Source organism: Rana temporaria, chromosome 11 (genome assembly GCF_905171775.1).
Source record: "Rana temporaria chromosome 11, aRanTem1.1, whole genome shotgun sequence".
Classification (NCBI taxonomy): domain Eukaryota; kingdom Metazoa; phylum Chordata; class Amphibia; order Anura; family Ranidae; genus Rana; species Rana temporaria.
This window is the reverse complement of record NC_053499.1, coordinates 117,836,868-117,908,956: the sequence shown is the minus strand read 5'-3', so window position 1 is coordinate 117,908,956 and position 72,089 is coordinate 117,836,868. Positions and strand designations below refer to the sequence as shown.

The 72,089-nt window shown below is 44.7% G+C and overlaps 1 protein-coding gene across 3 annotated transcripts; it reads left to right on the top strand.

Moving 5' to 3' along the window:
* Positions 1-15,557: 15,557 nt before the first annotated feature.
* On the top strand, positions 15,558-58,176 carry KMT5B (lysine methyltransferase 5B). Of its 3 annotated transcripts, XM_040328919.1 has the most exons (11): positions 15,558-15,707; positions 16,073-16,138; positions 31,697-31,931; positions 32,105-32,258; positions 34,133-34,298; positions 35,880-35,989; positions 36,106-36,272; positions 39,158-39,177; positions 39,271-39,407; positions 52,346-52,542; positions 55,326-58,176. In XM_040328919.1, the coding sequence occupies exons 3-11, from the start codon at positions 31,772-31,774 to the stop codon at positions 56,789-56,791; spliced, it is 2,577 nt and encodes an 858-aa protein (XP_040184853.1). In that variant the 5' UTR covers positions 15,558-15,707; positions 16,073-16,138; positions 31,697-31,771; the 3' UTR covers positions 56,792-58,176. The 3 variants fall into 3 exon arrangements, with proteins under 3 accessions (XP_040184853.1, XP_040184852.1, XP_040184854.1); XM_040328918.1 differs by having other exon boundaries at positions 15,558-16,138; XM_040328920.1 differs by lacking the exons at positions 15,558-15,707; positions 16,073-16,138 and adding an exon at positions 19,909-20,070.
* Positions 58,177-72,089: the final 13,913 nt, after the last annotated feature.

Sequence of the window (72,089 nt, the reverse complement as noted above, 5' to 3'; positions counted from 1 at the left end):
ATGCTTCCGAGACCTGTAAGGACCTGGCCGATCAGTTGGTTCAGGGTCTGAATTTCGTCTGTGAGTCGGTCCTGGATTCGCTCCCCTTGCTTTCCAGGGCCTCCGCCTATGCGATGGTACTGCGCCGCCTTGGCTGAAATGCTGGCCTGCGGACCAGTCCTCAAAGAAGGCCTTAGTGGATTTACCCTTTAGGGGTGAACGGCTTTTTGGGGCGTCCCTGGATGACATAATTAAGGATGCCACGGGTGGTAAGAGCACACAGCTCCCACAGTCTGGGAAGGGCAAGGAGCCTCGCCGTAAGCAAGGACCCTCCTTTACTACCCACAAGCGTTTTTTTAGTGCGCCCAGTGCGGCGGGAAAAAGTTTGCAAGGTGCTAAGACCCCCACTGCGGGGCAGAAGCGCACCTGATACCGCAAGCCCAACAAGCCTGCGGACAAGCCTGCTTCCGCATGAAGGTCTGCCCCCGCCCGTGTCTCAGGTGGGGGGCTGGCTTCGCAAATTAGCGGCTCGGTGGAGGTCTCTTCTTTCCGACCGTTGGGTTTGCGAAGTAGTTTCCTCTGAGTACAAGATAGAGTTTCTCTCTTGTCCACCAAACAGATTTTTTCCTTCCAACCTCCAGCTTCCGGATCGCCGGAAGGCTCTGGCGGGGGCTGTCCAGGATCTACTGGACAGGGGAGTGGTTGTGCCGTTTCCCTCGATGGAACGGTTTCAGGGGTTTTACTCCAATCTGTTTGTAGTCCCCAAGAAGGAAGGGGTCCGTCCAATCCTGGACCTAAAGGCCCTCAATTGTTTTGTCAAGGTGCAAAAATTCAGGATAGAGTTGATTCGCTCGGTAATAGCAGCGCTCCATCAGGGGGACTTTCTGGTGTCCTTGGATATCATGGACGCATACCTACATGTTCCCATATGCACAAAGCACCAGAGATTTCTGCGCTTTGCGGTCGGGGAGGACCACTTTCAATTTGTGGCCCTCCCGTTCGGGTTGGCATCAGCACCACAGGTTTTCACCAAGGTGCTTGCCCCGATACTAGCCCTGCTGAGACAGCGAGGGATCGCTATCGTGGGATATCTGGACGACCTTCTCCTGCGAGCTTCTTCAGGCTCAGAATTAGAAGAGGACGTGTCTATCATGTGTCAGACTCTCCAAGAGTTCGGCTGGCTTCTGAATGTCCAGAAGTCAGTGTTAGTTCCGTCTCAGAGATTGGAATACCTGGGACTAGTTCTGGATTCGCTTCGAACACTGCAATCTGTGGTGCAGCAGTTGTCGACCCAGAAGTGGTCATCTCTTCGATTCTGCATGAGTGTTCTGGGTCTGATGGTGTCCTCTTTCGAGGCGGTTCCGTATTCCCAATTCCACACCAGGGAGCTACAGAAGGAAATTCTTGTCACGTTGGGACAAGCTCCCGTCATCTCTGGATTACCAGATCTAGTTGAGCCATCTGGTCAAGTCTTCCCTGGTGTGGTGGCTGATGACTCCGGTGCTTCGGACCGGGAAGTCGTTTCTGCCGTGCCACTGGACCGGGGTCACATTGGATGCCAGCCTCTCCGGTTGGGGGGGGGGGGGGCGTTTGGGGCACCCAGTCAGCCCAGGGACGCTGGACTCAGGAGGAGTCCCGCCTTCCAATCAATATACTGGAGCTCCGAGCAATCAAGCTGTGCCTTGCCAGGTGGTCCCTGGATCTGCAGGGCCGACCGGTCAGGTTCCAGTCCGACAACGCCACGGCCGTGGCGTACGTCAATTATCAGGGAGGCATACAGAGTTCAGCTGCAGCGACGGAGGTCGCACACATCCTTCAGTGGGCCGAAAGGTCCGTTCCGGCTCTGTCGGCCATGTACATTCCGGGAGTACAGAATGTCAAGCCGACTATCTAAGTCGCCATACTCTGGACCAAGGAGAGTGGTCACTCCACCCGGAGGTGTTTCAGAGTCTGTGCTGAAAGTGGGGCACTCCAGACGTGGACCTTCTAGCGTCCCGTCTCAATCGGATGGTGCCACGGTTCGTGGCCGGGTCGAAGGACCCGTGGGCAGACGCGTCAGTGGCGCTATCGCCTAATTTACGCCTTCCCTCCTCTGAAGCTTCTTCCTCGTCTGCTGCGCAGAGTGGAAGCCGAAGGGATTCCAGCAATCTTGATCACACCAGATTGGCCGCGCCGCTCCTGGTACGCGGACCTGGTGCGTCTGGTGGCAGACGCCCCTTGGCGTCTACCCCTGAGAGAAGATCTTCTGTCGCAGGGTCCAATCTTCCATCCTGCTTTACAGTCGCTGGCTTTAATGGCGTGGCTGTTGAGAGCCAGGTGTTGAAGGACCGTGGCCTATCAGGCTCGGTGGTGTCTACCATGCTGCGTGCACGGAAGTATACTTCTCTGAGTATTTACCATCGTACGTGGAGGGCCTACATCTCTATGTGTGAGGAGATGAAGTGGCACCCCCGTACATACGTGTTGTCCCGGATTCTGCTGTTTTTGCAGCGAGGAGTGGACCAGGCTCTCGTCTTAAGTACGGTTAAGAGTCAGATTTCAGCTCTGGCTGTTTACTTTCAGTGACCCTTGGCAGCGCACTCGTTGGTGCGCACGTTTGTGCAGGGGGTCCGGCATGTGGCCCCTCCTGTGCGCCCTCCACTGCCCCCATGGGACTTGAATTTGGTCCTCTCTGTGCTTCAAGACGCTCCCTTTGAGGACATTCGGAAGATCCCCTTGTTGACTGTCACAAAAGGTGTTTTTTCTGGTTGCAATTACCTCGATCAGACGGGTGTCTGAACTGGCGGCCTTGTCCTGCAAGGCTCCCTACTTGGTCATCCATGAGGATAAGGTGGTGCTGCGGCCGCAGCCGTCTTTTCTCCCAAAGGTTGTTTTGGCTTTTCACATTAATAAGCACATTGTGTTACCTTCCTTATGTCCTCGGCCAAAGAACCCGAAGGAGGCCACTTTACATTCCCTGGATGTGGTTCGGGCCCTACGTGTATACTTATCTGTTACGGGCTCCGTTCCGGAGGTCGGACTCACTGTTCGTGTCAGTGAATGGTCCTAAAAAAGGTCTGACGGTCTCGTCAGCCACCATTTCTAGGTGGATCAGACAGGTTGTGCTTCAGGCCTATGCCCTAAAGGGGCGGACGCCTCCCTTTCAGGTTACAGCACATTCGACCAGGGCGATCGGTGCCTCTTGGGCTTTCCGACATCAAGCCTCTGTGTTACAGGTGTGTAAGGCAGCGACCTGGTCGTCAGTCCACACTTTTTCAAAGTTTTACAAGGTGGATGTGAGTGCATCTTCCAGCGGACGAATGCTAAGAAACATGTCCGCTTTGAAGCCTGTCCGTCGGAAGCTCTGGTGAACTCCATGCCCAAGAGGGTTAAGGCACTGCTGGAAAATAATGGTGGCCATACAAAATATTGACACTTTGAGCCTAATTTGAAAATTTTCACTAGGGGGTGTACTCACTTTTGTTGCCAGCGGTTTAGACATTAATGGCTGTGTGTGGAGTTATTTTGAGGGGAAAGCAAATTTACACTGTTATACAAGCTGTACACTCACTACTTTACATTGTAGCAAAGTGTAATTTCTTTAGTGTTGTCACATGAAAAGATATTATAAAATATTTACAAAAATGTGAAGGGTGTACTCACTTTTGTGAGATACTGTAAGTCAGCGGGTGGATCAAGCCTACCTTTTAGTTACACAATGCCACTGGCTTTCATTGTGCATCATCACAACCAGTGGCGGTGCGTCCATTAAGGGCGCACGGGCGCTGCTCCCTCTCTCCAGCCACCAACCTATATGTATTATAGATAGATTTATGCATTGCATGAATCTATCCATGGCCGCCTGAGCCCTATTCAGGTGTCCGGCAGCTTTTCGGATGCTGGGCGCCTGAATTACAGTGGCGTGTTTTTTTTTTTTTAAGCACCTGATTAGAGTCATATAGGTGGATTCAGAAAGACTTAGGCCGGCGTATCAGTAGATACGCCAGCCTAAGTCTGAATTTGCGCCGGCGCTAATTTAAGCGTATTCTGGAAACCAGATACGCTTAAATTAGGCTCAGATACGAGCGGCGTAAGTGTCTTACACCGTCGTATCCTAAAGTGTAATTTTTAGGCTGACCGCTAGGTGGCGCTTCCATTGCGGTCGGCGTAGAATATGTAAATCACTAGATACGCCTATTCACGAACGTACGCTCGGCCGACGCAGTACAGATACGCCGTTAACATAACGCATTATCAGGCCTAAAGTTGTTCCATCAAATAGCTGGAATAGTAATGGTAAGTATGGCCGTCGTTCCCGCGTCGAAATTCGAAAATTTTACGCCGTTTGCGTAAGTCGTCCGTGAATAGGGATTTACGTCATTTACGTCCACGTCGAAACCAATAGAACCATGCGGCGTACTTTGCCGCAATGCACACTGGGATATGTAGGCGGACGGTGCACGCGCCGTTCGTAAAATACGTCAATCACGTAAGGTCACCCCCCATTACCATAAAACACGCCCCCTCAGCTAAATTTGAATTAGGCGCCATTACGCCCGCCCGATTTACGCTACGCCGCCGTAATTTAGCAGGCAAGAACTTTGTGAATCATGTACTTGCCTCGCTAACTTACGGCGGCGTAGTGTAAACACGATACACTACGCCGCCGCAACGATACGTCTGCCTACCTGAATCTAGCTAATAGGCTCGAATAAGCTTCAAAAAAGGTGAACTTGGAGGGCAAAAGATTGCGCTCGCAGTCCACCCAGGTGTGTTAGAAAAGCGAATGGACATTTGCTTTTCTAACACTGAACCGCCTCTTAGCCAATCAGGAGGCGCGGGACTAATACCCGTCACCTGATTGGCTGAAGGCACAAGCAATCTCAGTTCGTTTGCCCCCCCCAAAAAAATGTGAGCACCAACTGCCACTGATCACAACCCTCCAGCTGCCTGCATCCTAACAACCAATTACGTCGTTATTTGATAAGGGGAACGTCGGGCGCCTGCACAGCATTCTTGTTTGTGCCTCCCCTGCCCATCTCCGACAGTGCTGAGGTCACGTTAGCAGAGTGAGGGAGAGACACAGAGAGAAGAGAAACGCTGTGATACTAATCAGTACCAGTGTTCAAAAATGTAAATGCTTTGGAAGAATAAATCACCTCTAACATTGGGTGCCCTACATGTGTGGATGGTGCTGCGTTATGTAAAATTATTTGTTTTTTTACATTTTAGAATGGGGTGCCTTAATATTGTGCATAATTTTAAAGGATGCCTTGACTAACAAAAGGTTGAGAAACACTGGTCTAGGGCAGTGGTCTCCAAACTGCGGCCCTTTGCCATAGTTTATCTGGCCCATGGCGCACTATTCCTCCCACTGGCACCAACAGTGGGGCATAATTCTGCCACTGATACCAATGATGGGGTACTATTCCTCCCACTAATACCTAGGATTGGGCATTATCCCCCCCCCCCTTGATATCAATGAGGGTGCACCATTCCTCCTATTACAAAAGTTGTTTATATGTTAGGGCAGGGCTCAAAATTTCAAGTCCTGACCCACTAGCCAGGCCTTAAGAGTTACTTGCCACTAGTTGCACCACCCAACCCCTCCCCTGCCCCACCCTAAGTCCGCCCCTAAACACTCCCTTGTAAATTATCTCATGAAATGACACTGTTAAATATTTTAAGCAAAATTAAGTTCCAAAAATAAATATTATTAACAACGTTAACAATATTAACTTAAAACATATCAGTACCCATCAGTGCAGCCTCACTGCGCCCATCAAATGCAGCTTTACGGTGCCCATGAATGCAGTCTAACTGTGCCCATGAACACAGCCTCACTGTGCCCCATCAAATGCAGCCTCACTGTGCCCCATCAAATGCAGCCTCACTGTGCCCCATCAAATGCAGCCTCACTGTGCCCCATTAAATGCAGCTTTACTGTGCCACATCAAATGCAGCATCACGTGCCCCATCAATTGCAGTGTCCCAGTGCCCCATCAAATGCAGCATCGCCGTGCCCCATCAATTGCAGTGTCGCAGTGCCCCATCAATTGAAGCGTCGCAGTGCCCCATGAATTGCAAAGTCACCGTACCCCATGAATTGCAGCGTCACCGTGCCCCATCAAATGCAGCGTCACTGTGCCCCATCAATTGCAGCATCGCAGTGCCCCATCAAATGCAGCGTCACCCTGGCCCATTAAATGCAGTTTCACTGTGCCCCATCAAATGCAGCGTCACCTTGCCCCATCACTCCAGACTCACCATTGCCTTGATGCGCCTGGTTCACACACACAGCGGACATCTCCCACTTTGTGTTGCGGAGCTGGGTCTGTGTTCGGCGGCTCGGTGTAACAAGATCCCGTCCCCCTAGACCGGCTTGTGTGATAGGCGGATCACTGAATCAATCTACTATCACACGAGACGGTCTAGGGGGGCAGACCTTGTTACACGGAGCCGCCGAACACAGACCCAGCTCCGTAACAAAAAGTGGGAGATGTCCGCTGTGCGCGTGTGAGGAGGAGACACTGCAGCTTCAGTCCAGCCATGCCGCTCTGTGTCCTCCGGCTGACAATTTCCTGGCTGATCGCTTCAGCCAGGAAACGGTCAGCCTGCTCCGTCCCTGTACCGCACTAGCCCTGCACTAAATTCCACTCGCAAAATGCGAGCAGGCGAGTGGAATTTTTGAGGGCTGTGTTAGGGAATACCTAAATAAAAATTGCATGCCTGAATCCAAATTGGGGAGGTGTCTACAAAGCTCATTTGAAAACCAAAACAAAATAAATACGGATCTAACACCTACTATAGACTTATACAAAAATATTTCATTAAAAAAAATATATATGTATAAATATTTAACTGTGCAAAAAAAAGAAAACAAGGAGCCCCCTTCCCTCATTCCCTACCCATGATATTGGCTCACCCTCCCTCCCGACCTATATCCCACCTAACCCCTCTGTAACTTCCTCCCCTAGAAAACCCCCTATGTGGAAAAGGACACATTGCTGGGACTAATGACATATAAAAGTATTAAGCCCCATACACACCATCAGATTATCTGCAGCTTTTTTTCTTAAGATTTACCAAAACCATGTAGTACAAGGGCCTGCCTGATTGCATACAAATTGAAACTCTTAAGGTTTGACCTCATATTATATGATTTTGGTAAATCTGAAGACAAACATCTGCAGAAAATCTGATGGTGTGTATAGGGTTTTAGGCCCCGTACACACAATAGAATCCATCCGCTGAAAAATCTCAGCGGATCGGTTTCAGCGGATAGATTCTATGGTGTGTACATTCCTGCGGATATTTATCCGCGGAAATTTCCCAATTCCAGCAGATAAAAATTTGTAGACATGTCTACAAATCTATCCGCTTGAATTGGCTCCCGCGGATCGATCCGGTGGTCTGTACAGACTCACCGGATCGATCCGTCCGAAGGGATCCCCCGCATGCGTCGTAATGATTCGACGCATGCGTGGAATTCCTTTTATGACAGCGTCGCGCACGTCGCCGCGTCATCATCGCGGCGACGGCGCGACACGTCATCGCGAGGGGATTTCGGCGCGGATTTTGATCCGATGGTGAGTACACTCCATCGGATCCAAATCCGTGGAAATCCTCGAGAGGTTTTAACTGCGGATACGGTCCGGTGGACCGTATCCGCGGATAAATCCTCTCGTGTGTACTAGGCCTTAGAGATATACAATGTAATAGCAGCTTGTAGTGTATCTGAAGACGACTTCTCCACAAGTAATACATCTGATACAGTGTCTTGAAAAAGTATTCATACCCCTTAAAATTTTCCACATTTTGTCATGTTACAGACAAAAATGTAAATGTATTTTATTGGGATTTTATGTGATAGACCAACACAAAGTGGCACATAATTGTAAAATGGAAGGTAAATTCTAAATGGTTTTAACATTTTTTTTTACAAATAAACATCTGAAAAGTGTGGCGTGCATTTGTATTCAGCCCCCCTGAGTCAATACTTTGTAGAACCACCTTTCACTGCAATTACATCTGCAAGTCTTTTTGGGTATGTCTCTACCAGCTTTGCAAACCTAGAGAGTGAAAGTTTTGCCCATTCTTTTTTCCAGAATAGGTCAAGCTCTGTCAGATTGGATGGAGAGCTTCTGTGAACAGCAATTTTCAAGTCTTGCCACAGATTCTCAACTAGATTTAGGTCTGGACTTTGACTGGGCCATTCTATCACATGAATATGCTTTAAACTAAACCATTCTATTGTAGCTCTGGCTGTATGTTTAGGGTTCTTGTCCTGCTCCTCCGCCCCAGTATCAAGTCTTTTGCAGACTCTAACAGGTTTTTTTCTAAGATTGCCCTGTATTTGGCTCCATCCATCTTACCGTCAACTCTAATCAGTTTCCCTGTCCCTGCTGAAGAAAAACATCCCCACAACATGATGCTGCCACCACCATGTTTCACGGTGGGGATGGTGTGTTCAGGGTGATGTGCAGTGTTAGTTTTCCGCCACACATAGCGTTTTGCTTTTAGGCCAAAAAGTTAAATTTTGGTCTCATCTGATCAGAGCACCTTCCTCCACATGTTTGCTGTGTCCCTCACATGGCTTCTCGCAAACTGCAAACAAGACTTTTTATGGCTTTCTTTCAACAATGACTTTCTTGTTTCCACTCTTCCATAAAGGCCAGATTTGTGGAGTGCACGACTAATAGTTGGACAGATTCTCCCACCTGATCTATGGATCTCTGCAGCTCCTCCAGAGTTAAAATGGGTCTCTTGGCTGCTTCTCTGATTAGTGCTCCCCTTGCCCGGCCTGTCAGTTTAGGTGGATGCCCATGTCTTGGTAGGTTTGAAGTCGTGCCATACTCTTTGCATTTTCAGATGATGGATGCGAACAGTGCTCCATGAGATGTACAAATCTTGGGATTTTTATTTATAACCTAACCCTGCTTTAAACTTCTCCACAACTTCATTCCTGACCTGTCTGGTGTGTTCCTTGCCCTACATGATTCTTTGTGTTCACCACGATTCTCTAACAAACCTCAGAGGGCTTCACAGAACACCTATATTTATACTGAGATGAAATTAGACACCGGTAGACTCTATTTACTAATTAGGTGACTTCTGAAGGCAATTTGTTCCACTAGATTTTAGTTAGGGGTATCAAAGTATAGGGGGCTGAATATAGATGCATGCCACACTTTTCAGACATTTATTTGTAAAACATTTTCAAAACCATTTATAAATTTTCCTTCCACGTCACAATTATCTGCCACTTTGTGTTGATCTATCACATAAAATCCATTTACATTTTTGATTGCAACATGACAAAATGTGAAAAGTTTCAAGGGGTATGAATACATTTTCAAGGAACTGTATATGTGTAGCCCAGATAGGCCACTATTGCACTATTCCTCCTACTGACACCGACAGGGCACTATTCTTCCCACTAATATTAATGACGGGGCTCTATTCCTCCCACTGTCACCAACAATAGGGCATTGTTTTCTCCTACTGACACCGACAGGGTACCATTCCTCCCACTAATACCAATGATAGGGCACTACTCCGCCTACTGATCACCAAGCCTGAAGCCATGTTTATTTTCACTGATGCTGGGATTGGACATTTTGTACCCCCACTGGCCACAATCTGGCCCCTCAAAGTCTGAAGGACAGTAAACTGTTCCTTGGTTTGAAATGTTTAAAGGGTCACTAAAGGAAAAAAAATGTTTTGCTGAAATGACTGTTTACAGGGTATAAAGACATAAAAGTTAACGGATTCCTTTTAAAATGATTACAAATAGATAAAAATCAATCATTTAATGTGCCTGCATGTTAGTTTCACTTTTAAACTGGTTTCATGTTCCTGTGAACTAGAGAGACACACAGAACAAAAACAAACAAATCCAGGGCAGTGTTTTGTTTTTAAAATGAATCTGATTGGTTCTGTTAAGTTTAAGGCCCCTTTCACATGTCCGTTCCGCTCATCCGTTATTACAAGTTCGTTAACGGACTTGTAATACATCCCTATGGGATCGCGTCCGTTAGCGGATGGAGCATCCGCTAGCGTCCGCCGGGATCCGCTTTTCCGAACGGAAGAAACCCTATTTTTCTTCCGTTCGGCGGAGCGGAACTGATGCAGACGGACAGACGGTCCGTCTGCATCAGGTTCCCCATAGGGCAGAGCGGAGCTCAGACAGGGCGTGCAGGGACCGCCCTATCCGCCGACAGCTGAGCGGGGATCCCCGCTGAGCCGACGGAGACACACGGAGCGGACCCGGAAACGGTCCGCTCCGTGTGAAAGAGCCCTTAGACACACAGTAATGACAGCTTAGACCACAGTGAAAAGCTCCCAGTACTGTGGTTATAAGGAGCCAGACAAGCAGGAAGTGTGGAGATCACAGCAGAATTACAGCAACTTCAAAGCAAAAACGAACAATAAGGACATGAAACCAGTACTGCAGTAAGGTAAAGGAAGCTATTTAGCTAAAAAAAAAAAATTCCTCTAGTGATCCTTTAAAGGCCCCTGGTCTAGGATGAAACTTTCTCTGCTTGCACAATGCAAAGTAAGCCTTCCAGGTGCGACAGTATATTTTGCTAGAAGTCAACTACCTACCCTTGAGAAGTGGCACGATACACAAATCCTATAAGCCTCTGCCCCTCAGGACCTGGGTTTCAACAGCCAGGTTAACAAAGCCAGCAACTAAGAAGCAGGATGGCATACCAGGCCATAAAACAGAAGGTCTATGCGATCCGGGAGAGGCCAAGGGAAGTCTGCCAGAAGCCAGAGTATGTACAAGTACCAAACCCTCCTGGGCCAGTTTGGTTCCACAAGAATCACTGGAAAGCTCTCCGATTTGATCCTGCAGGGCAGCCATGGAAGGAGATCAATTAAATAAAAGCATAGATCAGGCAAAACCGATCCCAATCGGTCACCAGAGTGTCCACTGCAAAAGCTCCAGGATCTCTGACCTGGCGATGAACCAGTTTGTTGTTGAACCGGGAGGCGAACAGGTCCACATCCGGCGACTCCCACCTGTGACAAAGGAAAATAAAATCCTCTGGGTGAAGGGACCATTTCCCACTCTACCAGACACTGACAGCTGAGGAATTTGGCTTGACAATTTGCTGCACCAGGAATGTGAACTATGGTCAGGGCTGGAACATGACACTGCCCAGGTCAGAATCTCTTCCACTTACTTTTTGGCTGCTTGACCATGAACAGATTGGAGTAAAAATCCTGAAATCCCTCCCCTGCAGGCACAGAAACAAATAATGGCACGGTGAGCAATTGCTGTAAAAAAGGCTTGTAGATCCTCTAAGCCTCTGTGGAGAAGAAGGTGGATTTAAAGGCATGAATCGAAGGAGGGGGGGGGGGGGATCACGTAAGGAGACAGTAAAAATCCAGCCTTGTACCCCCTGGAGATGACATCTCTGACCCAGAGATTCAGAATGCCTTGAATCCAGGCTTCCGAGAAATCTGACAGACGTCTCCTCACTTGAAGAAGTGAGAATGTCCCATCATTAAAGCAGAACTAAACCCATTGATTTAATGGTTTCAAAAAACAGTTACCACGCACCTTTTTTCCCCTTAAAATCAGGGGAAAATCGTGGGTGCGCGATATACACCGATACTGCTGTTCCCAAGCCGAGCCGAGTGTACTGTGCACTCGCATAGGCTCGGCCATGCTCGGCTCCGCACGCAGCCACGCAAGAGGAGCCGAGCGCCGCAGCCTAGAGCCGAGCCAAGTGTAATGCGCACTCGGCTAGGCTCGGCCCGCAGCCATGCGAGAGGAGCCGTGAGAAGCCAAACACACAGGAAATTCTGCTCCTCTCGGCTCGGCAAAGGCGCCAAATCCAAAAACAAACACTCACAACGCTGGACGAACCCCGCGAGGAAGCCGCAGACGGACACCTCCAAAGCTGCAGACGGACACCCACAAGGCTGGATGGACCCCGCGCAATGAAGCCGCAGACGGACACCCACAAGGCTGGATGGACCCCGCGCAATGAAGCCGCAGACGGACACCCACAAGGCTGGACGGACCCCGCGCAAAGAAGCCGCAGAGGGACACCCACAATGCTGGACGGACCCCGCAGACGGACGCTGGACAAGGCCGCCGATGGACGCAGGGCAAAAATGTAAGTTTTTATTTTTTTTCCCTTAAACTACCTTTCTAGGTTTGGGGTGCGCGTTATACGCCGGCGCGCGGTATACCCTGATAAATACGGTGCATTCCTTGCAGATAAAACCACAGAGCACGGCAGGTGACCAGATCTCGCGCACACTCCCGGAAGTGAGTTGGATATTTAAGATTCTTTGGTGGCCATTGCTCTTGCAGAGAACAAAGTTCAGATTCAGCACAAATATTGAGCTTACTCTTCTGAATTGAAAATATATTTTTGGTAGCAACAGAGTGACTTTACTATGGTAAAGCTTATATGATAGTGGTCTCCAGACTGTGACCTGGGTACTGCATGTGGCCCTTTGCTTGCCTTTATCCTGCCCTTGGGGCACTTTTCCTCCCACTAATAAAAGACACTATTCCCCACACCAACAAAAGAGCATAATTCCTGCTATCCAACATCAACAATGGGGCACTCTTTCTCCGATGGACACCCACGAAGGGGCACTATACCCCTCGCTGATATCAGTGATGGGGCACTATACCTGCCACTGACACCAATGATAAGGCACCAGTCCTATCACTGACACCGATGGGGCACTATTTTTCCCATTCACACTAGTGATGGGGCACTATACCTCCCACTGACATCAAGAATGGGGTGCTTTTCCTTCCACTGACACCAGTGATAGGTCACTATTCCTCTCAATGGGGTGCTCTTCCTTCCACAGACGCTAAGCATGGGGAACTATTCCTCCGACACCAAGGATGATCTGCTTTACCTTACACCGACACTACATGTGGCGAACAATTCCTCCCACCGACACCAACGATGGGGCACTATTCCTTTCAATTTCCATCTCACGTTCCTGGAATGAGCTCTTTAGGTACTGGGTGTTGTAGCGACCGCCAGCTGGATACTGGAACCTGTATTCAGATATTCGCCAGCACACCAAGGATCATCAATTTTGTCCAAACGGTTTTTATTCAAAAAAAAATCGCATCACAAAATGGTGTAGTGCAATGTTTCACAGCCATGCAGGACCCCTTTGTCAGGCCTGTCATCACATGCACTACACCATTTTGTAACATGATCTTTCTTGAATAAAAACTGTTTGGACGAAATTGGTGATCCTTGGTCGTATCTACTTACAACTCATTTCACGGACACCAACGATGGGGAATTATTCCTCCCACTGACACCAATGATGGGGCACTATTCCTACCCACTGGAACCAATGATGGGGCACTATTCCTACCCACTGGAACCAATGATGGGGCACTATTCCACAGACACCAATGAAAAGGCACTATTCCTCCCACTGACACCAATGATGGGGCACTATTCCAACAGACACAAAGGATGAGACACCATTCCTCCCACTGACACCAATGATAAGGCACAATTCCAACAGACACAAAGAATGGGGCACTATTCCTACTAGGGTTGTCCCGATACCACTTTTTTAGGACTGAGTACCGATACTTTTTTTCAAGTACTCGCCGATACCGATACTTTTTTTTAAATGTGTCCCCAAATGCAGCCATGTCCCCCCACAAATGCAGCCATGTCCCCCCACAGATGCAGCCATGTCTCCCCACCATATCCAGCCATGTCTCCCCCCATATCCAGCCATGTCTCCCCCCATATCCAGCCATGTCCCCTCATATCCAGCCATGTCCCCCCCCATATCCAGCCATGTCCCCCCATATCCAGCCATGTCTCCCCCCATATCCAGCCATGTCCCCCATATGCAGCCATGTCTCCCCCCATATGCAGCCATGTCTCGCCCCCCATATCCAGCCATGTCCCCCATATGCAGCCATGTCTCCCCCCATATCCAGCCATGTCCCCCATATGCAGCCATTGTCTCCCCCCCATATGCAGCCATGTCTCCCCCCATATGCAGCCATTGTCTCCCCCCCCATATCCAGCCATGTCCCCCATATCCAGCCATTGTCTCCCCCCATATCCAGCCATGTCCCCCTTACCTGCATCCCGCTGCCACCGGTTAATACGCGCAGGGAACATTACAGCTTTGAATAGCTGTAATGATTCGCGCCGCGTATAGACACTCCCCCTTGCTTGGGATTGGACAGTTCCCCCGAGCAAGGGGGAGTGTCTATACGCGGCGCGGCTCATTACAGCTATTCAAATGAAAGCTGTAATGTTCCCCGCGCGTATTAACCAGTCGGCGGCAGCGGGAATGCGGCGGGATGCGGCGTGACGGCGGCGGGGGGGATGTAGTATTCTATTTCGGTATCGGGGGTATTTCCGGGAGTACGGGTACTCCCGCAAATACTCGGAATTGGTCCCGATACCGATACTAGTATCGGGACAACCCTAATTCCTACCCACTGAAACCAATGATAAGGCACTATTCCAACAGACACAAAGGATGGGACACCATTCCTCCCACTGACACCAATGATAAGGCACTATTCCAACAGACACAAAGGATGGGACACCATTCCTCCCACTGACACCAATGATAAGGCACTATTCCAACAGACACAAAGGATGGGGCACCATTGCTCCCACTGACACCAATGTTTCTTTGTTTAGAAAGTTGGAGATCCGTTATATGTGGTTTTAGGCCCCGTTCAGGTCTTCCATAGCTTGCATACAGTGCCGATCCTGACCTCCCTGGGACCCTAAGCAAAATGACATGTCACATTAAAGTTGAGAAGTGGGGGGAGGGGTTGTTCTGCTGTCGTAAATTACATCTTACATTAAAGTGAGAAGCGGAGGGGTGCTGACTTCTTACCTCTTCTCCCATGCAGCCAGCAAGTTGAGAAGCGGGGTGAGGGGCCGAAAATGACTTCTCACCAGGCGGGGCCTCTAGTAATTTGGGGGGCCCTTCACAGCTTTGCGGGGCCCTAAGCGGCTTGTATAGTGAGCCTATAGGGCGGATCGGCCCTGCTTGCATACCCCGTAGTAATTTACCCAACATTCTGCGTGTCACGCATAGGGCAGCTCATTCACTTCAATGGGTCGCGCAATGTGCGCCTGTCACCCAAAAGAAGTTCCTGGTCGTTTTAGGGTGACAGGCTTTGCATGATTTATAAAAGGCGCGGTTTGTCGCAATTCTGTCGTGTGACAATCACTTGTTGTTTAGGGTGCCATTAAGAATGAACGATCCCAAATACGTGTTTTATTGCGATTTGGAATCACTGGCAGAATTGTGGCGATTTAAAATCGGCAAGTGGGAACGGGGCCTAAGTGATTCCGTTTGCATGTACTATTTGGGGGGGATGTGATGGACAATGGTTGTTTACCCCACACCCAGGCTGGAGGGGGAAACCATGAAAAGTGAAGGAGCTCCGAGTGTTCAGACCCTCCCTGAGCACAGTGCCGTGTACAGGTGAGTGGTATATACGGTGCTGAGTACAGGTGAGCGGTGTACACGGTGCTGTGTGGATTCACAGTGGATGAATTGCGCTCATCACTGCCTTCTATCACTGTGGGTGGGAGTCTCTCGCGTTCTCCCGGCCGGTACTACGTAACATATCCCTCCGCGCTCTCCGTCTCAGACACGGCGAATCAGCCGCACTCCCAAGCCAGGCGGAAGTAGCCAACGTCGAGCGCCTGTCAACGAAAACACACCGTGGGGACACGCACTGGCCAACGGTAATGCTTCCAAGCGACGTTCCGACGCCGCTTTCCGTTTCCCCGCCGTAGCTTTCCCCTTCTTCCTCCGAGCAGAGAATGGGCGGCGGAAGGACACAAGTGCCAGGGACTACTTGTTACGGTAGCTGTGCTGCGGCCTCGGCCCCCGCCGCCATCTTGAATGTTAATGTTTCCTTCCAAAGATATATATTTATATAAATATCCCACGTCCCCCCCAAGTCGTCACTGGTGCCATTTAACCCCTTGTGTCTCAGCCGGTGTAGTGAAGTTTGTCTCGGCAGCCTGGACCCCCCTCCTGCACGTGTTTCCATAACGACATCGACAACACTGCTATTTACATTATAAATCCGTTTTGTGCCATTTAGGGCTGTCGTCCGATCGCCGGATCCGTGTGAGGGGAGAGGTGATCGGTCACCCCAGCTCAGTACCAGGTACTATTTTTTGTTTATTCTTACAATGTGATGATGGTGATTTGCTGTTCTCATTGACTTCTCATTGTTTTGTATGAGCCAGGAAGGCAGGATTCCATTTTACATCTCTATGTATAGCTGTGTGTATATGTGATCACCTTTTGTATTCCCTCTGATCCCCCCCAGAGGCCATATTGGCTGTGCTGTGGGGTCAGGCCTGACTGTCAGCCATAGGTGAGGAGCCATGTTATCTGATCTGTTTGTAAACAGACGGCCAGCCAAAGTTGAAATGCCCCTTCCTTCATCCCTGACTTCCTGTCTGACCTGGACTCTCATTGTAGCCCCATGGTTCTGCCTGCCATTATATGTGCAGGATGTCCCCAGAAAATGTAGAGCTTTGTAAGCCATAATCTGTCTACGATCCGTGCGACAAATGGCACAACTTGCGTCAGATTCACGTAACGCTGGCCGTACGCGGCTTGTTTTTTTTCTGGCCGAACTTCCCCTATCCACACATTTTGAGGTGGATGGGGGAATCCTCCCCCTGCGCAATTGTGTGCGACTTCCCTGCCATCAGAATACACTGATCAGCGCTGATCCTTAGAGATGGGCTCGGGCGTGTTTAGGATCCTACTCCCAACTAAGGATGAGCTCAGGCGTGTTCGCAACCGCACGTGCAGGGCCCGCCAGGAAGTCGGTACTGAGGAGCGCTTATCACAAGCAGTGAGACATTTTCCTGATCCGCGGGTGCAGATATCGGGAAATGTCATCCTTGGTCCCAACCCACCTGCCTGATGCTGCCAGGAAGCAGACACCGTACACCGCTAATCGCAAGCAGTGAGACGTTTTCCTGATCCGCGGCTGCAGAGATCGAGAAATGTCATCCTTGTTCCCAACCCACCTGCCTGATCCTGCCAGGAAGCAGACACCGTACACCGCTAATCGCAAGCAGTGAGACGTTTTCCTGATCCGCGTCTGCAGAGATCGGGAAATGTCATCCTGGGTCCCAACCCACCTGCCTGATCCCACCAGGAAGCAGACACCGTACACCGCTTATCGCAAGCAGTGAGACATTTTCCTGATCTGCGGCTGCAGAGATTGGGAAATGTCTCACTGCCTGTGATTAGCGCTCCTCAGTTCCGACTTTCTGGCAGGCTCTGCACGTGCGGTTGCGAACACTCCTGAGCTCATCCTTGGTCCCATCCTACCTGCCTGATCCCGCCAGGAAGCAGACACCGCTAATACCAGGCAGTGAGATATTGGCCATGTGGGTTGGGACTAGGGGGGGATCGGGCAAGTGGGTTGGGACTAGGATCCTCAACACGGCCGATCCCATTTCTACTGATTGTGTGGAAATTTTCCAGCAGACTAGCTGTGCAGAAGGCGATTAGTAGCTTGATTTCTGTATAACCAGCCTGCCCATACATGGATTGAAATTCGGGCGGTACCTGTTGAACTGGTCAAATTTTGATTCATGTATAGCCGTCTTAAACTTATTGCTTTGATCTTGGATCAAAGAGTCCCAGGGTTTTCATTCCACAAGTGAAACTCCTAATTCCTCCACTGTCAGAATACGTAGATCAGCACTGTAGGCACTGATCGAGTGGCTTTTATCCGACAGGGCGATCGAACAGCGGTTGCTCGATAGATTTTTGTTCAACTGCAGTGCCCACACATGTATTGCAATTCAGCCGCTCCCCGCAGAACCAGCCAAAATTCAATCCAACAATGGCCACCTTAAAGCAAAACTAAAGCCATCGATTTAGTTAAATTCTCGGTGTGCCGGGATAGCTAACTGTTACATTTGCTCGTGCTGTTGACCAAACTGTCAAACCATCAAATGGGCGGTGTCATAACGGATCACATGAGCAACACCATGGCAGTTGCAGATCAAATAGAAGCTAAAATGGCAGTTTCCTTGGCTAAAAAGGATGGGAGGGTTTGATTTCACTTTAAAGCAATTTAAAATTGTTAGTACGGTGTGTACCCACCGTCATGTTTACACATTTTTTTGCTACCATTGGACCCCTCCAGCATCACAGGAGACTGTGAACTCCTGCACATGTGCAGTGCAATCTCTGTGCCACTGATAGGAGAGAGCACTAGGAGAGCGCTTGTTTTCTGAAATTTTTGAATTTTTTTTCTTGATTAGTGGAGAGTCCTGCTGTCAGAATTCAATGTCCCAGCGGGGAGTATTCCTTTATCACCCTTGCTTGTGTGGCTAAAGGAATCTGTTCATCTTTTCTCATTTAGCCCACTGACTTCTTCATAAAAAAAAAGAAGCCATGATCAGCTTTAGGGTTCACTTACACTGTGCATTGTGTCTAAGTTTGAATCCCCCCACCTAGCTAGTCTTCACTCACACTGGGCTATAGGTGTGTATTCCCGGGCACATTTACTCCCATCACCTCTGCTAAGCAGACCACAGTAATCTATGGAGGGTCCTTTGCTCTGGCATGGTTTGCGCTCACACTGCAATTAACTGTACTTGAAAGAGGGTGGTCCTGGGCATCATTAACCCTTTCTGGGCACGGTTTGGAGCACTCATACTACACAAATGATCCAGGCAGAGAAGATGGACTCTTCATGGACATTACATTTGGTTGATCTCATTTATACTCTCAATGCAGTGCAGTTTGGAATGACTAGTCATTAAAATGGCGTGTGTGAACAATTCACACAATGCCTTCATTATTCCAGCCCTGTAATGATAATAAAATGCCTTACATTAACCCTATTAATGAAAGCCTTCCCTGTAAACCAGTCATACAAGAGCTATGTGGGAGTTTCTGTATTTTCATTGTTGGCAGATACTGACAGTAAAATGTTAATTGTGAACCCGTAACTTAATCTACATTGTAGTCCAGCAACAATGTCATCACTTGGTGGTACGAGGAACTGCTTTTTTTTTTTTTTTTTTTTTTACTCCTACATCAAGCAAGGCTGAACATCTGGGTGTGTGGTTTCAGGACATTTAAATCATGTATGTGTTGCTGCCTTTCATTGGCTGCTGACGGAGTGAGGGGGAGGGGATGTTCTTTCTGTGTCATGCCCTGATTATGTGTTTTGCTTCCTAAAGGCAAGGGCTTTAAATTGTGACGTACAAATTCTTTTGTGTGGTTTGATTTTAAGGCGTAACGTAAAATGTGGTCTAGTAAACAAGTACCGGTTTCTTTCCATGTTTCTTCATATAATGCATGTCCTTAATATATTTAACAGCTTCTTATGTTGTTGTTATTTTTATAGTGACTAAAGGAGGCTCGCTTAATAATCTGTACGTTTCTGGCATCTGACACTGATGTTGGCCTTGATTGAGTAATTCTGTTCTATTTATTATGCTAGGGGTTAGTACAAGTTGTACGGTTGGCAGTGTATACTGCAAAAAGCCACAAGGTGGCAGCAGTAAAATACATTCACGTTTCCTCTTTCGAGATTGCCAGTTTTTTGCTTAAATTTAAAGTATATGTATAGCCCTTCTTCGTCGTCTACTCCCCCCCCCCCCCCCTTATTATTTTTTATTTTTTTTTAAGTTTGAGATAAAGTAGGAGGAAAGTAGAATTCCCATCAGGTTTTTTTTGATGTTTGTGTTCCTGCTGGCTAGATTCACACTCTGTTTTTCCTGGTTGCAGAAAGTGATGGGCAACCCAACATTTTATTTCATAGTTGTCACCAGAACAAGAATTGGATGAAGAAATTCTAATGGGAATGCCTGTTCTGGTGACAGAAGGCAAGTTCCCCTAATTTTTTTTATTTTATTTTTTTAGGACACAGACCGCAAATAAATATCCCAAACTGAGAAAATGGTTTGCTTTAACAGCTTATAAAGTATTACCCGGAGTTCAGCTTCAATTTTTTAGCCAAGTTCTTCTAAATCTACTAATCTGCAAGCATGCCACATTGACATGGCTATAGCCGAGTCCGGTAGTGATTGTTATGTGATGGGGGGGCGTAGAGTGAGTATGAACATGTTGAAAACTTCATATCCTTGTTTCTATGTTTGAATTTTGTTTTAGGATTCTATTATATTTGGTTTTGTTTCCTGTTTGAGGGACACAGGATTTATAGATAAGTGGATTATACCACCATCTACAGGAGGATTTACATATTTTATTCACAATAGAAAACATATGAAATGTTAAAGCGTTAACCCCCCCCCCCCCCCCAGAGTCTGTTTCCTTAAAACATGTTATACAGCACCGTGCTTGTGCTGTGTAATTTGGCCCCTTCTATCACCTGAATTACATGTCTGATCCTGCCTGGTTATACCCTTCCCTCTGTAAACTGACCAAGGTTTATCATGGCTGCTGAGCCCTGACATTGTGGTCAGTTTATGTGCTTCCGTTATCCGCAGCCCTGCTTTGTCCTTCTCTGTCCTCCTCTCCCTGCTTGTCTGCTCATGCGAGTGCCCACCCCCTCCCCTCCTGCTGCTCAAATAACTTTTTTCTTGTCCCTATATAATCCTCACTGTGTCCCAATAACAGGAGCTCCTGTCTCTGTGTTTTCTAAAAAACAAAACAAAAAACATGCCTCCTTTTACCGTATTTCAGAGCGTCTCCCCAAGATCACGTGACTGGCCGGCTTTCTCTCCTCTCCACCTCTCGTCCCGGCTGATGTCAGCGGGGGAATCTTGGCCCGCCTGCTGCATCTGTCAGCCGGGCAGAGGAGAGAACCAGCCAGTCGTGTGATCGCGGGGAGCTGCTCTGAAAGACAGACGGGAGCGCCTGTCATTGGGAAACACGAGGATTATATGAAGTAGTGAAAGTGGGTTAACGACTACTTTAAAGCGTTTGTTACCCCAACACTTCATATTCCTGATATGTGCCTGCTGTACCAAGTACTTGTATGAGAAAGTATCTTGTTCTTTGTATTGCTTCTTTTATGTGAAATCCCTGGTGTTCCTGCCAGTCCCTTTTGCTTTCCTATTTAAAACTGATTGCACTAAGCACACCATGGTCCGTTCTCTAGCTGTGCTGGGAACTCTGTGTGCTATCCTCCAATGATCAGACTTATCCTAACACACCCCCACCACACAGCCATTCACTGGGATGCTCAGTGTGCTGCTGCTGCTCCCCCCTCAGCTCTTATGCAGCTGAGAACAGAGGGAGTGTGATCACTTATAAAAAGAGGAAAAAAAGTGTGTGTGTATTAGAGCTGCACGATTCTGGGAAAAATGAGAATAGCGATTCTTTTGCATAAAATGAAGATCGCGATTCTCAAGTTTTTTATTTATTTAAAGTGGTAGTAAACCCTGTTTTTTTTTAAACCTACCTGAAAGGCAAAAGCCATAATGAGCTAGTATGCTAGCTCATTATGAAATACTTACCTTGGAACAAGTCGTAGGGAACTTACCTGGTCCACACCAAGGGAGGTGTCATCTTGCCTCGGCGTGTCTTCTGGGTATCGCCGCTCCAGCGCTGTGAGTGGCTGGAGCGTCAATGTCGTCACGCGCGGGAGACTTCTTGCCGGCTAGGTCTGGCGGCTGCCCGGCCTTTAGGCGAGGATCATCGCTGCGCCGCTGCAGTCAGCCGCGCATTGCGAGGGGAATATCTCCTAAACCGTTCAGGTAAGCCTTATTATAGGCTTACCTGTAGGTAAAAGTGGTAGTACAGAGTATACTACCACTTTAAAGTTATTTTCAACACAAAACCGAGCTTATGTGCTTAAAAACAGTAAATTTTAAAAGCCGCAGCAAACCTGCTGACCTTACATGCTTGCTAATGTGAAAGAACAACTCTGATTTTCCCATTTAACTAAATGTGAAAATCGGAGGTATTCTGTCACATTAGCAAGCATATGAGGTTTGCTGCTGCTTTTAAAATTTAACATGTAAACAGTCTGTCAGATTTTCATATACTGTTTTTAAGCATATAAGCTCTGTTTTGTGTTGAAAATAACTCTGAAAGTTATTACTCTGTTGGGTGTAACAAGATGTCCGCTTGCCCCCCTTCTAACTAACATTACTGTACAGGAGTGTGGGGTGGAGCAAGATGGCGGCGGCGAAATGTCACTTCCTGACGAGACAGCCGCCGCTGGGTGTACCAAGATGGCAGCCGCTCCGGAGCTAGGCCGAAGCCGGGGACTTTCCTATGGCCGCACCCGAAAATCGCGGGTCATCCGGGCCTGGAGATCGTCGGGGAGGGGGGGTTAATCGAGATCGCGATTGATTTACAATTAATCGTGCAGCTCTAGTGTGTGTGTGTGTGTGTGTGTGTATATATATATATATATCTATCATATTTATCTTCCTATAGTGCGCACCAGCGTATAGCGAGCACCCATACTCTAGAAGGGAAATTCCTGGAAAAAAAATGAATTACTTACAGTTTGTCGGTGTCTTGCCCGGCGTCCGTCTGCGGCCTCGGTGGTGTCCTCCCCGCTTCTCCCGCGCTGTCTCTGAGCTCCGCCGCCGACATATACCGAGCGCAGTACACTCGGCTATGCTCGGCCCCGCTCGGCTCCTCTCGCATAAAGGCTAGGAGGCGGCACAGGGCGTGACCGTGAGCAGAGCCGAGCGCGGCCGAGTGTACTGCGCTCGGTATATGTCGGCGGCGGCGCTCAGAGACAGCGGATCGACGTATAACGCGCACCCACGATTTCCCCCTGATTTTAAGGGGAAAAAAGTGTGCGTTATACGCCGATAAATACGGTATATATATTGTAGCAGAGCATCCCAGAGAAAGCCTGGGAAAGTCCTGTTCGGGGGGTTTATACCTCTCTCAGGCTCCTCTCTTACACGTTCAGGGATCTCTGATCCAGTACAGGTGTTGTTCCTCTCTCCCAGGTCAATTTAAGCTCACCTGAGCAGACAGCCTTTGCTCTGCCTGGGAAGCACAGATAGTAAAAACTGTTAAGCAGTTGATGTGGAAGCTGACAAGCTGTAGGCTTGCTCAGCCTGGTAGTGAGGGCCTGTATATATTGTATAGTTAGAGCCAAGACGCGGCTACGTTTTTGTTTAATTATTTTTGTTTTGTTTGTTTTTTCTGCACACTGTACAGCACCTGTAAATAGACTTTGTATATAGCACCAATAAACTGCACTGTTTTTCACTCCTCCTATGGACTTGGTATCTGTGCCTGCTCATCCCAGGGAGCTTTTGTACCTGCTACCTATCCCCCAGGTTTATATATATATATATATATATATATATATATATATATATATATATATATATATATATATATATATATATATATATATATATTATTAGGGGTGCAACGGATCAAAAAACTCACGGATCGAATCGAACCTCCGATCAGGAGTCACGGATCGGATCATTTTCAGATCAGCAAAAAAAAAAAGTCCCTTTTCATCAGTCCAAAAAAAAAAAAAGTTTTATATATATATATATATATATATATATATATATATATATATATATATATATATATAATCACACACTTTATAGTCATTGTCAGAACTGGGGGGAAATAACATGCAGTAGTAGTAAATAATCTTGCTGTAAAAATAGCAAGATTGTACTTTTAACAAGTCCTGTCCAAACAGCCTCTTTAATCCACCCTTGTGAATTGCTACTGTGCTCTTTTTTTTTTTTCCCCTCCTCTCAACCAGTGCTTCACTAACATTCCCTCTCCAAGTCTGCTTGCCAGAGCCCAGCGCACAGCGTGACACGCCTCCCCGGGGAGGCGTGTCACGCTGGGCTCTGGCAAGCAGACTGGGTGGAGCAAGATGGCCGCCGCTCCGGAGCTAGGCCGAAGCTGGGGACTTTCCTAGGCTCCACGGATCGCGGGGTGTGCTGATCCGAACGGGGTGACCCGTTCGGATCACGGATCGGTGACGATCCGTTGCACCATATATATATATATATATATATATATATATATATATATATATATATATATATATATATATATATATATATATATATATATATATATATATATAATGATATCACATTAAATATCTATACAAATTTTTGATTTTCTATTTCTATTTTAAACGGAATTGGTTGTTTTGCAAGGCGATCGTTTACAATTACTCTAACCCCTTGGTGCCACCTTCTGTCGGCTCTGGGGTTTGGCATGCCAGGAGGTGGGGGTGGGAGACCATTTGACTGGCTGTCACAATGGTTATAATGATTGGAAAATGTCTTGCGATCAGGAGCTTTTAATGAGCCGCAGGGCACGGGCTCTCGGCACAGGTCTATTGGCACTATTGCATGCCAAGGCCCGGACGTTTACGTGCGGTCGTTGCCTTGGGGTTATGGACCGCCTGATTGCAATTTACTGCAAAGCGATGTACACCACGAAAAAAGACTGAATATAAAGAGAAAAAATGTATTGGAATTTGTATTTATTCAGTGCAAATATATTATAAACTGTCACTGTACTAATGACACTGGGCAGAAAGGGGTTAACATGTAGGGGTTAAATGTGTGCCTAACAACAATGTGTATGGTGTGCTGCTTTTTACTAAAGATCTCCATTTCTTATTCCTGCTTTACAGGGATAGGAAACAGAGAGATAATTGCCTCTATATAGAGCCCTGTGTTGATTGTGAATACAGGACTCTGGGCTGTGATTGGACATGATCAGCAGGTCCTGGCCACAAGTCATTGGCTGGAATCTGCTGACAGACTGCTGCTGTGTGCAATCACAGGGGATACCTAAACCCAGAAACGGCAGCAATGTAAAAAACAGTGGTGATCAAATGGCACCAATAGAAAGCTCAATTTGTGAGATGAAAAATTATATACATTTTTTTTTTTTTTTGGGTAGAGCGTTGCATACCCGCGCAATTATCAGTTAAAGTTGAAATGCTGGGCTGCAGAGCAGACAACTAAAAAGCGTTTGCTGCACGTGCCCTTCAAGAGTGAACATCTCTTCTGAGTTGCTTTGGACACTCAGAATATTATCAGGAGTAAGAGTTCTCATCTATCCCAGCAGAAGAAGCCTAGGCCTCAAGCTGATAAGAATGACCCTTCTAGTGAAGAGTTTCTTTTGTTTCTTCCAGGCTTGAGCATCTAAGGTCAAACCCAAGCCAGGAGCCCAGTGTCACTGCAATCCCTTATTCTCCTAAAACCTTCAAAGTTAGAGGTGCCCCCACTTTCAAAAGCCAGGGGACTTCTGTTTGTCCATGTGGACATTTGCACAGCATCTTGGATACCTGGGTATGGGAGGTGGTCCAGTGGGCTATGAACTAGAGTTTTGCTCCCATCCTTTGTCTTCTAGCCTTTCAGACCTCCATATTGCCCTTGCAGGTCTTCTGGAGCAAGAGGTAATTGCCCCAGTTCCTGTATTGGAAAGATTTTTAGGATTTTATTACAACCTTTTAGTTTTCAAAGACAAAACGGGCATCTTGAAAGTCAGGTTTTTTTATCTGAATGCATTTTATGCACTACATTAAATAGCCTTCTGTGTGCAGGCACCTCCGCTAATGCTTACCTGAGCCCCATCTCTATTCAGCGATGTCCACGACTGCCTCAGCCGCCCAGGACTCTGTTCCCCTTTATTGGGGAGGGGCAGAATGGCAGCTCTGTGTCTGAATGCCTCGGCTCGGGTGCCCCCATAGCAAGCTGCTTGCTGTGGGGGCACTCAAAGCGAGAAGGGGCCAGGAGAGCTGAAGGCGGACACGACAAGAGGAGGATCCAGGCTGCTCTGTGCAAAACCAACCGCACAGGGCAGGTAGGTATAACATGTTTGTTTTTTTTATTGAAAAAAAGGAGACTTTACAATCGTTTAGGCTCCATGCACACTGAAGCTGATAAACTGTAGTTAATTGGTGTTTTGGCATTTTTTTTTTAAAGCCCATAAAATTAACTCTATGTTATGTGCCCATGCACACCTTGGCGTTTTTTTGTGTTAATGAGCTTTGGAGTTTATTGGCTTTTTTCTGAATGCCCGAAATTTGCGTACAAAGTGCCGTTTTTCAGTGGGAAAAAACTCTTAAAAACGCTCAAATACTTTTAAAAGCGCCAGCGTTTTTTAGCGTTTTTTTTAATCCATTGTAAAAAAAAAAGCTACACTGAAAAACACTGATTAAAGAAAGCTATTGCAAAAATGCTAAAAAAACGTTGAAAGGCTCCCTGCAAAGCTGCTGGCGTTTTTTTTTATAGATTTTTTTTAGCTTCAGTGTGCATGGAGCCTTAAGGTTTATTTATTTAATTTTTTAACCAGGTAGATGGATGTTCAGGCCTCTTTTAAAGTCAAATTTGGGTGTAATGTCTTCCAGGCAGCTTTTTGAGCTAGAGGCAGTCCTCACTTTGTTTTAAGTTTGACCCTGGTAGCATGCATTTATTGTTTTTCTCAGCCCTCTGTAGAACTGATTTAGACATCCCAGTTGTCTCTGAATCCTGTGTCTCAGTAAACAGACATTTTTTTTCATACATTGTAAATTCCCTTTATTGGAAGTTTTTAAGGGGTATGTGCCACACCACTGTTTATAGCCCTACTTTTGCACTACTTTGTTACAAAAATAAGGCATGTTGGGTATGTAATGGGTTACACCAGTCTGATCACTTATTGTTTGTCAGTGTCTAAATGTTCCTGTGGGCAGCAGTATAGCCCCAATTGCCTCTGAATCCTGTGTCCCTTTCAAGAAAAGGGTATTTACTAACTGTAAATACCCTTTTCTTGAAAGGTACACGCGATCGGAAATTCCGACAGCAAAAGTCAGAAGTGAGCTTTTGAATGGAAATTCCGACCGTGTGCATGCTCCATCGGACTTTTGCTGTCAGAATTTCCACCAACAAAAGATTGATAGCTGTAGAGAGGTGTTAGAGGCAGAAAATAACTATGTGGGGGACCCAACGCCGAAGGGAAAGAAAATATGGCTTGAAAAACAACAAGCGTATAAATCGGTAATTACAAGGGAAGTAGAGACCAGACGACTTTTTTTGCGACAATCCTCATTTGTAGAAGGGGAAAGTGTTGGAAGGATGCTGGCGCAGGTGGTAAAATCTAACTCCTCCTCCTCCGGCGTTCGGTCCATCAGATTAACAAGTGGTGCGATAACTTCGGACACCTCAGAGATAGTGCAGATTTTCTGGGCATATTATCAGAAATTGTACACTACACAAAAGAGGGGAATGGAGAAAGAAATGGAGGACTTCCTGGAGAGACTAGAAATCCCGTTTATATCCCAATTAGAAAGGGAAGAACTAGAAAACCCAATAACACTTGGGGAGTTACAGGTGGCAGTAGCAGGTATGGCGAATCAAAAATCGCCAGGACCAGATGGGCTCCCACTAGAAATGTACAAATATTATGGAGATATATTGTTACCTCAGCTTATAAAAATTAAATGGAGCGGCGGTAGAAGGTAAACTCCCTGCCTCAATGCTGGAAGCAACGGTTATAATTATACCAAAAGATGGGAAAGATCCACTGGACCCTGTGGCATATAGACCTATATCCCTTTTGTGCTCTGACGCCAAGATTATAGCAAAGGTCTTGGCGACAGGGCTTAATAGGGTTATTTCAAAATTAATTCACCCAGACCAGACGGGGTTTATAGCCAATAGATCCACTAGTATGAACATCAGGAGGACATTTCTAAACTTACAAACCCCAACACAGAATGAGGGAGCAAGGGCCGTATTGTCACTGGATGTGACCAAAGCCTTTGACAGCGTAGAATGGGGGTATATTTGGAGGGTGCTGGATAAATTTGGGTTTGGCCCGACTTTTTCAGGGTGGATAAAAATGCTCTATGATAACCCTAGTGCTAAGTTAAAAATAAATAATGAATTCTCAAAAAAAATTGTCCTCGAGAGGGGGACGAGACAGGGGTGCCCCTTGTCACCCCTGCTCTTCGCCCTAGCGATGGAACCTCTGGCAATTGCTATTAGGTCAAATATCGAGATATCCGGCTTCCAGAGAATGACGGGAGAAGAAAAAATCGCGCTTTATGCCGACGATATCCTGCTCTTCCTGGGAGACACGGAACAATCTCTGACAAAAGCAATGAGTTTGGTGGAGGAATTTGGGAGTTTTTCGGGATTAGAAATAAACTGGGGGAAGTCCGAGTTACTGCCGTTAGATCCACTGGGAGAAACGGCAATACGTGGATTGCCACAGTTATCAGTGGTGGACACAATGAGATATCTGGGGATATTGGTGACGAAAAACCCTAATCAATACATTTATAAAAATCTCATCCCTCTACTTGCTAAGTTCAAGCAAAAAATTTATATTTGGAAACGTCTCCATCTGTCAGTGGCGGGCAGGTGTAGCTTAATCAAAATGATTTGGCAACCACAACTTTTATACATAATGCACAATTCCCCAATATGGATTGGAAAAAAATGGTTCAATAAAATTGAATCTCTCTTTAGGGAGCTAATTTGGAAAGGGGGACAAGCTAGGATACGCCTTCGCACATTACAACTCCCGGTGGGGGAGGGAGGACTTGCAGTGCCCCAACCCGAGATATATTATTTTTCTGCACAACTGCAACAAATAGGGGGAGGTAATATCCCAGGAGGAGGTACCCCTAATGGGATGATAACGATGAACGGGGTCTCTCACGACACTATCTTTGAAGCACTAGAGGCTGATTCCTTTAGATATAGGAATCCAACAACAAAAATGATAACCAAAATATGGAAATCGGTTAAAAAATTGATGGGCTATACCGGGTTTTCTGAACTCTCCCCTTTGTGGAATAACAATAAACTGAAGGAAGTCCTCCAGATAGGAAAGGTCAGAGCATGGGAAATAAATGGTATTAAAAGGTTGAAACAACTGTATAAAGAGGATAAATATAGGAAATTTCAGGATTTAAGAGAGGAATTTAAGATACCTCAGTATTCATTTTTCACTTATATACAGGTGGGGCATGCCCTTGAAGCCCAGTTTAGGACACAAACACTAGTGTGGTGCGAAATGCCCCTTCTCCAAGAACTAGGCAAGGTAGGACCAACCAAGGGACTCATCTCTGAATTATACAAACAGATGGTTAAAAAGGCTAATATGGGCCGGCATCTGTTAAAAACAAAAGAGAAATGGGAGGAGGACTTGGGGGAATTGACACAGGATCAGTGGCGGAGGGTTCTGGAGATGGGGCCGAAAGTTTCGGTCTCACCCCCACAGAAGGTCTCCCATCTGATGCTGGTGAATCGTGCTTACTATACACCTAAACGTCTGTTCAAATTTGGGAGAAGAACAAATGACAAATGCCCTAGATGCCAGGGGACCGGAGACCTAGTACACATGGTGTGGCGATGCCCAAAGTTGTTTCGTTACTGGGAGGGAGTCGTAAATGTCATAGGGGAGACATTTGGGGTACCTCTGGAAGCAGAAGCCACACTATGTGTACTGGGATATAGAAGGGAACGGAACGAGAAGAAAAGCACCACAGTAGTGTTATTGAGATGTCTGTTCCAAGCAAGGAAATTAATAATGTTAAGATGGCAGGCGATAACACCTCCAACAATAAGGGAATGGGAGGGAGTAGTAAATGAGACAATATGTAAAGAAAGAGCAGTCTATACAAAAAGAGGTAACCTTAAGGAGTTTGAGGAGATGTGGAGACCTTGGCTGGAACAGAAGGACCTGCCCCTCTAGTGGGTAAGAAATATAACTGGGACGAGGTAGAAATAAAATAATTCTTAAAAATAAAGCTAGACATGTGTCATTTAGGAAAGCCGAGGCTGGCTTCGAAACCCCACCTGGGGAGAGAGAAAAATGGAGGGAGGGTCTAGATACATAAAGTTGAGAACGAAAACTTTGGGCACCAACCACATTGTGAATAGATATAAGAACAGCCCCCTGTAATGGGGATGATCTGAGCATTTTTATCTTTCTCTTTTTTCTTTTTTTTTTTTTCCTCTCCCCTTCTCTTTCTCATCCTTTTCACGGGATGTTGTTTCCCTTTCCCTTTATATAAATAAGATGATCAATGTATATTCTTAATTTTTATAATAGATGTATCGCACACTAAGATTAAGTGACAAACAAGTAAGGATGTTGGTTCTTGGAACTTTTTTGATATGAAAGATTTGTTTAAATAATCAAATGTGTATAAAGAAAAAAAAGACAAATAAAGAATGAAATTTAAAAAAAAAAAAAATTAATGGTGGGCTAAGAGACCGAAGGGGTTAGCTGAGGAGTAGGGAGAGAGATTTGGATGACATCAGCATAGGAATAACATTGGAAGCCATGTGAGTTTTTTATCTGACCAAGGGAGGAGATGTAGATAGAAAATAAAACATGTCTGTAGGAAGAAACATACAGGACCTCTAAAAAATAGGAATAGGATAGGATAAGAAAGAGTTTTTGAGATTCAAGGATAATTTAGATAGATAGTAAGAGGAACCAGGAAAGAGCAGAGTTTTAGAGACCAAAAGAGTGGATTTTTTTTGAGGAGGAGCTGGTGGTCAACTGCAGCAGAAATGTCTAATAATATGGGTCTGAAGTAACAACTAATGGTTTTCACAGTTAGTAAGTCATCAATTAGTTTTGTGAGAGCAGTTTCAGTGGAGTGTTGCAGGAGAAAGTCAGACTGTAAAGGCTCAAGACGATTTTAGGACATCAGGGTGTGTGGTTTGATGGAGACATGAAGGCTGAGGCATTTCTTTATCTTTTATTCACCCATGCTGGTCAGGAGTAGCGACATCCCTTTTCTCTTTACATTTACTAACCCCCTGTATTGGTATTAGGACAAGCCTGCAACCCCATGTTCTGGGACATAGGAATGTTCTTTTACCTCTACTTTGAGCAATCAAACGGGACAAGAAGATTGTTTTCAGTGAGTTAGCAAGATGATTGTAGACATGATTGTGAACATTTTAGAAGTTTGGAAGTAAACAGGAGTAAGGAAATGGCTCTGTTCAGTCAGGCAGAGTCTACAAACAGTTACAGGTTTGCTAGGCTCAGTAATTAGTATTGTCATTATTGCTGCTTGGGCAAATTGATATATAAGGAAATTACCTTAAGGGTTTCAACTAGCTCACAAGTACTCAAAGATGTATTATCTCTCCTGATAGATACAAGGATTGCCAAGTTGTCATTCGGAGTTTGAGCATCACCTGTAACATCGAGTCTGTGTAGGGATTAACTTGGGATAATACTGTGCAATTCCAGATATCAGAAACACTTTTTTTAATGTTCTATGTAAAATATTTTTGTACTTGTTATCTGGGACATGCTTCGTGCATTAAACTGTATATTCTAACAAAAATAAAAAAGCTCTAACCAACAAGTAACAACATTATATACACTGAAAAAAAAAAAAAAAAAAAAAGATTGATAGCTGGCTTTCATATTTTTCGACGGAAAAAATTCCTATCAGAAAATCTGTTTGTAGCAATTCCAACTTACAAAATTCCGACGCATTCTCGAAAACAATTCGACGCATGCTCGGAAGCATTGAACTTAATTTTGACGGCTCGTCGTAGTGTTGTACGTGACTGTGTTCTTGACGGACAAAAGTTCCGAGAACTTGTGTGACCGTGAGTATGCAAGCCAATCTTGAGCGGAATTCTGTTGGAAAAAACATCCAAGGTTTTTTCGATGGAAAATCCGATCGAGTGTACGGGGCATTAGTAAAAAATCCAGTTGTCATTTTAAATTTTTTTTGCATATATAGATATAAATTTACCCTGTTATTGTTTGTTTGCAGGTACAATCATTTGACGCATTCTCCGGTCCCATTCAGAGTGAGACTAAATGCAACTAGGCCAGGCTGAATGTTGGCATGAAGTGGTTGGGCGAATCCAAGAACATGGTGGTGAATGGCAGGAGACATGGCAGCAGGCTGTCCCATGAACACCATCGGAGTCGGGCCAAGCTGCACAGATCAGGAAGAGGAAATTTAAGAGGCACTAAACATGTTTCTGATAGAAGATCAAGCAGGTGTAAGTATGCATTTTTTTTCTATATAAATGTCGCAATTTTTTTTTAGGTCTTGTCTTTTAGTCTGTTTATAGTCTTTACATATATATATATTTTTTTTTAAATATAACTTTTTTTCGAGAGGTTTTCCCTTTTTGTGTTTCTTGTGTTAGAGAAATTCTTGTATATTTTGTAGGTAGTGGTGGATCTACACATGTTTTTGAAACTCAGAGCCGCTATGTACCATCATCGGGGATGACCGCTAAAGAGCTCTGCGAAAATGATGACCTTGCAACAAGTCTGGTGCTGGACCCCTACTTAGGGTTTCAGACTCACAAAATGAATACAAGGTAACAAATTCTTGAAGTGTTTCTTCAGGGAAAAAAAAATTTAAATCACAAATGGGAAAGCGATTGCTGACTTTGTCTACTTTTCATCTTTTATATACTGTGGCCATGACTGGTGTCAGAGCGGGCTAGTGATGCCAGCAATAATGTGGCTGTCAAAGTGACAATTTCTTTATCACCTCTGCACCTACTTTTCCCCCAAATCCTGCTGCTTAGCCATCATATCAGGGTGGTATCTTATAGTAACATCTAATCAACCTAGCGCCACCCCAGAATACATCATTTGACCTCCATTTTAAAGATCTCTGTTACTGTTAAGGCCCATTCACACGATCCAATTTTACGACTAATTGTCTGATGGATGTGTTGTGTCGGATATTCCGACTGTTTGTATGCCCCATCAGACAATTGTTGGCTGAATTAACGACAACAAATGTTGGCTGTTCATGCTCACCAACTGTCTGACAATAAATCTGTTATGTCGGACTATCCGATCGTGAGTACACTAATTCGTCCAACTAAAATCCAAAGTAAAAACATGCATGCTCAGAACCAATGTTAAACATTAAGACAACATTGGCAGAAGTTGCCCAAAGGGTGGCGCTAAAGAGCAGAAAAAAACGCATTTAGGTTTTGTTGGCTGAAAAAGTTGTGCCGTTTGTATGCATACCAAGTTCACGGCCAACGCCCTTTGGACCAAAATCTACGTTAAAGTCTGATCATGTGTACGAGGTTTTGCTCTTTGACCATTCCATCTTTGACCACTTCCATCTGCCAATAATTCTGAGCGTTGTACCTCGTCGGAAACCCTTTAAATGCCCAAACTATATAGCACACAGGTTGAATGCCTTTCCTGACCCACCATTGTTTGAATTCTGATTACATTGAACATTGATTCTTTGGTCTTCTGAAGGCCTGTTCAATTCATATTGGATCATTGTGGTAAAATGGTGTGTTTTTATTGCACTACAATGTGGAGAAATAAACACCCCCTGCATTGGGGTGCATGCTGGTAGTCCATTGAAAATGGAATGTCTTAAAGCATGATTATACCGCCCAGGGTTTTTTATTTTTTGGTGTAATGCTTACATTACATATTTGCAGACTTGCCTTCCAAAGCAAAACCACTTCAGCGGTGCAATGGCCACAATGTCCATTAGCGTTCACACTAATCCCTTCTCCCAATCTTCTTCCAAGTACAACCTAATTGGTCGCCTTGGTTGGCTGACCCAGATTTATGTAATATATCCTGCTAACGGGAGTCAATTCATCCCAGCACCCAGTAGATGCACAGCCCAGTAAACAGTCACAAACACATTGCTAGCAGGTAAGTCATTTATTATACATTTTTTTCTGGAGAAGAAGCATACCAAGTCTCCTTTGCAATAAAATCCTACTTGCCAGCAGTGTTTTTTTTGTAAGCTTGAGTTTAGTTCCACTTAAAACACACCAATGTGGGTGTGTTACTGTAACAAACTAGTGTAAATGAAACCAAATTTATAAAAAATTAAACCTAAGACCCATTTGGAGTCTTTTCACACCAGTTGTAAAATTAGTGAGAGATCATTATGTTGTTGGAAACTTTTGGATGTAGTATTCATGTGAAACTTTAATGCATTTATTGATCTACTTTTACATAAATACATTATACGACTGGTTAAGTGAACCGGATGACTACACCCCCCCCCCCCCCATATCCCCAGCACACCACACCATTCTTCATTTTCCTTTTTCATAAAGAATACCACGTGTGTTTTCATGTCCATTTTACCAATACCAAAGCTAACAAGATCTTGCCCTGCCAAGAAAAACGATAGCACTTTTCCCCATGATATACCTGCGGAATCCTACAGCGCACATATTATTTTTCTCCCCAGGTTTCGTCCAATAAAAGGGAGGCAGGAAGAGCTAAAGGAAGTGATTGAACATTTCAAGAAAACTGAACATTTAGAGAAAACCTTCAAAAATCTAATATCTGGTGACTGGTCACGACACTATTTTCTTAATAAGAATAAAGCACAGGAGAAACATTTCAAGGAACATGTACGTCTACCTTTCTGTCTACAAGGTTCTTTTATATAATGGAAGGCAACTCGCCTGGTTTGTGAAGAGAATTTCCCTCTCTACGTACCTGTCATTCCGTGTTGTGATAAGCAGGGAAATATTTCGCCATTCTTTTTGCAGTTGGGTTAGTCAATACTGTTATGAATTTTAGTAGAAACCTTGCTTCTTTTAACTGGAAAGGGTTAGTGGGACTGCATTTGGCCTTCTGTATGAATACAGGGTCCCAGTGGAATTGTTCCACATTTGTTCAACTGAGGGGGTAAGTCACAGAATGGACTCAAAATCTGGGATTTTACCTTTTAGTTTAGGCTTGTGACAACTTCTGTCCTCAATTGTACTTGTACTTGTAGTAACTAGAAATGTATAGTGCTACGATAACGGGTAAATAGTAAGTATTAAAAGATGCCCAAAATTATCTTATTTGACACAGAACTTCTACTAAATATTTCTATTGAAGCTTTCTAAAATAGTTTCCAGACTTCTAGGGAATGAGGAAAGTGGGTAAATCCCATGACACAAAGCATGTTGTCATGTTGTGGGAGGAGCTTTTGGGGCCACTGTTGGTATGACACTGTCAGCGAGGGTGTTCTAACAAGCATGTTAATGTTGAACTCCAGGTAGATGTGTGAGAAACAGCTGAATGCAATATAAATATATATATTATATTGTGTTTTTTTTTATTATTTTTTTTCACGGGAGTTTGCAAACCATTGCAGCCTTGATCAGTGGATCACAAGTGCAATGCATAGGCTCCTGCAGACTCATTCTGGTGGGCTGCAGGAAGTGTGAATGGACTACAAGTGTGTTGATCACCTCAGTTGTGTTCCATTGAGCAGTAGGAGTCCTTTTGCCATAGTTTATTCAATCCCTGATCTCTGTACATCAGGGATATGCAATTAGCGGACCTCCAGCTGTGGCAAAACTACAAGTCCCATCATGCCTCTGGCTCTGGGTGTCATGCTTGTGGCTGTCAGTCTTGCTATGCCTCATGGAACTTGTAGTTCTGCAACAGCTGGAGGTCCGCTAATTGAATATCCCTGCTGTACATGAATGACGCAGCTTTGAGGGCGGAACCACACAGCTGTAACAAATTCAAAAAGTGACAGGAGCTGCCGGGGAGAAGAACTTGCAATCTCGCTATGCGAGTGGATGGTGTATTGGCACTCTGTGTGAAATGTGGAATTGGCCTTTGGGCTGCATTCACATTGTAACGCCGCGTACGCGGCGTATTTTGCCGTGATTTGTTTACTTTTTTTTTTTTACAGATAATTTCCATTGATGTCTATGCCCGAACGCCAATGCCGCCTGAAAAAAAGGGTCCGGGACTTGTTTTCAGGCGGCAGGCGTGGCGTACGGCGTTTCGGCGTGAGATGTGAACCATCTCATAGACATCAATGGAAATTCGCCCCTCCAGCGGCACGAGCGTTGCGCTTCAGGTGTATATACGCCGAGGTGTGAATGCAGCCTTAATAGTGCTGGCCTAACAACCGCTTTACTTTACAATTAGATCTATCCTTTAGGCCCACATTATGACTGTGTCAAATTGTTTTATCTTTCTAGGTGTTTATTTATTTTAGGATGTTTGCAACACACAGCGGGTTTGAAATATTGCCTTGCCATCGATATTCTTCTGAACGAAATGGAGCCAAAATAGTTGCAACTAAAGAATGGTATGTGTGTATACATTTTTTTAGTTATATGAAGTTTTGTGTAGTAATTATACTATTTGGTGAGATACCTGCAGAATACTTGGTGGTGAAAACGTGTATATTTGATTCTGTGGCAGGAAACGTAATGACAAAATAGAACTTCTTGTGGGATGCATAGCTGAGCTTTCAGAAGCTGAAGAGAATATGCTTCTACGTCATGGAGAAAATGACTTTAGTGTCATGTACTCAACAAGAAAGAACTGTGCTCAGCTATGGCTTGGACCAGCTGCCTTCATCAACCATGGTACGTTCAAAATCTTTTTGCAGCTAAAATGTCAGGACTTGCCTTTATCGTATCCAGGTTTGGTTATTGTGATACCCTCTTGCATGGTAGGCGAGGTTGAAAAAAGACAGAAGTCCGTCAAGTCCAACCTATGCGTGTGATTATATGTCAGTATTACGTTGTATATCCCTGTATGGGAAGTGTTATCATAACAGTTGCTTCCCCAGATTCAGAACCTGGGCTTCCAGGGAAACACTGTGCTTACATTTTGCACAGCAGTATTTGCCCTCGATTGGATGACCAAGGAACGCATACATGCCGCAAGATGTGCACCGAGTCGCCTCTCCACACCCGCCGGGCATCGTACCTATTAATTTAATGAGGATTGCGTATTATACCCTGTCCAAATGACCTAACAACTAGCTTCCTGACACTAATCCTCAACAAGACAATACACAGGTACTCGCCGACCAACGGACCTACGTGCACCCACAATACACACACAAGTACCAACGATCCACACACACACTCAGACAACACTCGGGTACTCGCACTACACAGGTACTATGCCTGTGTTATAACCTCCTGTTTTCAACTCTTGGTTTTAATTCACCACTTAGTCCAGTTCCACTTGGACAGAGTTCCAGCAGGCTCAAAATGAGTTCTACAGAAATGTATATAGGCCTCAAGCACTTGTGACCAATTAACCACTCCCCTTAATTGGTAGGCTGAAGGGGAAAACGTCCATTTTAAAAAAGTGCCAGAAAAAGTTGTTAAAAAGCTGCAAGGAAAAGCCCCTAAAAAGAACCTAAAATGCACCAGTCAATCACCAACAGTCAAAAGAAAAACTTGCTCACACACTCTCCACTCAGTCTCCGCTGTCTAGCCTCCAACCAGCCAAAACCACTTCTTCAGTCCATTTTTAGCTTTTTCCCTTAAGTCGCTCCACTGCTTGTAAGTTCCTTATTGGTTTAGCTCCTCTGAGCTTATTTTCAGTTTCTGCCCTAAGCACAGTCTCCGTTGTGCTCTTCACTTATTTGCCTGCAAGACTTTTCACATATTCTTCAACTTTTCTAGAAGTGAAATTCAGCATTTAAAAAATGTACATGTTCTATAAGAATACAATGTGTTCTAAAATATTCCCTTCTGTGACTGATTTATTGGATCGGAGAAGGCACAGTTTGTCACTCTTTCTACAACTTTAGATTGTCACTCTTTCTACAACTTTAGATTGTAAGCTTTAACAGAATCTTTTGTCTATTGTAAGCAAACAAGATTTGCCAGCCAGCCTGCAAAACAACCAAATTGACCCTGTCTAACAGTTTAGCACATTCATTTGCAAATATATACGTAAGCTGCAGTGCCCATGCCAAGGGACCTCTGTAAAACCTTGGATTGCGAGCATAATTTGTTCCGGAAATATGGTTGTAATCCAAAGCACTCATGTATCAAAGCAAATTTCCCCATGAGAATTAATGGAAGCTCCGGTGATTTGTTCTGCAACCATTTATTCATAAGTCCTTCAGTTTATAGTCCATATAAAAAGATTATAGCAATGTGATATGTTGTGTAACCCTAAAATGTCTGTCCACAAATGGCAGCTGCCACAAGGCGATTGGAAGCAAAATCCAGCAGGAGGCACAGACTATAAAAAAGAAGAGAGGCACTTCTAAGTTTAGCAATATGGTTACATGTAATGACTCGCATGGTTTATGGTTAAAACAGGCACATCTAAGTATGCAGGCATCTGGGTTAAAGCTGTCCACATAGACCGCCCTCCGCACTGAGATCGGAAAGACTACCCTGTAGTAGGCTTGAAGCGCTCGTGGAGCGCAGCATGAAAGGGATGATGTTGAGGGTGGTGCTGAGGGTGGTCTATGTGGACAGCTTTGCCCTGGATGCCTGCATACTTGGATGTGTCTGTTTTTAATTATCAACCTGTTAGTTGCTAAAAGTTGTACCTTCATTAAATGTAACCATATTGCTACACTTAGACATGCCTCTCTTCTGTTTTATACTCAGTTGTGACATGACACCACTCTTATATCAAGACATCGCTTGTTTATCAAGTGAGAATTTATAAAAAAATTTAGCCTGTCTTGCAAAACGCTCTCAAACCAAGTTACACTCAAACCAAGGTTTTACTGTACTGCGGTCTTAAATCTAAATTTCATGTGCCTCAGTAGTAGAAGCACATAATATGAATTGGATAGATTAAGGGCTGGTATGCCTTGAGGGAGCCCACCCCTCTTTAAAGGCACAGGGATGCAAATGCTGCCCAGCAAGGGCACAACGGCAGCGAAAGTGTCCAGTGCATCCCTTCACCTAATTCATCCAACTGTACAAAAAAATGGCCAACCACCCCAACCTATAACTGCCCTTTGTGGCAAGGTGCACATGGAAGGGCAATGCACATCACAATAAAATGCACATCTATTGTACTTTTTTATTTCTCTAGCTACACTTGCCTTCTTTCCCTTTTGGCTACTTAATTGTTCTGTTACTGAGGGAACATATGATGTGTAATTAAAATATAACTAAAAAGTGAGGTATAGGGGATAGCAACTATTTTAGGGCTTCTTTACACCTGTGCTAATGTTCACCGCCCATCTCATGCTGTCTGCTGTGGATCGTTTTTTAGAGGGCAATTGACAGGTGGCTGGGAGGTGAACTACTAGCCACTGAATGCATCGTGGCATATAATTGTGGCTGCAGACCAAATCTGCATGGCCACCGCATGTGTACTATCCTATCTGGCCACTGTATAAGGTTAAGGAGCAATGTAGTCATGTAGTAGCTTAAACAGCTTAGAATTTATTTTATTTTTAAAAGAAAATTATTTAGAGTGTTAAGAAAAGTTATGTCTTTTGGATACTAATTCCTAATATTTCCCTGTCCACCTACAGATTGCAGACCTAATTGCAAGGTAAGTGATGTACAATATCCATCCATTTAATCAGGATTTTGTTCTTGTTTCTATCTGAGATTGGTAATAAAATATTGTCTTTTGAACTTCCAGTTTGTATCGACCGGGCGTGATACTGCATGTGTCAAAGCGCTGCGTGATATTGAGCCAGGCGAAGAGATCTCTTGTTATTATGGGGATGGCTTTTTTGGAGAAAACAATGAGTTCTGTGAATGTTACACTTGTGAAAGGTAATGTGTGTGTTGTGTTTTGTTTTTTTGTTTTTTTTAATTAAAATGGCATAAATCAATTTTTGGTCTTGTCTTTAGCCGATGCAACTTCTGCGCATGTGCACAGGTGTTTCATTGTCCTTGACGCCCAGATCCAGCTGGAGCATAAACTGCAGAGTGCATACATCATACAGTGCACAGAAAATAAACAGAAGTGAGAAGAAGCCGAGTCTGTGTAGTAGTTTTTTTTTTTTTTTTTTTTGTAATTTTTAAGTTATAGTTCTGCTTAAAAATAAAAATAAAAAATACAAATAGTGGAGTATCTTGCAAGTTTAAAATTGTGTGCGTTTACCAACCAATGCTGGAAAAAACAAATCTGATCACCACAGTAAAAACTGTTGCATCTGGTGCTGCTCCCATCTATTATTGAGGATAGTAAAGTGAAAGTTAAAGGGTCACTAAAGGAAAACATTTTTTTGCTGAAATGACTGTTTACAGGGTATAGAGACATACAAGTTAACTGATTCCTTTTAAAAATGATTAAAAATAGATTAAATTCTATCATATAATGTGCCTGTAGTTTCACTTTCGGTTTTAAACTGGTTTCATGTTTATGTAAAGTAAAGAGACCCACAGAACAAAAATAAACAAATCCAGGGCAGTGTTTTGTTTTTAAATGAATCTGATTGGTTCTGAGGAGTTTTAGACACACAGCTTAGACCATAGTGAGAAGCACCCATGAGTTTTTTCATAAGGAGCCAGACAAGCAGGAAGTGTGGAGATCACAGCAGAATTACAGCAACTTCAAAGCAAAAACGAACAATGAGGACATGAAACCAGTACTGCAGTAAGGCAAAGGAAGCTATTTAGCTAAAAAAAAAAAAAATTCCTTTAGTGATCCTTTAATTCCACTTTTTAACTTGTACCTACAGGTAAGCCTAGAATAAGGCTTCGCTGTAGGTACAGTGAATCTCTCCTAAACTTTCGCTATTTAGGAGTTATTCACATAGCATGCAGCCGGTGATGTCAACGGCTCAGCATACGCTCAGAAGGGACAGTATAACTTTGCAATACCTTCAGAGCTCTGTGCCAAGGCCGGGGCCCCTGTGCACATGCACAGAGTGGCATCATCGAGGCACCTGGCCATTCATACAGCCGGAGTCCACAAACCCAGAAGGAAGACTGGGTGAAGATGGAAGCATTGGGAGCCATTGCAGTGCTTTTCTAAAGATGTTGGCCTAGTTTAAACAAATTTGAAACCAAAGCAATGGGTACAGTTTCTCTAGAAGAGCTTTGAATATATCTGTTGCCTCTCATTATCTCTTTATTGGAGATTTAGAGAGGAAAGGGGGCACGTGTTTGCCACAAGCCCACTGCAGATAAGTGGGAACTGGGCCCAAAGAAATTAAGATTTTGCTGTTGTCCAGTGAGGGGACAGCTTGATGGCAAGAAACCTAGCAGTATACTGCTGACTACTGGATAAATGGATACTAGTCCCATAGAAAACTGAGAGCTTATGCATTTGTAGCTAGAACTCCTCCCACCTCAGTTGTATCTAGTGTGCTTTGGAGAGTGGTTCTCTCTCTTACTTTCTGCTATGTTTTTTGTTTTGAACTGAAATATATATATTTTTTTCTACTTTCAACAGTTACTGGCAGATTTAGGTCTAATATCGGAAATCCTGTAAGTCGCTCCACTTAACCAGGTTTCCTCAATTCGTTAAAGGAGAAGTGGTCTGGTGCTGCTGCTGTCCCCTGCCCACTCTTAAGACTGAGAACTGAGAAATCCGAAAACTCCTGATTGGTCAGTCACTGCTCTCTGCTCAGCCCCTCCAACTCTCACTGGAGTGCCGGGCTGTGGAGGGACTGGGAGGTGCTGGCTCAGCCTCTCAACGCTGTGTTGAGAGGCTAAGCCAGCTGCCGATCGGGTATCTTGGTGGATCCTGACCTAAAAAGTCAGGATTCTTCCAAGACCCAGTCCGAGCTCTGTGATGTTAGCTAAAGCCTGCTGTTAGCCAAATATGGGTCACTGGAATGCAGATATACAGTATCTAACAAAAGTGGGTACACCCCTTACGTTTTTGTAAATAGTTCATTTTATATGTTTTCATGTGACAACGCTGAAGAAATTACACTTTGCTACAATGTAAAGTAGTGAGTGTCCCCTCAAAATAACTCAATACACAGCCATTAATGTCTAAACTGCCGCCAACAAAAGTGAGTGCACTCCTAAGTGAAAATGTTCAAGTTGGACCTAATTAGCCATTTCCCTCCCCAGTGTCTTGTGACTTGTTAGTATTACAAGGTCTCAGGTGTGAATGGGGAGCAGGTGTGTTAAATTTGGTGTTATGACTCTCTTACACTTGTCACTGGAAGTTCAACATGGCATCTCATGGCAAAGAACTCTTGGAGGAAAAATAGAATTGTTGCTTTACATAAAGATGGCCTAGACTATAATGCCGCGTACACACGACTGTTTTTCGGGTTAAAAAAATTAAATTTTTAAGGGTCTAGAAAAAATTAAGTTTTGTTTCAACACGATCATTAAAACGGCCTTGCCTACACACGGTCATGAAAAAAAAAATACGGTGATGTACAACACGTACGACGGCACTATAAAGGGGAAGTTCCATTCAGGTGGCACCACCCTTGGGGCTGCTTTTGCTGATTTTGTGTTAGTAAAAGACGATTCGTGCTTTTCAGGCTGTTACTGCGTGATGAATATGCTTACTCCATTACGAACGGTAGTTTTACCAGAACGAGCGCTCCCATCTCCTAACTTGCTTCTGAGCATGCGTGTTTTTTCACGTCATTAAAGCCCACACACGACCATTTTTTACAACCTTAAAAATGACAATGTTAAAAACGTTGTGAAAAAATAGAGCCTGTTCGAAATTTTTAATCGCCATTTTTTAGATCGTGAAAAATTCTCTGGAGCCCACACATGATCGTTTTTAATGACATTTTTTTACAACCCAAAAAAACGGTCGTGTGTACGCGGCATACGAAGATTGCCAAGACCCTGATGCTGAGCTGCAGCATGGTGGCCAAGACCATACAACGGTTTAACAGGACAGGTTACACTCAGAACAGGTTTTGCCATGGTCGACCAAAGGAGTTGAGTGCACGTGCTCAGCATCGTATCCAGAGGTTGTCTTTGGGAAATAGATGTATGAGTGCTACCAGCATGCTGAGGTTGAAGGGGTGGGGGGTCAGCCTGTCAGTGCTCAGACCATACGCCGCACACTGGATTACTGGAACCATGCCCTGTGGTCTGATGAGACTCGGATAAACTTATTTGGTTCAGATGGTGTCAAGCATGTGTGGCGGCAACCAGGTGAGGAGTACAAAGACAAGTGTGTTTTGCCTACAGTCAAGCATGGTGGTGGGAGTGTCATGGTCTTGGGCTGCATGAGTGCTGCCGGCACTGTGGACCTACAGTTCAGTGAGGGAACCATAAATGCCAACATGTACTGTGACATACTGAAGCAGAGCATGATTCCCTCCCTTCGGAGACTGGGCCGCGGGGCAGTATTCCAAAATAACGACCCCAAACACACCTCTAAGACGACCACTGCCTTGCTAAAGAAGCTCTTCAAACGGAGGGTGGAGGAGCGCAAGGTCTCTAACATCCACCAGCTCTGTGATGTCATCATGGAGGAGTGGAAGAGGTCTGAATGATGGTCACTAATTGGGGGCGCGCTCCCGTGATACAGCGAGCGGCCATAGCCGCTCACTGTATCACTCGGCCCCGCCCCTCGGCGCGATGCATCACTGGATGTGATTGACAGCAGCGCCAGCAAATGGCTGCGCTGCTCTCAATCCATGCGCTCTAGCCAATCAGCGGCGAAGAGGATCGCGGGACTTTGGAGGGGTCAGGTAGGTATAAGGGGGGCCGGCAGTATCAGATGTTTTTTCACCTTAATGCATAGATTGCATTAAGGTGAAAAAACATTTTCCTTTACAAGTCCTTTAAGGCAGTGCTGGAAAATAATGATGGACACACAAAATATTGACAGTTTGGGCTTAATTCGGACATTTTCACTTAGGGGTGTACTCGCCTTTCTTGCCAGTGGTCTTGACATTAATGGGTGTGTTAATTTATTTTGAGGGTACAGCAAATTTACACCGTTATACAAGCTGTACACTTGCTACTTTACATTGTGTCATTTCTTTAGTGTTGTCACATGAAAAGATATAATAAAATATTTACAAAAATATGAGGGGTGTACTTTTGTGATATACTGTAAGTGCACTCCTGTGACTCAAGAGAAGCTTGGCCATACTACTTTAACCACTTCAGCCCCAGAAGATTTCACCTCCCTTAATGATCAGAGCATTTTTTTTTTTTTTGCGAAACGGTCGCTTTAACTGACAATTGCATGGTCTTGCGACGTTGTACCCAAGCAAAATTCGTTTTTTTTTTTTTTTAATGGTAGGTTTATTTTAACAGTGAGAGACAGAATAACAAATCCAGAAAAACTAATTTCAAAATGGATAAATTGATTTGCATTTTAACTCCTTCAGATTCGATGGCTACATCGTGGACCTACTTTGCCGGGAGACCGTCAATGGACATCCTCCCCTTTTACACGCTCCCCGCATGCTGTGATCACCGAGACTCGGGTGATCACAGATCTGATCCCTGCCCCTTACCACGTGATCAGCTGTCTGCCAATGACAGCTGATCACGTGATGTAAACCGAAGCTCGGTAGAAAAAATAAGCCGATCGCTGGCTTCTGTGCAAGTGACATCGGTCCCGAAGAGGAAGAGGCATAGCCGCCTCATCTGTGCCAACCAGTAACACCTGCCATTGCCACAAATCAGTGCCCACCAGTGCATAACAGTGCCACCTATCAATGCCCACCAACGGTGCCAATCAGTGCCACCTAGCAGTGCTGCCCATCACTGTCACCCATCAGTGCCCATCACTGCCACCTGTCAATGCCCATCACTGCCACCCACCAGTGCCGCCTTATTGGTGCCCATCCGTGCAGCTTCATCAGCGTACTTCATTGAAGGAGAAAAATGACCTGTTTTCAAAATTGTATAACAATATAAAACGGTTCTGTATTTTTTTTTTTTTTTTTTTTTTTTTTTTTTTACTTGGTCTTTTAATTTTTTTTTTTATAAAAAATAAAAACCGAAGAGGTGATCAAATGCCACCAAAAGAAAGCTCTATTTGTGGGAAAAAATAATAATTTGGGTAGTGTTGTATGACCGCACAATTGTCTTTCAAAGAATGAGAGCGCTGAAAATTGGTCTGGACAGGAGGGGGGTTTAAGTGCCCAGTAAGCAAGTGGTTAATCAGTGAAATAAGTATTTGACCACTTCACAAAACAGTAATTGGTGGCAAAACCCTTGTTGGCAATCGTAATGGTCAGACGATTCTTGTAGTTGGCCACCAGGTTTGCACACATCTCAGGAAGGAATTTTGTCCAACTCCTCTTTGCAGATCCTCTCCAAGTCAATAAGGTTTCGAGGCAGACGTTTGGTAATTTGAACCTTCAGCTCACTCCACATATTTTTTTTATGGGATTATGGTCTGGCGACTGGCTAGGCCACACCAGGCCCTTAACCACTTCAGCCCCGGACCATATTGCTGGTCAGTGACCAGGCCCCTTTTTGCGATTCAACACTGCGTCGCTTTAACTGACAATTGTGCGATGTGTCCCCCAAACAAAATTGGCTATTTTTTTTCCCCACAAATAGAGCTTTATTTTGGTTGTATTTGATCACCCCTGCGGTTTTTATTTTTTGCGCTATATACAAAAATAGAGCGACAATTTTGAAAAAAAATTAATATTTTTTACTTTTTGCTGTAATCAATATCCCCAAAAATATATAGGCCGATACGTATTCTACATATTTTTCGTAAAAAAAATCGCAATAAGCGTTTGGTTTGCGCAAAAGTTATAGCGTCTACAAACTAGGGGATAGTTTTATGGCATTTTTATTAATATTTTATTTTTTTTAGTAATGGCGGCGATCAGCTTTTTTTTTTTTTTTTTCCCGGTACTGCGACCTTATGGCGGACACTTTTGAAACATTTTTGGGACCATTGGCATTTTTATAGCGATCAGTGCTATAAAAATGCATTGATTACTATAAAAATGGCACTGGCACTAAACTGATTTGTGGTGGTCTTGTAGCTTATTCCAGCCTTGTGTACGTCTACAATCTTGTCCCAGACATTTTTGGACAGCCCTGTGGTCTTGGCCATGGTGGAGAGATTGTAATCTGTTGATTGCTTCTGTGGACAGGTGTCTTTTACACAGGAATCAAGCTGAGATTAGGAACACTCCCTTTAAGAGTGCTCCTAATCTCAGCTCATTGCCTGTATAGAAGACTCCTGGGAGACAGAAATCTTGCTGATTGATGGGGGATCAAATACTTATTTCACTCATTAAAATGAAAATCAATTTATAACTTTTTCGAAAAAAAATGCGTTTTTTTTTCTGGATATTTTGGTTCTGTTTCTTACTGTTAAAATAAACCTTCCATTAAAATGATAGACTGATCTTTTCTTTGTCAGTGGGCAAACGTACAAAATCAGCAGGGGCTCAAATACTTTTTTCCCCTCATTATATTGGAACCAGAACTGCTGCAGTTTTCCTGCCCCCTGAAAGCTCACTGTAGGTAGTAGCTAGCAGGCTGTGGGCTTCGTTGAAGTTTCCTAGCTTGCATTTAGGAGACACACCTCCGCAAGTAGATTTGTTAAACTGATTAACAAATTTAACCCAATTTGCAGGGAGTGTAGGCATATAGCTGGCAGTCTCCTACGTTGCTCCCTCAATCCAGAAAGGGTAAGGAGCCACGCCGTAGGCCAGGGCCCTCCTTTTCCGCTCAGAAAGCGTTTTTTTTGTCCGCCCGGGTCAGCAGGTAAGCTTTCCCAGACCGACAAAGTGTCCGCTAAGGGACAGAAGCGTCCCTGGTTTCGCAAGCCTGTGAACAAATCTACGACAGCATGAAGGTTTGCCCCCACCCTACTCTCGGGTGGGGGGTCGCCTTCGGGAGTTTGCAGCTTGGTGGACCTCCCTCCTTTCAGACCAGTGGGTCTGCGAAGTGGTTTCATCAGGATACAAGATCGTTTCTTTCTTGTCCACCAAACATTTCCCCCCCCCCCCTTTTTAACCTTCATCTTCTTCCGGCTCGTAGGGAAGCCTTGTTTGGGGCAGTGCAGGACCTGCTGCTTATTAGAGGAGGATGTAGCGATCGCTAGTCAGACTCTTCGGGAGTCCGGTTGGGTTCTGAACCAACAGAAGTCGGTGTTGGTACTGACTCAATGCATGGAATACCTGGTCTTGATTCTGGACTCCTCCGAGGCGAGAGTTTTTCTCCCTTGGGACAAACTGCAGACTCTTCAGACTGTGGTGAAGCTGTTGGCGTCCCGCAAGTGGTCGTCACTGAGCTTCTGCATGCGAGTCCTGGGTCTCATGGTAGCCACATTCGAGGCGGTACCGAATGCTCAACTTAACATTTAAGTCTTGCAAAAGGAGATCCTGTCCAAATGGGTCAAATCACTGTTGTCTCTGGATTGTCAAATTCGGGTGAGCCAGCTAGTTGGGGATTCCCTGATCTGGTGGTAGAGGTCTCCGGCCCTTCAGTCCGGGAAGTCGTTCCTTCCTTTTTCATTGGACGGTAGTCACGACAGACGCCAGCCTGACTGGTTGGGGGGGAATTTGGGGCGTACAGTCGGCACAGGGTCACTGGAAGCGGGAAGAATCCTGTCTGCCGATCAATGTGCGGGAACTTTATGCGATCAGGCGGTGCCTCTCCACATGGTTGCAAAGGCTGCAGGGACGCTCAGTCAGGATCCACGGTGGTGGCGTATGTCAACCATCAAGGAGAAACGAGGAGCTCGGCGGCAGCATTGGAGGTTGCTCGCATCCTAAAGTGGGCAGAGCGACATGTGCCGGCTCTATTGGCTGTGTACGTTCCGGGCGTAGAAAACTGGCAGGCAGATTACCTAAGTCGTCAGATGCTGGACCAAGGGGAATGGTCCCTACATCCGGAGGTTTTTCAACTCCTTTGCCTGAGATGGGGCACGCCGGATGTGGATCTCCTGGCTTCTTTACTCAATCGGAAGGTACTGAGGTTTGTGGCCAGGTCCAAAGATCCCTGGGTGGATTTTATGCCTTTCCCCCGATTAACTTCTCCCTTGTCTGCTTCGCAGAGTAGAGACCGAGGGGATTCCGGAGATTCTGATTTCCCCAGATTGGCCTTGGCGCCCCTGGTACATTGACATAGTACGAATAATGGCGATACGAGAGGACCTTCTCTCGCAAGGCCCTATGCTTCTTCCTGCTTTACAGTCGCTGGCTTTAACGGCGTGGCTGTTGAAAGTCAGGTGCTAAGGGACCGAGGTCTGTCAGATTCAGTAATCTCCACTATGATGAGGATGTGGAAGTCATCTTCTCGGAAGATCTATCATCGCACATGGAAGGCCTACATCTCTGTGTGAGGAGATGGGGTGGCGTTCGCGTACATATTCGATTTCCAGGGTTCTGCTGTTTTTGCAGTGGGGAGTGGCTCAGAAACTTGCCTTAAGCACAATTAAGGGGCAGATGTCAACCTTGGCTGTCTCTTTTCAACGTCCCTTGGCGGCTCATTCATTGGTGAGTACGTTTGTGCAGGGGGTTCAACATGTGGCCCCTCCGGTTCGACCACCTCTGCGGGATTTGAATCTGGTGATCTCAGTACTTCAGAAACCACTGTTTGAAAACATTAGGGAGATCCCCCCCTATTGTCACTCTCTCAGAAAGTAGCCTTTCTGGTGGCTATTACATCTGCCAGGAGGGTTTCTGAGTTGGCGGCCTTGTCTTTCAAGTCTCCCTACCTGATCCTCCACAAGGATAAGGCAGTGCCTGCAGCCTTCGTTTCTTCCTAAGGTTGTTTCGGATTTTTATCTAAAAGAACATTGTGCTTCCATCCTTGTGTCCTCAGCCATTGCATCCTAAAGAGGTTGCTTTGCATTCCTTGGACGTGGTCTGGGGTCTGCAGGTGTATCTGTCGGCTACGGCTCCGTTTCAGAGGTCGGATTCACTGTTTGTGTTGGTAACTGGTCCAAAGAAGGGCCTGGCGGTCTCGTCGGCCACCATTTCTGTGGGTTAGACAGATCGTGATTCAGGCTTATGCTTTAAAGGGGCGGGCGCCTCCCTTTCCTGTGACGGCACATTCGACCATGGCAATTGGTGCCTCCTGGTCTTTCCGACATCAAGTGTCCGTTTCTCAGGTGTGTAAGGTGGCGACCTGGTCGTCCGTTCACACTTTCACTAAATTTTACAAGGTTGATGTGGGTGCATCTGCGGATGCTTCCTTTGGCCGCAAGGTTTTGCAAGCGGCTGTTTGAGGTTGCAACTCCTCCGCTGAGGAGCTCTGGTTGTTTGGGTGGAGTTTTTTGCTTGTTCCCACCCCTCGTTTTTTTTACACTGCTTGGGGACGTCCCTATGGTCAAAATTTAAAGTTTTGTGTCCTTCAATGAACGATGGAGAAAATAGGATTTTTGTACTCCTCCATGAAATCCTTTTTCTCTGAATTTCATTGACTGACACAGCACCCACCCCTCCTTTTCTGTTTGTACTGCTTTTTAACGAACTGAGCTGCTGGATGCAGTGTGAGGGGTTATAGCCAGTAGGACCGCCCCCTAGGCGGTACTGTGCAGTTTTGCTGTTTTTACATGTTCTGCCTAGTCCTCTCCTGAAGGTGGCGATATAACCCTAAGGTCAAGATTTTAAAGTGCTGTGTCCGTCAATGAACTTCAGAGAAAAGGATTTTACGGTGAGTACAAAAATCCTATTTTTCTGTCCACTACCTGTATCTTGCCTTTACAAAGCTTTGATTATACCTAATGAGAGAAGTTTGAGTACTCTTCTGACAAAAAAACTAGAAGCAGGTTTTGTATCCATTTACACCTTGGTGGCTCCTGCTATTTAATCCATGCTTGCTTCTACACTCTCCTCTCAGATTTTGCTGACTGGTCAAAATTCTTAAGCATAGATTTGGCGTTTCTCTAAGTTTTTTGTTTCCAGACCCACAAGTTACAGATATAATCCTGAATGTTGAGAAGTCCTCTCTGATTCCTTTGTCACTTGGAGTTCTTGGGCTTTCGCTTGTATACCCATCAAGCCAAGGCCTTCCTTGTGAGAACAAATCTAGTCTGTGTCTGGATGCTTCCATTAAACTTCCTGGAGTTATGATCCGCTCCTTTTCTTTTCTTTTACTGGAACCCCCTTCTGAGTGGTTGTCTGGTTCAAATAAATAACGCAGTACCACAGCTGTGGCCTACATCGGTCATCAGTGGGAGGTACAAGGAGGTCTACTAAGGGAAAGTCTATATTGTCTTGAGCCAAGTTTCATGTTCCAGCAATCTCTGTGGTGCATTTTCTAGAGTAAAAAGCTGACAGGAATTATTTCTCAGTAGACAACAATTAAAGGGGTTGCAAAGGTTTGTCTTTTATTTTCTAAATAGGTTCCTTTTAAGCTAGTGCATTGTTGGTTCACTTACCTTTTTTTCTTCGATTTCCCTTCTAAATGTTGTTTTCTTTGTCTGAATTTCTCACTTCCTGTTCCTCCTCAGTAAGCTGTTCTGGCTGACTAAACACTGCTTGGATGACGGTGTGAAGTTTACTGAGGAGAAACGGGAAGTGAGAAATTCAGACAAAACATTTAGAAGGGAAATCGAAGGAAAAGGTAAGTGAACCCAACAATGCACTAGCTTAAAGGAACATATTTAGAAAATAAAAAGCAAACCTTTACAACCCCTTTAAATTCTAGAGAATGGGTCTTTTTATCAGAAGATGTCCAGGATGTATGTCTATGTTGGGGATTGCTGGATGTTGACTTCCAGCAATCCCCTTAGTAGCATCTTGGTACCTCAGGAACCTGGACAGAATTGTAGGACCTGACAGCGGATGCAACAATGTGCTGGTGATGCAGTGGAATCGGTATACCCTGATCTATGCATTTTCCACCACTGAATTTTATTGCCTTATGTGCTTTGAAGGATTTAGGCCACTGGCATTCAAGTCCTTCTCATATCTCTGGATTGGCCTTGAAGAATGTAGTACACCTCCTCATTTTTTGTATGATATGGCCATATCTGTTATCTGGAGAATCAATCTTCTTTTTTTTTTTTTTCCTGCTTCACATTCGCTGGCTTTGAAGTGAGGAGTCGTCAGGTGTCTGCTCTATCTGTCCTTTTTCCTGAGCTATCACTTCAGCCAAAGGGGTTTCTGATTTACCAGCTTTGTCCTGTAGGAAGCCACACTTGATCTTGCATAAAGCATAGTTTTGAGACTAAGGATTTTATTTGCAGTACTTTACAAAAGTTTTAGGTAGGTGTGGAAAATGCTGTAAAATAATGGGTTTTAGAAGTGTTAATCGTTTATTTTAATCCATTAACAAAATGTAAATGAACATTAGGAGAAATACAAATAAAATCAATATTTGGTGTGACCACCCTTTGCCTTCAGAACAGCAAAGTTCTTTAGTTCTAGGTACACTTGCAAGCAGTTTTTGAAGGAACGTGGCAGGTAGGTCATTCCAAACATCTTGGAGAACTAGCCACATATCTTCTTTGGATGTAGGCTGCCTCAAATCCTTATGCAGGCACTCCTTATTGTACCACTCTCTAGCCATTTGGTGAACAAACTGCTTCCTGCTACAGCCAAATATTTTAAATATTGACTCCTCAGTCCAGAGCACCTGCTACTATATTATTGTGCATATTTGAGTCGCTTAGACTTGTTTCCACCTCCTATGTACAAGGTTGTGCAAGTAGCTATCCCTGACCCTGAGGTTGGACTGCTTTTGGCCATTCCTAGGTTTCCTACTTTTAAACTGTGTCCCTTGATAGATGGGAAGTAAACAATTCAGATTTGTGTACTTGCCATAAAATCGTTTTCTTGGAGTCCACTGAGGAATCTCAGTTGTGTAGTTGGAAGGTGGTAAGGGTGTGCCTAGCATCCATTTTTCCTGTATAGAGCAGTATAACCCTTGTTTCATCATCATGCTGTGATTCTCAATGGACTCCAAGAAAATCCATTTTATTGTGAGTACAAAGATCCTATTTCTTGTAACGTTTTGTTTTTGGTAAACTTTAGCTTTGAAAAGACATATTAAAGTGGAGGTAAACCCCATTCATGAAATCTGACCTGGGCACTTATATCTGTAGTGTTTACTTATCTCTCTCCAAAGCCCTAAGTCCCGTGTTGTTCTGCTGCTCCCTTCCTGTTATCAGCATGATAACTTCTGACAAGCTCTCCAACAGAGGAGATTAAAGCAGATGGAAATGTGTGTTGGTGAGGGTGATTAGAGGGAGATTAGCAGAGAGCTGGTCTATTCACAGTACAGCTCTGCATATTTATTAATTCCTCTGCCTATGTGGAGGGGTGAGGTGTGCCTTTCCTCTAATCAGCTTACACACAGTGTATGCCCAGACTCCACACCCACTGCTGATACAGGAAGAAATGTTTGACCACGATCAGCACTTTCTAAAGATTAAAGCAGGGGAATGACTACAGATATACATGTAAAACTTATGTAGGGAGATCTGAGGCTGTTCACTTCACTGGGTGTAGGAGAGAGTTTAAATTTACTTTAAGATTCATAAAAGGTAGTGAATAAGATAAAAAAAAAAAAAAAAAAACATGGAATATTTTATAAAGCAGTATATGTGACATTCGCTGTAGGTGAATCAACCATTTAAATTCAAAACGCAGGGAAGATGCACTTGCAGTAAATATTTGACTTTCATCTGCTGTCAGATATGCAAACATTACTATGAGAATGTAGTTGTAAGAAAATGGCCTCTGCTACAACGGCTATATAAAATGCTAAAGTAACTAGCATTATATGTTTGAGTTGGTGTTTGATTTATGTTGGTAAACAAAAAATTTTTTTTTTTTTTTTCTGATGCATATACAATTGAAGAGTTTTTAATATTTTTTACTCTTTAGGCGTGCAACTGGTGCTTTTAAATCGCGCGTCGGTCTTAATGAACCAAGTCCTGTGATCAACAGCAAGTATGGATTACGGGAAACAGACAAACGTTTGAACAGACTCAAAAAGCTTGGTGACAGCAGCAAAAACTCAGACAGTCAGTCTGTCAGCTCCAACACAGATGCAGATACCTCTCAGGAAAAATCTAACTCATGTAAGAATTGGATGGCATTTATTTTTTTGGGGGGTGGGAGAACAAACAAATATCGCGTGTGTGTGTAATCATTTTATTTGTCAATATCCTGTGTCTCTAAAAATGCTGCAAGTACATATAAATACCTGTTGATCTTCCAGAATTTTGAGCTGCACTACAGCACCTCCTTCTCTTCATAACATAAGGAGAAAGATGATCTGTAGTTCAGGGGGAGAAATCTGGCCAGGGTTGATAACAACATTTCTTGGGGGCAGAGTACATATTTGACTGGCTTTGGCTCTCATGCAGGGAATCGGTATTGCAGTTTATCCGCCTTCTTCAGAGTGCCTTTATATTCTTTGCATTTTGTGCATGGTTCACAGGAGTTCTGTGAATAGACAAAGGAAGAATGGCAGATAAATTACACCACTGCTTCCCTATATAAGTGCTGCAGTTGGTTGGAAGTATAGCAAGACTATAGCATTTGGCATCTATAAAAGTTTTAATTTTTACACTAGACAGAAGGGATCTGGACATGGCATAAACATCAGCAGAGGTAACCCTTTTCCCCAACAGATATGACCAAAAGCGGTCTGCTTGGAGTTTCGTTTTTTACAGTAACTTTTACAGCAAATTTTGAAGCAGCCACTTCTGGCCTACTGAAAATGCTAGTTTTCAGGTTCTTATGCTGACTCACTAGTTTCAACACTTTGAGTCACTCACCCAGACCAGGTGTGAGTATCGGGAAAGTCGGCGAAGAGTCATATGACCCTTATCTGTATACTTGTAGCAGGTACTCACAAGTTCTAAAACTAGTGAGGCAGCATAACAATCAGATTATTGACATGTACAGTGAGATGAAAAAAGTTTTGACCCCCTGCTGATTTTGTACGTTTGCCCATTGACAAAGAATTGATCGGCCTATAATTTTATTGGTAGGTTTACTTTAACAGTGAGAGACAGAATAACAACAAAAATCCAGAAAAACACATTTTAAAAAGGTTATAAATTGATTTGCATTTTAATGAGTGAAATATGTATTTGATCCCCTATCGGCAAGATTTCTGGCTCCCAGATGTCTTCTATACAGGCAACGAGCTGAGATTAGGAGAACTCTTAAAGGGAGTGCTCCTAATCTCGGCTTATTACCTGTATAGAAGTAACCTATCCACAGAAGAAATCAATCATCCAGAGCTGTCCAAGGATGTCAGGGACAAGATTGTTGACTTACACAATGCTGGAATGGGCTTCAAGACCAGCTTGGTGAGAGGGTGACCACAGTTGGTGCTATTATTCGCAAATGGAAGAAACACAAAATAACTGTCAATCTCCCTTGGTCTGGGGCTTTATGCAAGATCTCACCTCATGGAGTTTTAATGATCATGAGAACGGTGAGGAATAACCCCAGAACTACACTGGAGAATCTTGTCAATGATCTTAAGGCAGCTGGGACCATAGTCATCAAGAAAACAATTGGTAACACACCTGTAGCACCCGCAAGGTCACCCTGCTCAAGAATGCACATGTACAGGCTCGTCTGAAATTTGCTAATGAACATCTGAATGATTCTGAGGAGAACTGGGTGAAAGTGTTGTGGACAGATGAGGCCAAAATCTAGCTCTTTGGCCTAAACTCAACTCGTCGTGTTTGGAGGAGGAATGCTGCCTATGACCCCAAGAACACCACCCCCACCTTCAAACATGGAAACATGCTTTTGTGGTGTTTTTCTGCTAAGGTGACAGGACAACTTCACCGCAAAAAAAAAGGACGATGAATGGGGCCATGTACCGTAAAATCTTGCATGAGAACCTCCTTCCCTTAGCCAGGGTATCGAAAATGGGTCCTGGATGTGTATTCCAGCATGACGAGGACCCAAGGAAACGAAGTGGTGGCTCAAGAAGAAGCACATTAAAGTCCTTGAGTGGCCTAGCCAGTCTCCAGACCTTAATCCCATAGAAAATATGTAGAGGGGGGCTGAAGGTTCGAGTTGCCAAACATCGGCCTCGAAACCTTAATGACCTGGAGAGGATCTGCAAAGAGGAGTGGGACAAAATCCCTCCTGAGATGTGTGAAAACCTGGTGGCCAGCTACAAGAAACATCTGACCTTTGTGATCGCCAACAAGGGTTTTGCCACCAAGTACTAAGTCGTGTTTTACAAAGGGGTCGAATACTTATTTTACTCGTTAAAATGCAAATCCATTTATAACTTTTTTGAAAAGCGTTTTTCTAGATATTTTTGTTTGTTCTGTCTCTCACTGTTAAAATAAACCTACCATTAAAATTTTATAGACTGATAATTTTTTGTCAGTGGGCAAATGTACAAAATCAGCAGGGGGTCAAATGCTTTTTTCCCTCACTGTAGAACACAGCAATGGCAGCCTGCTTGTCCCTCATTACAGATTTCCTTTAAAGCGGAACTTTACCCATAACAACTGTTTCGTAAGGAACATGCATTCCATATTAATTATTTTATACTGTAAACTGCCTCCAGCATTGCTCCTGTTTCTTCTTGCCAAAGCCTGCTTTTTTGCTGAAGCCCAGAGCTCCTGAGCAGCAGTAAATGCCAAAAACGGAGAGCAACTGAATGTGTACAGAGCAGGGTGAGACAGCGAATAATGGGATTTTAAACAGTATAGGCACTTATTGTTCATGTTTTACATCGCTATAACTGCAAAAGGATCCAGCCTGAAGTAATCTAGCAGGACTCAATTTTCACTTTAAAATTACACAAATCATTTTTGTTTCAATGTCACATCCAAATTTTATTAATATATATTTTTTTTTTATCTCTCATGCTTTGCAGGCAGAAACAGAAAATCTTCAGTTGGTGCGAGGAAGAATGGAAAAAGTAGAACGTTGACAAAACAGTCTGTGTCACAAATTCCAGTTTCATCCTCTTCTACCTCATCAAAACTCTCTCATATAAACAATTCCAGGGTACCAAAGAGACTAAGAAAGCCTGTAATGCCTTTCCATTCTAAAATTAAGATGAGAAATCACTGCAAACGACCAGAGCAGAGGAATACATCAAAAAAGCTTGAAGTAGGGAACGTAATGCTTAAAGAACCTAAAGTAGTTTTGTATAAAAACATGTCCGTTAAAAGGGATAAAGAGAGCGGGGGATCAGCAAAATTGAAAGAAACCACTGGTTGTTTAACAAGACATGCAGCAAGAGAATATAAACGGAATTCTTCAAAGGGTGCTCTTGGTGAATCATCTTGTTCATATATAACTCGTAGCTCTATGAGGACAAGGAACTCTGTGGAAACACCTGATGCTAAGCTTCCACCAAATTCTTTGGATGTTCATAGAAGCAACGGTGAAAGTGTTTCACCAGTGCACAGAACTGATTTTCAAGAACAGTCATTCAATAACAATGAACTTGATCATGACACCTCAGACAGACAGGAGCGTAGACTTAAGAAAAATGGTCTGTATAAGTCTAGAAGGAAGTCTAAACAGAGCAAACACTTGAAACAGGCTGCTCACATGGCTGTGTCAAATTGTGATTTTGAATTGCCTGGCGAGGATAATACTTTGCCAAACATGGTAAGTTCACATTGTGAGTCAGATGCTGTAAATGCTATTTCTGATGGGCATGCTGATTATAACGATCTGAGGACATCTTCAGAAGATTACCCTGTAGTCCGTTCAGAAAAAAGGACAGAAAAAATAATCAGAACTGTGAAAAGTAAAAAAAGCAGACGAATCACAAGATATGACGCACAGTTAATTCTTGAAAATAGCACTGGAATTCCAAAACTAACTCTGCGTAGACGCCATGACAGCAACAGCAGCAAAGCCGAAAAGGAGAATGATGATGGCATGGGCTCATCCAAAATTAGCATTAAACTGAGTAAAGATCATGAAAAGGACAAGAACAATTTGTATGTAGCAAAACTTAACAATGGTTTTAACTCAGGATCAGGTAGTAGTTCTACAAAACTAAAGATTCAGCTAAAGAGAGATGAGGAATCAAGAGTGTCCTTTCCAGAGGAACTTCATGAAAATGGTGTATATTGTAAGGATGCATTGTCTCTGCTGGGAACCAGAATGGAAGTTAACAATTATGATCATTATGAGGAAGAAAGTATGGAGGATTCTTCATCATCATCAGAGGAAGAAGATGAATATGACGACGATTTTGAGGATGACTTTATTCCTCTACCACCAGCAAAACGTTTGAGATTGATTGTTGGAAAGGATTCAATAGACATTGATATATCGTCTAGGCGGAGAGAAGATCAGTCTTTGCGTCTGAATGCGTGAAATATTAATATTTTTTTAGGTTGATCTCAACAGTCATTTTTACTCATTTACCTATAAAATAAACTTATTCCATTTAATTATTCCTTTACTTCAAAAACTGTAAATTTTAGAGACTGCACTTATTAGTTCACTCTGAAATGTAATTGTAGAAAGTGTACAGCATACCAACTTAAATTTTTAATTTTTACTGTACTTTTTAACAGTCTTCTTATGTGCAATTTTTTGAGTTAAAAAACAAAACAAAAAAAAAGTCATTTGGGTTGTGTTGTATATGGGAGGACAATGTACATATTAAACTTTCCACACAGGACAATAAAATGTAGTAGTGTGGCTACTCAGTCATATTTGTTTAAACCCCTAGGAGCTTTGTCATTAATATTTTAACAAGAATCACAGTAGTAACATTACACTTTTTCTGTAGGTTGTTATCACCAGCAATGACTACACCTTTCAAATTTATTTGCTTACTTTCTTGTCCTTTTAAAAATTCTACAATCAGTCTGTTTTTACTGTACCTCTATTCTAAGAATTCTGTTTATGGCCTTTTTTTTTTTTTTTTTAAACCAAATTCTTCATTTGGGCTTGTTTACACTAGGTGCATTTTGTTACATTCTTAAGAACAGGGACAATGCATGAACGTGAGTAAATCCATTAATTTCAGAAGGGTTCTTTCACACTGACACATTGCATTATGGTGTGTTAGGCAAAAGAGGCCTGCATGCTACATTCTTGGTTCGTTGATCTGCATTTTTTGACTTTCAAATGGGATCCTTCTTTGAAGCATGTAAAATGCATCCAAATCCACATTGAAACACGTGCATCTGGTGTAAATGAGCCCTGAATTTCTAATTGATTAAAACAAAATAGCAGAAAATTATATTTGCTTATTTTAGTAGCACATTTATGTACAGGGCCTAGCCATATGCAGAATACAAGTTTGGACATGGGTGTATTTATTGCTTGTTTATATAAATATATAAAAAAAAAAAAAAAAACTAAAAAAAAACTTATATTTAACACTTAAAATTTAGATAAAATTGTTCTTTTTGAAGACTGATTGGTGCTTATTTTTTCATGGAAGAGGCTGTGAAAAGGTGACATGGATAAAATGTGTCCACTTAAGTGCAGCTGTCATCAACATACACAGAAAATTATTGTCCTCTCTTGCAGTTTGGCAAAGCTACAACTGACTGAATGTTATGAACATTCTGACAGGGAGCTAAAGGTATGTTAATTTTTCCTTTTGTGTAAAAGTTAACTGTATATAATGTATATATGTGTGGTGAGGAGTTTCATTTCTGCCATAAAAAAATGATTTACCGTAATAGTTAAAACTTAAGTATTCATGACAATAAAATAGGAAATTGTAAACCCAAGTTTATTAATGATTTTGTTTTTAATCATTTTCTTTCATATTTAACTTTTTACATTTTATATGTTGTTTTTTTTTTAGACTCAAACACACTAAATTTACATTGTTATATCATCTTATTCAAATGAGTTGGTGATTTTATGTATAGGTAGCATTCATTGCAGATGTGAATAAAAAAGGTCATACCACATGTGTCTGTAATAAACCAGTTCTGATTTTAAGTACATTTTAAAAAAATATGTTTTTAACCTTGTATTGAACAAATCAGAAAATATTTTGTGAGAAAGAAAGTACTTCATCACTTGCCATCACAGAAGAGTTTGAAGACTTATTACAGATTTCTAGTTTGAATAAGTCTTCATCTTGCTACTTGTTATACCTCCTGAAGGTAATTCGATCCTTTTTTTTTTTTCTCCCAGGTCTCATGAGCACAGGCAAAAATCCAGGACCCAGTTCAGTCATAAATCATGGGCCAAGACCTACAGACTATGGGGTTACTAAAGGCAAATCCACTTTGCACTACAAGTGCACTTAGAAGTGCAGTCGCTGTAGATCTGAGGGGGACATGCAAGGAAAATAAAAAACAGCATTTTTGCTTGCATATGATTGGATGAGAGAAATTTCCTCATTTTGATCTTCCTCTGAGATCTACAGCAACTGCGCTTCCAAGTGCACTTGTAGTGCAAAGTGGATTGCCTTTAGTAAAACAACCACAAGCCTAATAATGAGAGGACATCCCCACTTTTCAAAGTGGTTTGACATTTATTAGGTTTTCGGAACACCTTGACTGACAGCATTTCCAATGCATGAGTAAAAGATGTGGCCAGGGGCTGCAAGCTAAAAACCTTTTTTCCACTCGCCTGGAAAATCATCATGACAGATGCCAGCCTGATGGGCTGGAGAGGTGGAAGCAGTGGGTGCTCCGGTGGCTTTAAGTAATCGTTACAATTTGATCTGTTCCTTTCCTTCTCTGAATCTCCTTCTTCATCTGCTCTGCAGGATTGAAATGGAGGGCATTCTGGTGATTCTCACTGCACCTGGTACTCTGACCTCACAAGATTCCTAGAGGACACCCCTTGGGTCCTGGATTGTGTTCACCTCTCGGCTATATCGTCCTTGAGATAGACAGACAGATTTTTTATTTTTTTTTGTTCATTCCTGAAGTGAATGAATTGTATTCGGCAATAACACTGCTTACCCATTGCATTTTGGAACGCACGCTTTGGCTATACTTGTAAAAAAAATAAAAATTAGTTTGTCTCTATCCACTTTCTCCAGCAAATCCAACTGGGTACCGTGGTTTCATAAAGACCCACAGGTATGAAACACTTTTTTGGTTTGGAATGCAGTTTATCGAAACTCCTATGCAAAAGCCATGGATTTTACTCGTATACAGTGTGCTGCTTACATTTTCCTTACAAATGTTTGCTAAGAACTTAATGGTTCAATCCCAAACGCTTGCTGTGTAGGCTTAGGACATGATTACCTAGTCTGCATTGCAATTAGCATTGTATAGTGATGGTACATAAGATGCCAATCTGAAGTACTGGAGTTATGTAACCTCATGAAAAAATAAAAATAGACCTAGCTTGATTCTCTGTTTAGGATTTATTTTATTTTTCCTTGACCAAGGTTTTTACTTTACAAGCAGTAGTACTCCAGTTGCAATCGATTACTGTCTTCAGCTATGGCTGTCAAAATAAGGTGACCACTGAAAAATTGTAAATAAAGCATTGTCTTGTAACTTTTTGATGGGTTTCTGAGGGTTGCTAATTTAACCACTTCAGCCCCGGAAGGATTTGCCCCCTTAATGACCATGGCATTTTTCTTTATCGTACATCACAGGACACAGAGCAGCATAGCCATTACTATGTGGGTTATAGAGTCTACCTTCAGGTGATGGACACTGGCACTCCCCGACAGGAAGTCCCCTCCCTATATAACCTCCTCCCATGACAGGAGTACCTCAGTTTTTTCGCCAGTGTCTTAGGTGTTGGTCACGTCTGAATAGCTATGCCTCTGTGTCCTTGGGACCTTGGCAGGCTAACCGGATCCGTCCAAGGTGCTTCATAGCCAAAGTGGACGGTACCCGGGCCCCAGTTCAAGAATGGGGTGTTGCCTATAATGCCTCTCCTTTTTGGAGGGCTGGATCCTGGGTTCCAGGACTTTGTGCCTTCCAAGGACCAAATGTTCCTGCTGCCAGGGTGCTCTATAGGTCCAGGGGGGGTGGTGTTCCTATCCAGGACCCCGGTCTCTGAAGGTCTAGCACAATACCCACGGAGATGGGGGAAGATTGGGCCTCTTGCTCAGCAATACCCTGCAGCATGGATAGGTAAGTGGGGAACCTGCGGGACTTGGTCCAACGCCAGGTTTCTCCATGGGGGATTATGGGTGTAGCCTATAGTATGCTCTGCATCGGCACCTGGTACCACTATGTCTTTTTTAGACAGGATGGATTTATTTTCACCCATATACCTCCCCCTGGCTGGTTCTAGTCTACTGCTGCAAGGTGGGATGTGAGGTCTCCTAATGCTCCTATGTCTGAGGCATATAAGGAAATGCTGCACCATCCAAATCGGAAGTAAAAGCCCCATGCGGGCTGTGTCTGTCATACCTGTACGGGGGAGGCTGTTTCCAGCTTGCTCCATGTGGTTTTCTCATTGCCGACGCGGCGTCCTTCCCCCCTCCGAATCTCCAGTATGTTACGCGCGCGCACACGCTCGTGTTTTTAAAAGCATCGGCTGCGTTCAGAGGGGGCGGGCAGCGTCTGAGCGTTCCCCCTCCCCGCCTGACATCACGGGAGAGGCTCACATTCTTAAGCCTGGAGCGAAAGCAGAAGGCTGGAGGGACACAGAGCGGCAGTCGCTGGCTGCCAGAGAGCAATACGGTTCAGCTGGACTACAGCGGCACCCGGTGGCGGTTTGGAGAACTGTGGGTCTGGAGTTTGCTCCACACTGACCAGTTTTGTTTATTATTAGCCAGTGTTTCTCTTGCAGCAGCCTGAGCGTTTTGTACACCACAGGTGGTTTGTTACCAATTACCTGGCTCAGAACTAGTCCAGCATATATAGGGCGGCAATACTCAGTGGAAATTCCTCAGTGTTGCCTACCCACTTTGGCAGGGAAGCTTGGGTTCTCCTAAACATTACCCTAGCCTTTATTTATTTATTTTGTGACTTCTTGCTGCAACAGTTAGTTGTTTCAGCGGAGTACCTCAAGGTTGTACCATGGCTCCCAAGGGCTCGGAAACAGCTAAGAATGCAAAAATGTTTTAAAAACAGAAGGGTTACCCATCGGGATCTGAGGATCTTGGCCAAGCTTCGGCAGTCCCATGCTCACCAGAAAGACCAGAGGTCGTCGCCCTGGGTGAGCCATCTGAGTTGCTAGGTGCTGTGGCTGGCCTCCCCTGTCTATGTCACGGAGGAGATGCTGGCTGCCACCCTGGGCGGGTTGGAGCGAAGGTTGACAACTTTGATTGCAGCCTCATTGCCAGAAAAGAAAAGGGGTTAGATCCCCGTCTCCTAGGTTTGCATCTTCGGATTCGGAAATCCTTTCTCCAGAGGAGTTGGAATTCCCAGAGAACCAAGCAGATGAAGGCCTGGATGGTTCTGATATTGAAGAATCTACTATAGAGGAGCCTTTTTCAGCCTCTCAAGCGGAGAGCTTGTGGATTCACTCCCTGACAGTCATGGTCCGCACTGCCTTTTAAGCTGCCTCTCCCAGAACCACAGACCCCTGCGGTATCCTCCTTTGGGCTCCTTGAAGGCACCATTGAGTAACTCGGTCTTTCCAGTCCACCCTCTTTTTAGAGGACCTGATTTTTCAGGATTGAGTACGACCTGACAGAATCTTTATTCCTCCTAAAAAGATTTTCTGTTCTATACCCAATGGAGGAAAGATTCTCTAAAAAATGGGCGGTCCCTACGGTGGACGCAGCCATCTCCTGCATCAATAAGACCTTAACTTGTCCAGTGGAAAACATTCAAATGTTTAAAGACCCGGTCGATTAAACGACTAGAGACTCTGCTGAAAGCCTCTTTTTCGACAGCAGGGGCAGTAGTTCAGCCGGCTGTGGTGGCTATTGGTATTTGCCAGGCATTGAAGGACCAGGCAAAGCAAGTGTTAAAGGAAGTTCCGTCTCGGCAAGCTCGAGAACTAGCCGATCTCCCAAGAGCCCTGTGTTTTGCGGTGGATGCTATAAAAGACTCCATCCAGCAGACTTCCCATTTGTCACTATTTTTGGTACACATGCAGAGACTTGTGGTTAAAAAACTGGTCAGCTGAAACTCCGTGCAAGACGCTCTTAGCAGGTTTTTCCTTTCATGGAGAAAGATTGTTTGGTGAAGACCTAGATAAAAATATACAAAAAACATCTAGTGGAAAGAGCACTCTCTTGCCAGTTTAGAGGAGATTTCGAGGTCTCACGTTTAAACGTCCAGCCTCACCAGCCCCAGGTCCATCAGCCTTTAGGCAGTATCGACGGCCTCCCGGGCGTTCAGGCATGGGAAATAAGTCACAGGGGCAGGCTGCAGGTAACGAGACCTTGGTCCCGCAAACCAGCTAAAGCCGCTCCCAAGTAGACTTTATGAAGGGGCGCCCCCACTCACACGGGTGGGGGGAAGGCTTTGGTTCTTCTCACAAATTTGGGAAGCCAGAGTCCCCGACAAGTGGGTCCTCTCCTCGGTGGCCTTAGGCTACAGACTGGAGTTTCAGGAACTCCCCCCTGCTCATTTTCAGACGTCAAATCTGCCAAGCGATCCAGTAAAAAGAGTCTCTCTTTTGACAGCCTTGGATCGCCTCTTATTCCAGGGAGTAATTGTGGAGATACCAGGCCAGGAATGCGGTCTAGGTTATTACTCCAATCTCTTCATCATACCAAAGCCAAATGGCAATGTCAGGCCAACATTGGACCTAAAGGGTTTAAACCGTTACCTAAGGATCCGTTCCTTTTGGATGGAATCTGTCCGTTCTGTGGCCGCCGCCTTACAAAAAGAGGATTTTTTGGCGTCGATAGATATAAAGGACGCATACCTCCCATGTGCCGATTTTCCTGGGGCATCACAAGTTACTGCGCTTTGCGGTAGATCATCACCACTGCCAATTTGTGGCCCTCCCGTTCAGTCTAGCCACGGCCCCCCGGGTGTTTACAAAGATTCTGGCTCCTGTGTTGGCCAATCTAAGAACCCAGGGAATTTCAATTATGGCATATCTAGACGATCTCTTAATCATAGATCGCTCGGCTTCCAGTCTAAATCATGCAGTGGACATCACGATTCAATACCTCGAATCCCTGGGCTGGGTCCTAAATCGGGACAAGTCAGCCTTACAGCCGACAAGACGGCTAGAATATCTCGGAATGCTCTTGGACACGGAGCGCCAGAGTTTTCTTACCCCAAACAAAAGCCGAATCCATAAGGGTAATGATCCAGGTAGTACTGAGCAAGGAAAGGCCTACTATTCGCCTATGTATGCGACTGTTGGGCAAATTATTAGCCACCTTCGAAGCAGTACCATACACTCCGTTCCACTCTCGAAGATTACAAGAGGCCATTCTAGCAGCCTGGAACAAAAGGGCCCAAGCATTGGATCTTCCTGTGACCCTGTCGTCGCTGGTGCGACAGTCTGTGCTGGTGGTTGAAACCTCAGAACCTGCTAAAAGGAAGGTCCTTCAGCCCTAGCTCCTGGAGGGTAGTAACTACGGATGCCAGCCTATTGGGCTGGGGTGCAATCCTGGAAGGATGGACCCAACAGGGGAGGTGGTCAAGTGCGGAAAGGATCTTACCTATCAATGTGTTGGAAATCAGAGCTGCACGGTTAGCCCTGGAAGTTTGGACATCCAAGTTACAAGGGTCACCAGTAAGAGTGCAGTCTGACAATGCCATGGCATGTATAAACCACCAGGGGGGCACCAGGAGTCATGCTGCCCAGAGAGAGGTAGACCAGATCTTCCTTTGGGCAGAGTCTCATGTCCCTTGCATCTCAGCAGTGTTTATCCCAGGGGTGGACAATTGGCAAGCAGACTTCCTGAGTCGTCAGCAGTTGTTACCAGGGGAATGGTCCCTCTATACCGAGGTCTACGGGAGCATTTGCCGGAAGTTGGGGTCTCCGGATGTGGACATTATGGCATTAAGGGTCAACAAGAAACTGAACAAGTTCGTGTCCCGGACAAGGGACCCGATGGCCTGCGGAACCGATGCATTGGTGTGTCCATGGAATCAGTTTGCTCTACTGTATGCCTTTCCTCTGTTACAAATTCTACCCGCCTCCTGTGCAGAATGCAGGGGGAACATAAACCAGTGATTCTGGTAGCCCCTGCCTGCCCCCGAAGGTCTTGGTACTCTCTGATTGTGAGAATGTCGGTAGGGGAACCCTGGACTCTTCCACTCCGACCAGAGCTGCTCTCGCAAGGCCCGATTACTCCACCCTGCTTTACGGCTACTAAATTTGACGGCCTGGCGGCTGAATCCCTAATTCTCAGGGGTAGGGGCCTGTCCAGCCAGGTAATCCCCACTCTGATTAAGGCTAGAAAGACAGTTTCCAGAACAATTTACTACTGAGTATGGAGGGCCTACATAGCCTGGTGTGAGTCGAGGGGGTGGCATCCCTGCAAATATGCTATTGGCAGGATACTGGAGTTTCTTCAGCTCGGGGTAGACAAAAACCTAGCCGTGAGCACTATCAAGGGGCAGGTTTCGGCCTTATCCATCCTATTTCAAAGGCCATTGGCTACCCACTCTCTTGTGAAAACCTTCTTACAGGGAGTTTTACGGATTAATCCTCCGGTCAGGGCTCCCCTTTGCCCCTGGAACCTAAACCTAGTCCTATCTGCCCTACAGAAACAGCCGTTTGAACCTTTGGCAGAGATTCCATTGGTTCTACTAACTAGGAAGTTGGATTTTTTTTGTGGCCATGGCTTCTGCTAGAAGGGTATCAGAATTGGCAGCCCTGTCGTGTAGAGAACCTTATCTCGTATTTCATAAGGACAGGGTTGTGTTGCGCCCGCATCTGTCCTTTCTCCCAAAAGTTGTATCAAGTTTTCATTTAAACCAGGATTTGATCCTGCCTTCCTTTTTTCCCAAGTCCCTCTTCGGGAAAAGAGAGATTGCTGCATGCCTTGGATGTGGTCCAGGCCATGAGGGTCTATCTGAAGGCCACAGAGAAGGTTCTAAAAACCGACGTTTTGTTAATTTTACCGGATGGATCCAAGAAGGGTCAGGCGGCAGCAAAATCCACTATTGCAATAAGCAATTGATTACTCAGTATATAGAAAAAATAGTGCAGCGCAAAACCAAAAATAAATGATAAAAGTTAAAAAACAGTGAAAATCAATAGAGTCCAAAGAATTGGGAATCCAATCGGATACTTCCAAAAGATTCTTCACCACGTGAGATTGAACACACCAAAACTTATAAGTGATCCGTCCACCAGTGAAAGATGGGTACTCTCACCTCAGCATTAGACCACTGTGTTACCAGATGGTCCGTAAAGCAGGTATGCCAACAAAGCAGGCCGGACAGCAAGATGGTAATTCAGTTTCTCAAATATCAGCCATACACATGGATCCAGAGCTTCCGCTGGACATTGAATAATTTAATAGTGTATAAAACTCAGGCTACTCACATTTAGCCAAATAACCACTGTAACTGGCTGTGCAATATACCCAGAGGACAATTCATATGTCTTAGACGAAATTGTACCTCTGATACAGATTTCTTTGCACAGTCCAAGATTTTGTCTGAAAGATTCAACCAAAAGGGGTACAATAGGGACACGATTGTAAATTAAGTGTCCAGAGTTGGTATCCTAAATAGAGCCAACCTAGTTTCTGATTCAAACAATCGGGGTAACAATGAAGGAAAATTCGAATGTAAAATAGTCCTGGATTATAACATTCAGCACCGACAATTTGAAAAAATAATCAATAAACATTGGGAGGTCTTGAAAAAGGATAAGATCCTAGGGACGATACTTCCTCCACGCCCCCTTTTCTTTTATAGGAAGGCCCCCTCTTTGAGAGACATTGTGGCCCCTGGGGTAATATACCCCCCTGTGTTCAAAGAAAGCAAGATTTTTTCTTTTTTGTCTGGTTTTTATGCCTGTGGGCGATGCCAGGCCTGTTAACCATGTAAGTTCAACAAGAAAAAACGTAAAGATTTTACCTCTTTTTCTACGAAAAAATCATATACCATAAAAAATCTGATCACATGTAACACAGTGGGTGTGGTCTATATGCTGGAGTGCGATTGTGGACTCCAGTATATAGGCCGCACCTCACGACCTTTGGCCGTTAGAGTCGGTGAACATGTGAATAATATCAAAAAGGGACTACGTTGTCAGTGTTTCTAGACATTTTCGACAGTGTCACGATAGAAATCTGAGATGTCAAAAATGTTGTGGCTTAGAGCGAGTCGATAGACACTGGAGAGGAGGTAGCTTTACCCGACACATCAGCCAAAGAGAATCCTTTTGGATTTTTGAGGCTAAAGTTCTCACCCCTGAAGGATTAAATGTAGACTTTGATTTAAATTGTTTGTTTTATTTCTAATAAATAGTTTTTAATAATTTACTGGGGGATTCGGGATGTTTTTACATGTATTTTTGTATGCATTTTTTGGTAATATTAATTTAATTTTAATATATTTAATTTTAATTTAGCATGTTGTATACTTAATTTATTTTATATTATTATGCACACTTAGATGTACAATATGTTTATTTCGTATATTGTTTTTAGCATTATTGTAAGTGGCTCTAAGGACGGTACTGAGCGGCTATTGACATAACAAAATAGGAGCTATTCCTGCAATTTACTCTTTGACCACAAGATGGCGAGAGTTTGTCTTATTATTGATGCTATCTGTCCACCTCGTTTTACTGTTATTAAAGTTATCCATGAACTAGGCGTGACGCCCAGCGTGTTCATGTCTTGTTAGGATTGTTACCGAGGTAACTGCATCTTATTTATAATAGGCCAGCGTGTGACGTTTCATGCTCCGCCCCGATGAGGAAGTTGTAACAACGCAACGCGTCCGGTGGATAGGAGCCTGATTCTCTGTCGCTCGCTGCCATCCTGAAGAGCCTAACCATTCGATCCGATCGTGTTAATCGTCTGATCTGATGCCCTGGTTTTATTTCTATGCCTGATGTTATTTGGCTAAATGTGAGTAGCCTGAGTTTTATACACTATTAAATTATTCAATGTCCAGCGGAAGCTTTTAGATCTGTGATTTCTTTTTTTCATGTCTGGATCCATGTGTATGGCTGATATTTGAGAAACTGAATTGCCATCTTGCTGTCCGGCCTGCTTTGTTGGCATACCTGGTAACACAGTGGTCTAATGCTGAGGTGAGAGTACCCATCTTTCACTGGTGGACGGATCACTTATAAGTTTTGGTGTGTTCAATCTCACGTGGTGAAGAATCTTTTGGAAGTATCTGATTGGATTCCCAATTCTTTGGACTCTATTGATTTTCACAGTTTTTTCACTTTTTTATCATTTATTTTTGGTTTTGCGCTGCACTATTTTTTCTATATACTGTATCTTTATTGGATTTTGTGAATGTCCTTTTGTGTTCAGCTAGCATACCGGTGAACTCAAACTTTATGTTTTTTCACATACATATAATACTATTTTGAATTATAAATATTATTTTGAACTATTAATTTACACTATATATGGTCTCTTAATTTTTGCACTGATTGCACCCCTATGTTTTCCAATTGATTACTCAGGCCTACGGCTTAAAGGGGATACCCCCTCCTTTGTCGGTGAAGGCCCATTCTACGAGAGCCATGGGCGCCGCATCACCAGATCTCCATGGCTCAGGTCGGCGACTTGGTCGTCAGTCTACACATTTACAGAGTTTTACCAGCTGGACGTTAGGAGGAACGCCGACGCAGCTTTTGGGCGGGCAGTACTGCAGGCTGCAGTATAAGATCCTCACGTGCGAGGGCGGCGTCCTTTATTAAGATTTGTCTGGATTGTCCCCCTCTCCTCAATAAGCATTGCTTTGGGACATCCCACATAGTAATGGCTATGCTGCTCTGTGTCCCGTGATGTACGATAAAGAAAAGTGAATTTTTATATACAGCTTACCTGTAAAATCCTTTTCTTGGAGTACATCACGGGACACAGAGATCCCACCCCTCTTATGGGGAATGTTTTGGGATGCATACTGCTTGCTACAAAACTGAGGTATTTCTGTTATAAGAAGGGGGTTATATAGGGAGGGGACTTCCTGTCGGGGAGTGCCAGTGTCCATCACCTGAAGGTAGACTCTATAACCCACATAGTCATGGCTATGCTGCTCTGTGTCCCGTGATGTACTCCAAGAAAAAGGATTTTACAGGTAAGTTGTATATAAAAATCCACTTTTTCCCGAGGCGTCTTTCAGGACAGCACCTTGAGATATGGTGACTCCTCCCACTCCATCAGGAAACACCTTCTTTCCAATCTTTAAAAGGGAGGTCCCTCCTTGTACCATCAGTTTTTGTGTTTCCTCCTCCGGAGGGGGCATCTTTTTAGGAGGGAGTCTGATATCTCAGGGAGCTCCTGAAAGTCGGACTCTTTTTTTGTACTCCTACCTTTTCTTTTTTCTTTTGCGGCGATTCGTCGCGGAGACTGTCCGCTCTCCTGTGCCACCCGCGCGGCGGTGATGGTATTCAGGCTCCTCTCTTCTCCGTGCTCAGTGGAGCCAGCAAATCTGGGGCCTGGCATTCGATTCCCCGCGTGTGCGCGGGGCGCCGCCATTTTGGCGGAGCCAGGCTCCGGAGACGCGCGTCATTTCCGGCGCGCCGGGAGGAGGGGCAGGGCGGACGCTGGGGCCTATTTCCGCTTCCTGGTCCGGCGCAGCGGCGCTTTAGGAATCCAGGAAGCGCTACACATGCCACATGAGTAGCGCTGTCGTCTCTACTATGGACAACACAGAAGACACAGCGAGTGGAGCAGGCACTGGCACCAGCAGGACCTCGGCGGGAAGCAGTAACGCGAGTCTGTCTTCCTTAGGGGTGAGGGGGTCTTATTTCTCTCTCTCGGTCTCCTTATTTTTTTCCCCCAGTGGCATGGGGGCCTGTCAGGACGCAGGCAGTGGTCACTTTCCTTCCTGGCGCACCTGGTGAATGGGGGGGGGTTTCCGTTTTCTTGTCTGAGACCGGGTCTCATTCCGGACCCCTTTTATTGTTTTTTTCTTCTCGCCCGTTTCCTTAGGTCAAAACGGATACTAAGAGAAGGTGTCCTGCGTGCAGGACTAGATTGGGGGAGGACTGGAAGAAACCTTGGTGCAAAGCATGCATTGCGGCAGTAGTGCAGGAAGAGTCAGCTTCTATTAGAGAGGAGTTAGTCTCTTCCGTTAAAAACGAGTTACTGGCCCAATTCCAGTCAGTTAGGGGATCCCTAGCTTCTACCCCCTCTACTCAGCCGTCCACCTCTCAGTCCTCCCAGGAGGTAGTAGTATTATCTTCTGGGCCCTCGGTCTTCGAGGAGGTATCTTTAGGGCAACCTCAGGACCCCTCTAGTGGGGAATCGGAGACTGAGGAGGAAACGGGGTCTCCCGCAAAGTTTAAACTTTCCTTAGAGGAGGTGGACAATCTCCTTATAGCCATTTACGCTACCTTAGGACTGGGTGAGGAGAAGAAGGACCTAAGTTTGCACGATCGAATGTATGCTGGTCTCTGCGAACCCAAGGGTCGTACCTTCCCGGTACATTCGGTTATTTCCGAGACTATTCTACGGGAATGGCAGGAGCCGGAGAAAAAACCCTTTTTTTTTTCCAAGTCCCATAAGAGACGCTTTCCTTTTGGAGAGGATCCATCAGCTATCTGGAACAAGGTTCCAAAGCTGGATGCAGCCTTTTCGCAGGTCTCGCGTTCCACGGACTTGTCCTTTGAGGACATGGGTCTGCTCAAAGATCCTATGGATAAGCGTATGGATCTTCTCCTTAAGAAAGCCTGGCAGTCTATTTTGATCAATCTGAAACCAGCCATGGCTACCACTTGCGTGGCTCGTAACCTGGAATATTGGGTGGATCAGCTTAAAGCACATATTGAGGCTGATTCCCCGAAACAGGATATTTTGGATTCTTTTTCCACTATAGCTGCAGCAGTTGCCTATATGGCAGATGCCTCGGCCGAGGCGATTAAATTTTCTGCCAGGTCCGCAGCCTTAGCCAACTCAGCCAGGAGGGCCCTTTGGCTCAAGACCTGGCCAGGAGACGCAGCGTCCAAAAGTAAATTATGTGGAATCCCGTTCTCGGGAGACCTACTGTTCGGCCCTGAACTAGATAGTATTCTGGACAGGACGGCAGATAAGAAAAAGGCTTTCCCAGTAAAAGCGAAAAATCCTCCCCCTAAGCGTTTTTTTCGGGCCCATAAGCAGCAAAATAAGGGTAAAGGGCCACAGGGAAAGAGAGGTTGGTCAGCGCAGAAGGGTAAAGGAATTTCCTTCCGCAGTGGTCGGCAGTATCAGACAACCGGTACATTCTGACCACTATCGCCCAGGGTTACACTATAGAGGCCCCACCAACAAGATTTTTGGTAACTCAGACCCCAAGAGATCCAGTGAAGGCATTGGCTCTAAAGTCCTCCCTGTCGGAGCTTCGACAGCAGGGAGTATTAATCCAGGTCCCTCTAGTAGACCAGGGCAGGGGGTTTTACTCTCATGTCTTCCTAATAAGAAAGCCCACAGGAAAATTCAGGCTAATCCTGAACTTAAAACCTCTAAACAGATGTGTGAAGTACAGAAGATTCAAGATGGATTCGATATTTTCCATCAGGAATCTTCTGACGCCAGGTTGCTTCATGGCTTCGATAGACCTGAGGGACGCGTACTTACACATTCCTATATCCCCAAAGTCGCAGAAGTTTCTCAGGCTAGCTGTAGAGTTGGAGGGCACAGTACAGCATTTCCAATACAGGGCCCTCCCCTTCGGGCTCTCATCATCACCTCGGATCTTCACCAAGGTGCTGGCAGAAGCCTTAGCACCTTTGCGACTTCAGGGGATACAGGTCATCCCCTACCTGGACGACCTCCTCTTCTTTGCCCCCTCGAAAGAGAGGTTGTTGGCAGATCTGTCTCGGGCACGAAGTCACTTGGAATCCCTGGGCTGGATCTTAAATCTTCAGAAGTCCGCCCTAGTACCCTCCCAGGAGATTCGTTTTCTGGGATTCCAGGTGAATTCACTATGCCGGAGAATATTTCTCCCTTTGGACAAGGCAACCAAGGTCTTAGATTCCGTTCGGTTGTTGCAGGCCCACCAGACACTAACAGTCAGGCAGGTTATGGCAGCTCTGGGAGTCTTGACTTCCACCATGCCAGCCGTCCAGTGGGCGAGATTGCATTTCAGACCCCTGCAGGCTTTTTTGTTGAAAGCATGGGATCACAAGCCCAATTCCCTGGACTCCCAGGTAAAGATTCCAGCCAGTGTAAAGAGATCCCTATACTGGTGGAAAAATCAGAGAGTGCTTGTGGAAGGGCTGGAATGGTTCTTCCCAGTGGAAAAGAGGCTTACCACGGATGCCAGCGCCTGGGGATGGGGAGCCCACTTAGACGAAAGGTTCACTCAGGGGAATTGGCTAAAGGAGGAATCCCTGCGTTCCTCAAATTGGAGGGAACTAAAAGCAGTCGCCCTGGCCCTAGTGGGCTTTGCTCCACACCTACGGGGTCACCATGTTCAGGTTTTGACAGACAACTCCACGGTGGTAGCCTACTTAAACAGACAGGGGGGTACGAGAAGCCGGATGCTTCAGTCCCTTACCACAGAAATCCTGCTCTGGGTAGAAAGCAACTTACTTTCCCTGACGGCCTTACATCTGAAAGGATCACTAAACCGGGTGGCGGACTTTCTAAGCAGACACCAGATTCGGGAATCAGAGTGGTCCCTGAATCCAGAGGTTTTCCTACAGATCACCGACAGATGGGGTCTACCAGAGG

What these genes read in the sequence shown, in the direction of transcription:
- KMT5B (XM_040328919.1), top strand. Translation starts at nt 31,772, where the DNA reads ATGAAGTGGTTGGGCGAATCCAAGAACATGGTGGTGAATGGCAGGAGA. An exon ending in ATAGTTGCAACTAAAGAATG is followed by an intron (nt 35,990 to 36,105) that starts GTATGTGTGTAT and finishes ATTCTGTGGCAG; the next exon opens with GAAACGTAATGACAAAATAG. An exon ending in ATTGCAGACCTAATTGCAAG is followed by an intron (nt 39,178 to 39,270) that starts GTAAGTGATGTA and finishes TTGAACTTCCAG; the next exon opens with TTTGTATCGACCGGGCGTGA.